The following is a 65,085-nucleotide window of genomic DNA, read 5'->3' as shown; positions in this document are numbered from 1 at the left end:
TGACGGGCATTGAGGGGGGCACTTGATGGGATGAGCACTGGGTGTTATTCTATATTTGGCAAATTGAACACCAATAAAAAATAAATTTAAATAAATAAAGAAATAAATAACAGCATAGAACCTTCTCAGGGGGAAAAAAAAAAAAAAAGAACGTTAATAACCGGAAGCTTACAAGCAGGAAACAAAGTAAAACATGCAGAGAAAGATCAGCAGATAGTAAAGCAGTGTGCATTTTGGCAAGATCATACTTAAGGCAGAAAGATGTGAATTTAAATTCTAGCTCAACCTTGGCTAAGTAAATCAGCCTCTGTGAATACATTTTCTTCATTTTTAAAAAGAAAACCATGTCCACATCTTATAAGGATAATATGAGATCCTATTTATAAACTGATGTACCAAATCAATGCTCAATCATTTGTGTGTTTGTGGTCACATAATGTTTAGACAATGTGGTACATAATATTTACACATTTGCTGCAGAATTTCACAACATATTAGAGTTATGTTAATTTTAGTGTAAATCTATTCTGTGCACTTCCATGACTTGGGCTCAATAATTCCTCATTGTATTTGCTGTATTCTCAGAGCCCCAAGCTACAGATTCTCTCCGACATTATTGTCCCCAAACCAACTTGTCCCTCCAGAGACAGCATTGATGCTCAGAAAGCCTCTGCCTTCACTCTTCCCTCAAAGTCAAAGGAAAAAACAATAACACTCAGGGAAAAGATATTTAACTATTAGTATCCAGGTTGTGATTTCAAAACTGTTCATGGCGTGAAAGATTTGGACCACCATCTAAGAATCCACATGGCAGATGGAAATTGCAGATTATGTAGTAAGGACAACTTCTATCTCAGGGCAACTGAAGACTGGTCAGTCCCATCCAGTGTTCTCCAGAGTTGGTCACTGCTCTGCGCCTTGTGGTCTTCTGTCCAGGACCCAGCAGTGTAGGAGCCTCTGTCTGGCACATGCCAGATAAAAGCAGTCTTGACCTTTTTGACTCCTGGCAATCTTGTGAAGCTTATGGACACTTCCTAGCATATTTTTAAATGTAATAAGATCACATTAAGCTACAGTTCAGTACAATTTCAAAAAAAAAATGTAGACAGAATCAGATAGAGGTGAACCATCAGTAATTACTCTGATCAATATTCCAATGTGCAAAGTTGGAGGACCAGGTTAGTAACATTTCTATAAGGGGATTATACCCATCATTGTTTCCCCAGGCTGATGAAGGTTCCATCTCAGACAAAGGCAAGGGAGAGAGAAAGATAGTGTTTCCATGTCCTGCAATTTAGTGTAAGAAAAAATTGAAGTTGTGTATACTAATCTGATTGGTCAGTAACATAGGACATGGATAGATTAGCCATAATTTGAAATGTTCAAATCAGTTTTATTTTGAAATTTTCTGATATCTCTAAGCTCTCATCATAACAATATGAATTCTTACTGAGAATGATAGGGTTTTTTTCCCCCTACTATATCAGTATCCACAATTGCTCATTTTTTCCATAGATTTTTCATGGCATTTTTCACCTCTGCATTTCTCAATGTATAAATCAGGGGGTTGAACATGGGTGTCAAAATACAATAAAACACAGCCACTATTTTGTCTATGGACAAAGTAGATGATGGCCGCATATAAATAAATATACAAGGCACAAAGAACAGGGCAACAACAGTGAAGTGGGCCCCACAGGTGGACAGGGCTTTACGTCTCGCCTCCGCACCATGGCACCTCAAGGAACGCAGGATGACAGCATAGGAAGCAACCAGCATGAGGAAGTTCAACAGGCAGATCACACCACTGTTGGCGACCACCAGCACGCCGATGACATACGTGTTGGTACAGGCAAGTTCCAGCAAGGGGTACAAGTCACAGACAAAGTGATTGATCACATTAGGCCCACAGAAGGGCAGCTGAAGGACCAGGAGGAGCTGGACCAGGGAATGCAGGAAGCCTCCCAACCAAGCCACCCCCACCAGCAGGGCACAGAGATGCCTGGTCATGATGGTCGTGTAGTGCAGGGGCTTGCAGATGGCCACGTAGCGGTCATAGGCCATGACCGTGAGCAGAATGATTTCCGTTCCTCCCAATAAATGGGCAACAAAGAATTGAACCAGGCAGCCCTCAAAAGAGATGGCCCTCCCCTCATACAAGGAGTCAGCGATGAGTTTGGGGGTCATACACGAGGAATAGCAAGTATCAATGAATGACAAGCATGAGAGGAAAAAGTACATAGGAGAGCCCAGGGTGGGACTGAAGATAATGGTGATCATGATAAGTAGGTTGCCTCCAACAGAAACAAGGTAGACAATCAAAAAGAACACAAATAATACTCTCTGCACTTCGGAGTTTTGTGAGAGTCCCAGCATGAAAAATTCCGTGATGTTTCGTGAACTATCCATGAATCGTGAGCTACAGCAAGGACTTGGGTTAAAAGAGATTCACCCAAAAAAAAAAAAAAAAAAAAAAAAAAAGAGAGAGATTCACCCAGAAAAATCTGTTACTCCTTCTTTCGAGAAACTTCAAATTGAGGAAAAGCAGTGTTTCTGGAATAGCGTTATTCCAAATCCTGAATCCCAAAGCAAGAACCTGCTAATAATATAAATAATTTTCTGCATTCCTAATTAATAATTTAACCAAGTACAAAGTTAAATAACAGACATAATAACTCCCAAAATATTGCCTCTCTTGCATTTTAACTAGCATGAATAAATTATGTTTTCTGGTTGAAAAAATCTTCATGGAGTTTTTTTTTTACTAAAAACTGCAATACAGGGCAGCCCCGGTGGCGCAGCGGTTTAGTGCCACCTGCAGCCCAGGGTGTGATCCTGAGACCCAGGATCGAGTCCCACATCAGGCTCCTTGCATGGAGCCTGCTTCTCCCTTTGCCTGTGTCTCTGCCTCTCTCTCTCTCTCTCTCTCTCTCTCTCTCTCTCTCTGTGTGTCTCATGAATAAATAAATAAAATCTTTTTTAAAAAACTGCAATACATATAAATTTTAGTTCATTAAAAATAACCATTTATGGGAAAATAATTTCCCTAAATATTTGTTGTAGTTGTTTTTTTAGAACCACACAACCAGCTCCTAATTGCACTTCTCACTGCACATGGGCATCTCCTCAAAAAGTGATTTCCTCATCTCAACCCCAACTCAACTTGCTCTTCCTTCTATATTTCCTCCATCACCCACCACAAACATAAGAGTAAGTCATCCTTGACTTCTCCCTTTACTAATCCATTTCATAATCTCAAAATTTGTCATCATACTTTACCAAATCTTGTTCCTTAACTTTCAACCATCCATCCATCCATTCATTGATTCCACAAACATTTTGAGCACCCACCATGCCCCAACCATAGTTCTCAGCACTAGACTTAGATCAATTAGCAAAATAATCTGATGGTTGCTCCAACAACACCATAACTAGTCTCTCCTGCCTCATATCTCACGCAGACACCTGTTCAGTCATCCACACTGCAGCCAGTAATATGTATAAAATTCAATCATTCAATCATGTCATCATCCAGTTTAAAATCCAGTAAAGGCTCTCCTTTACATTTAAGATAAAATCTAAGCATTTTGGCCTCATCACAAGTCCCTGAATCTTAGTGATCCACCCATGTTATCCTTCCCTGTCCACTACCATGTGCTTTAGCCATATTAAACTACCTTAAATTCCCTGATTAAGTCATACTCACTAACATCTCATTGCCACCCACTTGCTATCCCACCAACCTTTCCCAATTCTACTCCCATACATCCTCCAATAATAGGCTCAGATATCATCTCCAAAAGGAAGATGGTCTCTTCTCCCAGCCTAGGCTAGACTATAAGGACTTGCACTGTATTCCTACAGCACCCAGATCGCAGCTCTATCCTAGCTCTTTGCACACACTATGTTGTACTCGCGCCTGTCCACCTTCCAACCCTACGCTTAAGAATATCTTGAAAGAGGATTCTTTGTGTTTAATAGCTATATCACCAGACCTAAGCAGTGGTCAATGACTATTTGTTGAATGAATAAAAAAATAAACCAAAAAATATAGGAAGTTTACAATACCTGGATCTAAGGAGGTCAGTAAGTTCTTATCAGAATTAGTTACTTTCTAACATGGCACGTTGATAGAAACAACACTATTCTTAAAAAGTCATCCTTCTGCATCATTTGGTCCTCTTTCTCCTGCTTTGAATGATGCGTATTGTTCAATGCCTGAATAAGATTAAAGAAAGTTCCCGCAGGGAGGAAATAATGTTTCATAGTCTCTTCCCTGGTTTGGAAAATTCTCACAATCCTTAAGTGATCATAGTTCAAAAACCAAATAAGGGATTTCATCGATTTATGGGCTACGGGGGACCTCTTAAAATATCACTTCCCATATTCTTTGTCAATAAGCCTTTAAGGATAATCTTATTTGTATGGTAAGCTGGTACAAACATCTTTGGATTTCAAATACTAACATTTTGACCAAGAGATATTAAACAGCCAACCCAAGCCACAGGAAGTGAGGTTGTGGGGTACTGCACACAGATCCCATGTCTCCTGACTCCCAGTCTGTCTCTCTGTCCCACACTATCAAACACCTCACAACGCAGAGTACTGTCATGAAACAGACGAAAGGAGCAGAAGGAAAGACAAAGTTGCTGACTCTGGTTTCTGCTAAGGCTGTGTACCAGCAGATCCTCTTAGGAAAAGTGGTGGAAAACTAATTACAAACCTATCAAAATACCATGGAGTTTCTTCAGAGAGTTAGAACAAATTATTTTAAGATTTATGTGGAATCAGAAAAGACCCCGAATAGCCAAGGGAATTTTAAAAAAGAAAACCATATCTGGGGGCATCACAATGCCAGATTTCAGGTTGTACTACAAAGCTGTGGTCATCAAGACAGTGTGGTACTGGCACAAAAACAGACACATAGATCAATGGAACAGAATAGAGAACCCAGAAGTGGACCCTGAACTTTATGGTCAACTAATATTCGATACAGGAGGAAAGACTATCCATTGGAAGAAAGACAGTCTCTTCAATAAATGGTGCTGGGAAAATTGGACATCCACATGCAGAAGAATGAAACTAGACCACTCTCTTTCACCATACACAAAGATAAACTCAAAATGGATGAAAGATCTAAATGTGAGACAAGATTCCATCAAAATCCTAGAGAAGAACACAGGCAACACCCTTTTTGAACTCGGCCACAGTAACTTCTTGCAAGATACATCCACGAAGGCAAAAGAAACAACGAGAGAAATTGAACTATTGGGACTTCATCAAGATAAGAAGCTTTTGCACAGCAGAGGATACAGTCAACAAAACTAAAAGACAACCTACAGAATGGGAGAAGATATTTGCAAATGACATATCAGATAAAGGGCTAGTTTCCAAGATCTATAAAGAACTTATTAAACTCAACACCAAAGAAACAAACAATCCAATCATGAAATGGGCAAAAGACATGAACGAAATCTCACAGAGGAAGACATAAACATGGCCAACACGCACATGCGAAAATGCTCTGCATCACTTGCCATCAGGGAAATACAAATCAAAACCACAATGAGATACCACCTCACACCAGTGAGAATGGGGAAAATTAACAAGGCAGGAAACAACAAATGTTGGAGAGGATGCGGAGAAAAGAGAACCCTCTTACACTGTTGGTGGGAATGTGAACTGGTGCAGCCACTCTGGAAAACTGTGTGGAGGTTCCTCAAATAGTTAAAAATAGACCTGCCCTACGACCCAGCAATTGCACTGTTGGGGATTTACCCCAAAGATACAGATGCAATGAAACGCCGGGACACCTGCACCCCGATGTTTATAGCAGCAATGGCCACAATAGCCAAACTGTGGAAGGAGCCTCAGTGTCCATCAAAAGATGAGTGGATAAAGAAGATGTGGTTTATGTATACAATGGAATATTACTCAGCTATTAGAAATGACAAATACCCACCATTTGCTTCAACGTGGATGGAACTGGAGGGTATTATGCTGAGTGAAGTAAGTCAGTCGGAGAAGGACAAACATTATATGTTCTCATTCATTTGGGGAATATAAATAATAGTGAAAGGGAATATAAGGGAAGAGAGAAGAAATGTCTGGGAAATATCAGAAAGGGAGACAGAACGTAAAGACTGCTAACTCTGGGAAACGAACTAGGGGTGGTAGAAGGGGAGGAGGGCGGGGGGTGGGAGTGAATGGGTGATGGGCACTGGGGGTTATTCTGTATGTTGGTAAATTGAACACCAATAAAAAATAAATAAAAAAAAAAACAAACCTAACTCATGGCAAGTAGACAGAGTTTAAAAAATAAAGAGAAAAAAAAGTTAGTACTACCATTCAAAAAGAAAAATTTGCCAAGTTTTTCATGTATTTTTCTTCCATTCCTTCTTCCATCTATGATTTTTTATCACTTTTCATTGACACTTTTGAAATCACATCATATGTTTCATATATAATCCTGATGAATACAACTTAAATATTTCCCATATCGTGTCTTCAATAAATGGTGCTGGGAAAATTGGACATCCACATGCAGAAGAATGAAACTAGACCACTCTCTTTCACCATACACAAAGATAAACTCAAAATGGATGAAAGATCTAAATGTGAGACAAGATTCCTTCAAAATCCTAGAGAAGAACACAGGCAACACCCTTTTTGAACTCGGCCATAGTAACTTCTTGCAAGATACATCCACGAAGGCAAAAGAAACAAAAGCAAAAATGAACAATTGGGACTTCATCAAGATAAGAAGCTTTTGCACAGCAAAGGATACAGTCAACAAAACTAAAAGACAACCTACAGAATGGGAGAAGATATTTGCAAATGACATATCAGATAAAGGGCTAGTTTCCAAGATCTATAAAGAACTTATTAAACTCAACACCAAAGAAACAAACAATCCAATCATGAAATGGGCAAAAGACATGAACAGAAATCTCACAGAGGAAGACATAGACATGGCCAACATGCATATGAGAAAATGCTCTGCATCACTTGCCATCAGGGAAATACAAATCAAAACCACAATGAGATACCACCTCACACCAGTGAGAATGGGGAAAATTAACAAGGCAGGAAACAACAAATGTTGGAGGGGATGCGGAGAAAAAGGAACCCTCTTACACTGTTGGTGGGAATATAAGGCATTGTTTTTAATGATTGCCTATCATTTTGCCTATTATTCTGTCAAGTAGGTGTACCTACTAATAATAAGTCATTTTATTCTAACACCACAAAAAACCTCATCATGCATTAAGTTACCTCTGGGTCCCTAGGATAATTGTTCAGATGTATAGGCTAAACATAGGGATATAGATGTTAAAAAGAATTTTGAGATCTCTCACCAAAAAAGACAGTATCCAATTTACATAACTAACTCCAAAATGTAGATAACCTCTTTCACCCCAGCTAGTAATAGATATCAGGTTTATTTTTCACTAAATTTCAACTCACTTTTTTAATTTGTATTTTTCTAACCACTGGTAATGCTGAACTTTCTATGTTTTACTATCCAATATATTTCTCCCTTTCAGAAATTATTAAAGCTACAAAGAGTAATTTAGGGGGAACTGAGAAATAACTTATAGGTGATCAGTATTTCTCAATCTCAGCCTTTTAGATTCCAGATCTTGAGAGTTCTTGTCAAAGCAATTGTTGGAACTGGTAGAGATAATTTCATGCCCATACAATTGGTCTCTCTGAATATATAACTCAGTGTTTTATTATGTACCATACTATTTCATCATTACAATGAGACAGAAAACTAGGTTTTATTTTCTCCTTCACAGATGATAAAATTAAATATCAATGAATTTTCTTCCTTTATATACTTATCCCAGGGCAGTAAATGGTAGAACAGAATTTGACCAGGCTCCTCCATCTGACATCAATCCCACATGCTGTTCACTGCACTGTTCTCCAGCTGAGAGTTTCTAGCTTCTTTCTCTCCTAAGCTTTCTCTCCAATAGGAGTCAGGAAGTTTGGGCTATTGTGCTGACTCTTCCTTGAGGTAACTGTGAGACTTTTGGAAATTGACTTCATCTTCCTGAACCATAGTACTCCTGCTTGCCAAGTGAGGAATGCTGGTGGTGAGGAATAGTGCTATCAGCTATAACTGGTGGATCCTGGGAGCAAATAGAAGTTTCTCCTTGCATCTGTGAACAGATGCTCTCACTTTACAACCTCCCCATAATTTGAGACACTTCCTAGTAGTATGACTTTGAACAGGCTTTTAACCTCTTTATGCTTCATTTCCTCTTCCATGTGCTATCTAGAAAGATAAAATCCATTTTCATTTTTTTTCCTCCTTATCCTCACAGAAATGGCCCTCGGGGACCTCTCTGGTCCCGATCTTCTCTTAAGGCCCTGGCCACCAAGCTACTGATTCTGGCCTGTGCATCTCCAAGATTAGTTATCTCAGCAGTTGTAAGTCTGGAAGGGTTCTAAACATTCTGCATGCACCCTGAAAGATGAGCTACTATCACATGAAGAGGCTATCACATTCAAATTATTTGTGAGCCAGATAAATTCAGAGTTCATCCCCAGGTCCCTGGGTTCACAGTAGGTTTAAAGGTCCATCCATCCATTCATTCAGTCAACAGATACCATATCGTGATCAGGTATATTGAGCTGGTGGCTGAGGAAACAGGAGATGAAGTCAGCTTGGTCCTCATTCTTACGGAGCATACAGTATTCAGACTGTGATAGAAATTTGCCCAAGGAATTATATGAGCCTGAAGAGGAGCCCTACCCTATCTTGGATGTGATTTAAGTTTTCCAAATGCTAACCTCATTCTCTCTGCACCACATACCATCAGTCTCACACCACACAGATATACTGAATGCTCACCTGGGTCCCTTGCTGCCACCACCTCATGGTTCCTGGCTGTTATACTCAGGTCTCCCCACCATCTGCCCCAGCCTGTCCCACCTCTGATCTCTCTCTGCTCCACCACTTTCTCCATCCCATCTGGGCCCTCCTGACCTGGGATCCCCTTTATTTCAAGTTCTGCAATGGGGGATCCCTGGGTGGCGCAGTGGTTTGGCGCCTGCCTTTGGCCCAGGGCGCGATCCTGGAGACCCGGGATCGAATCCCACGTTGGGCTCCCTGCATGGAGCCTGCTTCTCCCTCTGCCTGTGTCTCTGCCTCTCTCTCTCTCTCTGTGACTATCGTGAATAAATAAATAAAATCTTTAAAAAAAAAAAAAAAAAGAGGTCAGTAAACCTTTAAAAAAAAAAAAAAAAAAAAGTTCTGCAATGACCTTCTGCATATCTAAGCTCCAACCCTGACATCCAAGTTGGGGGTTTGAGCTTGTAAATCTCAATGCACTGACCAGTGTGGATGCTTCCAACCCGCAACCACAATTGTGAGATTCATAAGCAGAGAAAGTCAAATGATTGTCACAAGAATTACTTTTACAGAATGCTGCAGAATCTCAGAAGAAGGTTCTGGGCAATTGCCAGGTAAATCCATTGGTCTTCACAGAGAAAAGGTAGCTGAAAATATATTTTAGATTAAAAAGAAGCTGAGTCTTTCTAGAAAGAGCTTGAGAACACTCTGAATTATCTGTCTTCTTATAATCTTATGAAATAAAAAAAAGGCTGGCAGAGGACAGGTGAAGAAATCACGTAAAAGAAGTTTATCTCAATTCCAAATGGGTAGAGGACTCACTACATGAGATTGGGATCTTCCAGGTCTGGGTTTGAGGGCATGTTCTGACTACTAGTGGATCCTGAGAGTCTGAAACAGCCATCAAACCAGGAAGTTCTCAGCTCCTCCAATCAGCCACTTTGAGCCTCAGTTTCTTCATTTGTAAGAGAGTGATGTTAATACTCAGTCTACCTGACTCTGATGGGTGTTGAGATCAGATAAGTGAATAAACAGACTATAGACGCTATAAATTTCTAAGAAAAAAAAAGTAAGTTCTTGATTGTTATTTGTATTTTTTTCTGAATTCAAACCCTAATACCAAGTTAAGATAGGATTTTGGAAACTTTAAATCAAAATTCAGAAAAGAGGATGGAATTAGGATCATTATCAAGAATCAAATCGATCTTGTTGCATAGAAAACAATAGAAAATTTGAATTTAACAGAAAAGATATCAATACTGAGAAACAACTTACTTGTATAGCCAAGTCGAAATGCTTGAATAATGTACAATTCATTATTTTGCTTGAACATTTTCTCTAGAAAAAGTGAGGTGGATTGAAAATTTCTGAAATACCAGTTGAAATTTCAGATTCCACCTATAAGAGCAGATCCCAACATGCCACGTTTTGCAACCACCATAGCACTGAACTCATCTAAAGTTGGTCCTAAGTCCCTGTTTGCTCTCTGTGGTAAGCGTGAGTTGGAGGATGACAAGAAGCAATGGCTGCTCCATCCCCTAGGTGACCCCGGATATGAAGTCCTTATGAAAGACCTCTTGGATGAAATCACTAATATGACACAACCAGATTGGGAATCCTATTGCCTTTCTTGCCCTAAAAACTGGAACAAGTTAAAAATGACTTTCTTATGTGTCTGAGCTGCAGAGTCAGCTCCTAGAAGAGACCAACTCCCTCTCCCAGCCAGGTGGAAGAAGCTGGCACCAGACCAGGAATTTAAACACCCTGGTCTTGTGAGACCCTGTCTCAGAGGCTAACAAGTCTCCTGATATGGCTCAGGGCCAAGGAAAAACAGAGAAGTGGACTAAGTTTATCACAAATGCTGAACCTATGGCCCAAGATTTTCCAGCCTCCCAAGGACTTACTTTTTTTTTTTTTTTTTTTTTGGAGTTCAAGTTGCCAACATATACCATAACACCCAGTGCTCATCCTGCCAAGTGCCCCCCTCAGTGCCCATCACCCAGTCACCCCAACCCCCGCCCACCTCCCCTTCCACTACCCCTTGTTCATTTCCCAGAGTTAGGGGTCTCTCATGTTTTGTCACCCTCACTGATATTTTCTCTCATTTTCTCTCCTTTCCCTTTATTCTCTTTCACTAATTTTTATATTCCCCAAATTAATGAGACCATATAATGTTTTCCCTTTTCCAATTGACTTATTTCACTCAGCATAATTTCCTCCAGGTCCATCCACGTCGAAGCAAATGCTGGGTATTTGTCGTTTCGAATAGCTGAGTAATATTCCATTGTATACATATACCACATCTTCTTTTTGTGTGTGATATTATATTGTATTTGGAGAAAGTGGCAATACTAAAAAGAATACAGACCTATGTGTTTTAAAATTCTATCAAATTCTTTTGTTAATATATTTATTTTTTATTCAATTTGGTGTTCAACTTGCCAAAATATAGAATAAGACCCAGTGCTCATCCTGTCAAGTGCCCCCCTCAGTTCCCATCACCCAGTCACTCACCCCCTGCCCACCTCCCTTTCTACCATCCCTAGATCGTTTCCCAGAGTTAGGAGTCTCTCGTGTTCTGTCTCCCTCTCTGATATCTCCCACTCATTTTTTCTCTTTTCCCCTTTATTCCCTTTCACTATTTTTTATATTCCCCAAATGAATGAGACCATATAATGTTTGTCCTTCTCCGATTGACTTATTTCACTCAGCAAAATACCCTCCAGTTCCATCCACATCAAAGCAAATGGTGGGTATTTGTCATTTCTAATGGCTGAGTAATATTCCATTGTATACATAGACCACATCTTCTTTATCCATTCATCTTTCGATGGACACCAAGGCTCCTTCCACAGTTTGGCTTTTGTGGACATTGCTGCTATAAACATAGCATAAAATATATATAATAAAAATATATGTATTACATATATATATTTCTTCTTGATGAGAGCCCTTTTAACAGGTGTGAAGTGAGATAGATAGATAGATAGATAGATAGATAGATAGATAGATAGATATACCATGGGAAAAGCTTGGGGAGGAATGAGGCAGCTATTTTGCTGTAATACAGAGCTGTGAAGTTTTAACTGCCTGCTTACCATATGCCATACCCCAGAATTGGGACAGCCAAGAAAAGAGCAACCCCCCACTCCTGGTTCAGATTTCTGGGTCATTAAGGAACTATATATCAAATCACAACGACATTACCACTTCCTACCCACTAGGATGGTTATGATCAAAAACAGGATAAGTAACACATGTTTGCAAGAATTTGGAGATATTGTATATTACTGATGAGAATGTAAAATGTGCCGCTGCTGTGGAAACACTGGTGGTTTGTTTTTTGTTTTAAGTTAAACATAGCCAAAAGCACAAACAACAAAAGCCAAAATCAACAAATGGGACTACATCAAACTCAAAGATTCTGCACAGCAAAAGAAACAAAATGAAAACAACCTATAAAATAGGGGGGAAAATTTGCAGACCCTATATCAGATAAAGGGATAATATCCAAAATATATACTTAGTCAACTCAACAACAACAAAAAAAATTAAAAATAGGCATAAGAATTAAACAGGCATTTTTCCAAAAGGGACATCAAAATGGCCAAGAGATACATGAGAAGATGCTCTACATCACTAATCATCAAGGAAATGCAAATCAAAATCACAATGTTAGAATGGCTCACACTGATTAGAATGGCTCACCTCACACCTGTTAAAAGGGCTCTCATCAAGAAGAGACAACAGGTGCTGGTGAGGAAGTGCTGAAAAGGGAACCCTTATACATATTGTTGGTAAGAATAAGTTGGTCCAACCATTATGGAAAAATAATATGGAGGTACCTCAAAAATTAAAAATCGATCTACCATGCAATCTGACAATGCCACTTCTGTGTATACACCCAAAGGAAATGAAGACAGGATTACAATGAGCTATCTGTACTCCCAATGTTTGTGATAGCATTATTCACAATAGCAAAGACATGGAAACAACCCAAATGCCCATCAATGGATAAATGAGTTTTTAAAAATGTAGTACACATACACAATAAAATGTTATTAATCCATGAGAAGGAAAGACATCCTGCCATTTGTGACAACATGGAAAGAATTTGAGCATGTTAAGCAAATAAATGAGACAGAGAAAGTACGGTATGATATCACTTGTATGTGGTATCTAAAAATGTTAAACACCTGTAAAAAAAAAAAAAAAAAAAAAAAAAAACAATTAGTGAGGGCAGCCCAGTTGGCTCAGTGGTTTAGCACTGCCTTCAGCCCAGGGCGTGATCCTGGAGACCCAGTTTTGAGTCCCACGTCAGGCTCCCTGCATGGAGCCTGCTACTCCCTCTGCCTGTGTCTCTTCCTCTCTCTCTCTCTCTCTCTCTCTCTGTCTCTCATGAATAAATAAATAAAATCTTTAAAACAAAACAATTAGTGAAATGGTGGTCTTCAGGGGATGGGGGGTGTTGGGATAAGAGTTATTTTGCTTAAGGGTACAAACTTGTAACAAGTACTAAAAAAGCCATAGAGATCTAATGCACAGTATAATGAATACAGACAATATTATATTATAACTATATAACTTGATAAATATCTGCACATCAGTAATTATATTACAATATATAAATGTATCAACAACATGCTGAACACCTTAAACTTATACAATGTTACAAGTAAATTTATTCAATTAAAAAATTTGTTTTAAGTTAAATATAGAATTACCACATGACCCAACAATTCCATTCCCAGATATATATCCAAAAGAATTGAAAACAAGTAAACAAGTACTTGTACATAAATGTTCATAGAGCACTACTCACAATAGCCAAAAGATAGAAACATCCCAAATGTCCATCAGCTGGTGATTGAATAATCAAAATGTAGTCTACTTATACAATGGGGTATTATTCATCCATAGAAAGAAATGAAGTAATGATACATGCTACAGTGTGAATGAATCTTGAAAACATTATACTAAGTGGAAGAAGCCAAATATAGTCACAAAAGATTCCCTTTACATCAGATATCCCAAACAAGTAAAGCCAGAGACAGAAAGTGGATTAGTGGTTTCCAGGGCTTAAAGTGAGGAAGGATAGTTACTGCTAAACAGTATGGGTTTCCTTCTGGGGTGGCGAATTATCTTGACACTAAATAAAGGTGATGGTTGCACAACAATTTGAATATACTAAATGTCACTCTACTGTACATTTTTCAATGATTAATTTTATGTTATTCAAATTTTAACTTAAAATAGATGTAAAAAAATGTAGAATACTGCCTTATACACAGAGTATGTGCTCAGTAAATGTTAGTAATTACTACTAGGTGACAGACACTATGGTAGGCACTGAGATACTATGGTTGACAAGACCAAAAGGATTCTTGCCCTCAAGGAGTTTAGTCTGGTGGAGGAAAGAGTTAATAAGCAAAGAAATATTTATACACCACAATAGTGTGAGGGAGAAAAAAAATGGTGGCATAATAGAGTAGTTATCTCTTAACTTCTTAATTTACCTCTATTACTAAAGATTTCTGATTTATACATATATATTTATAAATCACCTACACATGCTGTTTAACAGTTATTTGATATACATCTAAAATACATCAAAAAATTTAAAGAATTATTAGTTGAAATTAAATATTTTAAAACATGTTGTGGGATCCCTGGGTGGCGCAGCGGTTCGGCGCCTGCCTTTGGCCCAGGGCGCGATCCTGGAGACCCGGGATCGAATCCCACATCGGGCTCCCGGTGCATGGAGCCTGCTTCTCCCTCTGCCTATGTCTCTGCCTCTCTCTCTCTCTCTCTCTGTGTGTGACTATCATAAATAAATAAAAATTGAAAAAAAATTAAAACATGTTGCTAACTTCAATAGTTTTATACTTTATACTATAAGGCAAAATGTACATTTTGGATGAGACTTATCAACATCCAGAAGGGACTTTGTGTGTGTGCATTTGCATTATTGGTATTATTTTTCAGTCCAGGAATTATTGGCAAGCAGCTTTTTTAGCATATGGCCATTTCAAGATGGTTAAGCTAGAAAATACAACGTAATCCACTAAATGAGATTCACATAAAATATGCCCAAATTTAGTAAAGAAATTAGTTCATCGTTAACTTTTCCCACAATGTAGAACTCCCATTCTTCTTTGAGAAGTCTCAAATACTTTACATTGTATGTTCTAGCATGCAGATCACCTAAGGGCTCGCTGTCAACCTATAAATTAAACATGGCACCATAGAAGCATTACAGGGGACTAGGATCTCCAAGAAATCTCACTGTAGAACAAGTAGATTAGTACTGGTACCTCAAGCAGAAGGCAAGATCCCCAAGGATGCTCCTCCCACTACTGAAATGAAAATATGAATGTATTTCATAACTTCTAAAGCCGTGATGAAATGGACAATATATGCACATATATAATCTTTTACTAAAACTACTCAAATATATATATAAAACCTTGATAGTCTCAAACCTACTAAAATTATTGAATCAGTAATCTAAAATAGTCCCCCCAAATTTTTTAAATAAGAAAACAAAATATTCCCAGAAAGGAATATTTTTCTACCACGCTAGATGTAAGTAATCTCTCATTGTGGCTTTGTATTTAATTTTTCACTAATGAGTTTACAAATCTCATAAAATTGTTGATTTGGGCATTATTTTAAAGAACAATAATAATAACATTCAACTTCCATAAGAATAACAAGCTAAAAATAGAAAGATCTTTCTTAATTTGAGAAAATATATCTACCCAAAATCTATATCAAGCATCATCTGTAATGGAGAAAGTTAGAAATACTCCCTTTAAAATTAGAAATGACAATCTTAATGTCACTGATTATATCTGACACTGTGCTAGAATTCCTACCCAAAGATGGTTAAAAAAAAAATGAAGAAGAGGAAGATATAACACCTACAGCATCCCCAGATGGTCTGCTAGAAAACACAAAAGTGTTTCCAGAAAAATTATTAGCAGTAATAAGAGTTTAGTAAAATAGATAGCTATACAATTAAAAACAAAAAAATCGTTACATCTCTATATAATACAAGTTAGAAGATGCAATACTTTTATTTTTTAAGATTTTATTTACTTATTTGAGAGAGCGAGTGAGCAAGCACAAACTGGGGAAGGAACAAAGGGAGAGGGACAAGTAGACTCCACACTGAGCATGGAGCCTGATTTGGCGCTCAATATGATGACCTGAGCCAAAATCAAGAGTCCAATGCTTAACCAACTGAGCCAGCCACGCATCCCAATGTTGCAATTCTTAAGGACACTATTGACAAAAGCAACAAAACTGTAAGTTTCCTAGAATAAATTTAATCATAGAATCTGTGTGCAGAAATGCATCAATTTGACTTAAAACATTAAACATCAAAATAAAAAATTAAAATAACACCAAAATAAACACCAAACACCAAGATAAATAAAAGCATAGTAAAGAATGTCAAAGTCTGTCCATATCCCTATTCAGTGCTGTCTTGTTTGCTTGTTTGCCAGTACATTTATGTTCTTTCACTGCCAACAGCTAGCACATGCTGCCTTGGGGCTACTAGAGTCCATTTTCCTTATATTATTAGACAAAAATGCCTGGGAACTTATGCTCCAACCCAACCCCAGAGAAACCCTCAGCTAATGTCTAAATAGTCTAGGAGTATCAAAACTCCATTCACTTGCATCTTTTTTTTTAAGATTTTATTCATTTTTATTTATGAGAGAGAAAGAGAGAGAGAGAGAGAGGCTCCATGCATGGAGCCCGACATTGGACTTGATCCCAGGTCTCCAGGATCACGCCCTGGGCTGAAGGCAGCGTTAAACCGATAAGCCCCTGGGGCTGCCCCATTCACTTGCTTCTTTATATATATAGATAGATAAATTTATTTTTTATTGGTGTTCAACTTGCCAACATATAGAATAACACCCAGTGCTCATCCCGTCAAGTGCCCACCTCAGTGCCCATCACCCAGTCACCCCCACCCCCCCACCTCCCCTCCACCACCCCTAGTTCATTTCCCAGAGTTAGGAGTCTCTCATGTTCTGTCTCCCTTTCTAATATTTCCCACTTAGTTTTTCTCTTTTCCCCTTTATTCCCTTTCACTATTTTTTATATTCCCCAAATGAATGAGACCATATAATGTTTGTCCTTCTCCGATTGACTTATTTCACTCAGCATAATACCCTCCAGTTCCATCCACGTTGAAGCAAATGGTGGGTATTTGTCATTTCTAATGGCTGAGTAACTTGCTTCTAATCAAACTCCAGGCACAATTTACACTCCAGAGTTCTTTTTTTTTTTTTAATTTATTTTTTATTGGTGTTCAATTTACTAACATACAGAATAACCCCCAGTGCCCGTCACCCATTCACTCCCACCCCCCGCCCTCCTCCCCTTCCACCACCCCTAGTTCGTTTCCCAGACAAATACACTCCAGAGTTCTGCAAAATCAGTCTAAAGTGACCCTCTGCTGGAATTAATCTGAAACTGCATTCTTGTTTATGTTTCCCTCCTCTATCTTGCTTCCTCTACTCCCTTTACAGTTTCCCTGGGAACAACTGTTTAATAAATCATTTATTAGTCCCAGACACTATTCCTTTAGATTTTCAGAGGACTTTGTTTAACACATAACCAAACCAGAGGTATCCCATACTTGTGAGTATAAGTTCTTCTCAAAGTGACATAGAAATACAACTCTTCCAAAAAAATTCCCAATAACATTTTGTGGAATTTGACAATTTAGACTTAAAATTGTCTAGAAGATAAACGGACTCAAAATAGACAGGCTATTCTAAAAAAAAGAACACATTAGAGAAACTTGCCCTACTAGATATCAAGACATAAACCAGAGTAAAGGAAAGTATAGGGTTGGCCCAGAAACAGACCCATGCAAATATAGAAATTTGATATATGTCAAATAACCATGTTGTATACTTTAAATATCTTATTTTTTTTTCAATTATACCTCAGTAAGCCGGGGGGGGGGATTTTTTTCAATAAAACTTTGGCCCTAAAAAAAAAAAAAAGATTTGATATATGTCAGAAGATGGCATATATCTAGATAAATAGAGAAAAGGACTATTCAATAAATGATAATGAAATATCTGGTCTTCCACATGGAAAAAATAATTGAGTCCTTTCCTCCACAATGCCCCAAAATCAATTGTTAAGTAAAACAAGAAATTAGCTGCTGCCATCGTGCCAGCCCCTCGGGTCTCGACAAGGCCGGGTGATGCTCCAGAATGGAAGACAAGCCAATTTGGGAGCCAAGCCGATTCGATCCAGCTTCATTCAGCATTACTACCAGTTACTTGATAATGACAGAACCCAACTAGGCACAATTTATATTGATACATCATGCCTTACGTGGGAAGGACAGAAGTTCTGGGAGAAAGCTGCCATGGTGGAGAAGTTGTCTAGCCTTCCGTTCCAGAAAAATCCAGCACAGCATCACGGCACAGGACCATCAGCCTATGCCGGATAGCTGCATCATCAGCATGGTAGTGGGCCAGCTCAAGGCTGATGAAGACCCCATCATGGGATTCCACCAGATGTTCCTATTAAAGAACATCAGTGATGCTTGGGGTTTGCACCAATGACATGTTCAGGCTTGCCCTGCACAACTTCGGCTGACTTCTTCCCAGCCAGGCACTCATGCTGTTTCCTCCTCCCTCCTCTTCCTGATAACTATTCACACTCCTCAGATGCTCCAAATATCATACACAAATGAACAGGGCCGCGGTGGGAGCGGGCGCAGTGCACTGCTACTACCGAGGTATTGTGCATGAGGTTTGGATGCTAGACTAGTTGCATCTGACAGGAGAAGTTTGTGATGTACCAACGCATGACCTGGAAATACTTAAGTAATAGAAAAGGTTGTCTTTTTTTTTTTTTTTTAATCTACAGACAAGTTGCTCTGGTAACCCAAAGAACTGAAGGAGAAAGCAGCTGCCTCACCACCCAGATACTGACTTCTTCGGATGTTTCAATGGCTCATGATATAATAAAACCACAAAAATTTTCTTAACAACACACACACACACACACACACACACACACACACACAAAAAAAAAAAAACAAGAAATTAAATGAAAAGGTATAAATTTAAATCTTTGGGACAAAATATCAGTTAATATCATCCTGACCCTGACTTAAGAAATGATTTCTTAAGGCACAAACAACACTAACAATAATGGAAATTTACAATTATGATACAAATGTCTGGGAATGTTTCACTATCTAATTGGATTGGGTATCTGATACATGGACGATCACTAAATACTTATGTTGATAACATTTACATATATATATCATGTATTCCTTTGTATCAAATATTTTTGAAAGTTGGTAAGAAAAACTAACTTTCATGAAAGACAGGGTTGGGGATGCATCTAATTTCTAGCCCAATTTCCTTTTCTGCCTTCACTGTGAACACCTTCCAACTCCATGAAGGAGTTCACAATCCCTTCCCCACAACCATGACAAACAGAGGAAATTCCATACCAGAGTGTGATGACAGTTGAGAAAATAAAAGCTTTTAACTAGGATTGAAAGAAAACCTAAGAGTGAGTGGCTGAGTGTCCAGCAAATGAGCTTTACCTATTTATAACCTCCAGAAAATCTGTAGTAGGAACATGAAAGTGGGATTTCACTGAAGGAAGAGGAGTACTGGGAAATAATTAGATCTTCTTAATTTGATGTTTTTTCTCTTGAAATAATTGTCTCAAGGCCATAAATCTATGGAAAAATATATGAATTTCTTTTACAAAACGTACCAAAATTGATCCTAGGGAAACAAATGGTAAAATGAAGGGGGGAAAAAAGTTGACCCACGTTTAGCATAGAGATTAATAACCTAATAGATTCACAGGACATCTGAAATGGAGGTCCTTAGGGATTCAAGCCAATCTCTTTATTTGTGTGCCTCAGGAAACGGAAGCCCATGAACACGCAGGGAGACAGACATAACCCCATACCTACAACCTAGTTTCTTGGTTCTCCATCTAGCACAGTTTCCACTGTGTCACACACTGTATGGCACACCCACAACTAAAACATAGTTGGATTTCTACAACCTGCAGTCCATGAACTGTTCTCTCCAACCTCAACTTCCTCCTCTTTCCCCACCTCAGCATGACCAGTAAACTTCTGCCATAAGACACAAGCATCCCATCCCACACCCTAAAATGGTTCCAAGAGCTGGACAAACTCCTATAAACAGGACTTAAGGATGATAACAAGATTACTAAATAATCCCTTTCCATTCAACTCTGTGCTCAGAATCTTATCATGTAAGTGCTTGAATGTTCACAAAAAAGAGAGGAGAATTTCAAGACGCCAAGGGAATAATACTAGTGCACATAAGCACTTACTATCTATACTTTGAAATTGTACCTGGTATGGTGAATCTTCTCCAGTAATTACAGACCCATGTTTATACATGTCCTATATATGCCCTTATACACCTGTCTTCACCTATATGAACATATATATATGGGTACGTGTCCACACACATTAAACACACATCAATTTTAAAATGTTCTGTGAAGGCAGCAGTAGAAAGGCACTAAACTAGGTATTAGAAGTCCTTGTATGTGACCCTATGTAAGTAACTTAGCCCATATCTCTCTACTTCCATTTATCTTCAAACCTGAAGAGCCACACATTCTTCCAAGGACTTTTAAAGACAGGTGATTTATTCAACACGCATTAAGCTGATATATGAAAACTCCTCAGAATATTCTGTTTCCATGGTGTCAATTGCTGTTTTATTGCTATGATTCTCATGGTCAGGAGTAACATTTGCATTTGTGTTAGGCATCAGATGGAACACAAAGTTTTTTCAATGCTACCATCCTCACCCAACACTGATCACACTTCTGGTGAATAACCTGATTAATAACCTACTTCGTGAGGTTGTTGTAAGGATTAAAGGTTGTTGTACTACAGTCAAAACACAGAGATTTCACTTCAGTCTCCACTTCAGGAACTTGGAACTCACCACTCCATCCTAGGTAAAAAAGCTGAACAGAATGAAAAGACAACAACTTCTCTTGGATCCATAGGAGGACGACACAGGGAGAACCACCACCCCCAAGACTGGGGAGAAGACAGATGATCACAGGGGTTGCCACTTCCCAGCGCAGAGACTCATGGGTGGAAACTACTACAGGAATCTGTGCTGGGGTTGGGAAACCTAAACTAGAATTGATGAATTACTGGAGGCTCAGCGAGGACCAGTCTGGGAGCTACATGCTCCATAGGAACCCAGTAAAGGAGCCTCCCCCACCCCCAATAGTCTGAGATTTATGTACTGGCGCTCAACTAGATTCCCATGGTAAGTTTCAGAGAAAAATCCCATCATGATTCCAGAGGGGAGCAAAAAAGGAACCATTTTTAAGCAGACCAGAACACCTGTTCTTCACAAGGCCTGCACTCAGGAGAAACTAGTTAACCAGCACCTAGCCTGCTGGGGTTTTCCCAGAGGCTAACCTGGAGGGAGAGAAACACCCAGATCCTGTCAGCCACAGTCATCCTGTCCCATCTAAGAGGGGAGAAAACAAAACTGAGAAACTCTTGAGCAGTTCATAGTCCAGAGACAACAACTCACTAAACACATTCCCATAGTGTCTGGTATCCTGGAAGATGCAGTAACTGTTAACACACTCATAAATATAAGCTTCAGGAGCACAAGGATTCTTGCCTGCTTCTATTCTGCTGTCCCTCCATTTCTGCCCAGCAAAAGCACCAGGACTGACCCTCCCTCCCTTCTTACCTGCCTCCCTCCCTCCCGTCCTTCCTTCCTTCACCTTCCCATCCAGGTGGAGAGTTTGGTGTCTCTCCAAAGGACACAGGGAAGGACACAGAGCAGAAAGGAAAAGGGCTGGAGGTAGCAGAAAGCCCAAGACCTGTTCCTCAATGACACCTTCACTGCTGTCCACTACTGCCCCACCACCCCACAGCCTGCTAGAAATAGGCGGTTAGAGGTGGGCCTCCATGGTTAGGAGTCAATGTCTCAGGAACACTATCACCTCACCCCAGGCTCCACCCTGGTCCACACTCTCACCTCAGTGGCCTTTTTTTGTCCCCTAACTCAGCCACTTCTCTGGGAAAGGGCTGGATGCCCTGCATTGAATAAACACAAACCCAAATGGAAATAAAATGAAACAACATACTTACCACCTAGCAGATGAACATTACACAATTAAGGAATGAAAAATCCATCTGGTATTTACGACAAAGGGAAGAACACATCCGGGGTTTAGGAAGACAGAGGGAGAAGAGAAGGGCATAAGGAACCTGTGGCAGCCACCTACACAACAGACTCTGACAAGGCACTTTACAGACTAACCTTCTGAAGCTGGTATTGTTACTGTCTCCTTTCTAAATGTGGAAACTGACATCCAACAGGGGTGAATGACCTATTGTCAGAGGAGGAAGTTGGAGGTCCTTGACAGGCCATGGCCACTGGGTAGCTTTCCAGCTAGATCCAGGCAATTAGAGGCTTCCCAACACTGTCTCTCCTTGGAATGTTCCATCTGCCCACCTTCCCACAGACACAGCCACTTCCAAATGAAGGAACAGAAGAAGAGCTGAGGACAAAGCAGAAGCTGACACCCTGCAACCCAACTCCCACCCTACCCCACCACCACCACCAAGTGGGATGTGTGTGACATTCCTCAGGCACTTCTGGCTGCCCTAAAGCTAAGGAACAGAAAAAAAAATAGTTAGAGAGAGATCACAATCCTGCAAGACATGAGCCTCCCTCAGTTTATAAATTGTTTTAGTGTTTCACAAGAACAAAACATTTTATCAATAACCTAGCTTCCAGAAGAAAACAGAGACACACATATGTCCTTATAACCTGCAGCCCATTGAAAGAACCTTGAAGGGAAAGGAGGGTCATGTTCCTCCAGGAAGCTCCCAACTGTCTAATGCTAATATCCTGCTAGAGAGAAAAGCCACCTCTGCTTGACAATGGCCAGGTCTCCAGTATTTGTAGGTCCTCTTTAGTACATGAAAATTCTTTTGAAAGTCTCCCTTTTCCTTACCTCCCCCAAATACCAAGTGTATATACACCACCCTTCACAACCCAGGGGGACAGCAGCCCCTCCCACCCATGAGTCCTGTCTCCGTGCCTTAATAAAACTACCATTTTGTAGGAAAGATGTCTCAAGATTTATTTCTTGGTTTTGGACTCAGGACCTCATCCCACCACACCTCACTTTTATTCCAAACTACATCACAAGCACTCACTCTGAGAGAGTAAGGAATTAGTCAGACTATCTGGACTGACCTGAGTATGGTCTCTGTTTCAACTTCTAATTCTGGCAGTGGGTGCAGAGATCTACTGGTCTGGGTGCCACTTAAGACAGCCTCCTAGGTAACTCCCCTTGCTCATTACACCTGCCACCAACTAATCTGGAGGGGTCAACCTCTTTCTTGCATCTCTCCCTGCCCTCCATTTACAAGGGATGGTTTGCAAACCAACATTCATTGAGACATCCAGAGCAGCTCTCCTAATTCCATCCAGCTTAGCTCCCTCTAGCAGCAAAAATGAAGGAAGACAGAGGGGGATTCCTGGGGACCACAGTCCCGGCTCCTCTAGAAAAAGAGAAGTGCTGACAACTTGCTTTCCCTGGCTCTGCTCTCCATCCCACAGCTCACCACGAACCCTGGGTCCTTCAAAACTTCCTGGTCCAACCTATTCAGTGTCCATTCACTCCATTTTTAACCTTGAAAGAAAAATGCTAGTTTTCTTGCCAGCAAAAGTGGGTTCACTCCTAAAAAGCTGAGGCTATGCATTACAACACTTTTATAAAGGAATGGGTGGGGTGGCTATTACACACAAAGTTCATTGGAGTAAACTAGGAGTGCTAAGCATAGGTTCTTTCATTGGCTGATCTGTGACGGTCTCCCATTGCCTAAACTGCTGCCCCGGAGATGGAAATCCTTTCTAACTCCTACTGGAATAGTAAAGTAGTATTGATATGTTTTTGGAGTAGCATTGTTGGGTTCCAGAGCTGCTGGCCAAGAAAGAATTCTCCAAATGTCTTTGGTGCAAAAAAAAAAAAGTGATTTTATTAATGCAAGGGGACAGGACCCATAGACAGAAAGAGCTGAGGCCTCTAGCTGCCCCAAGGTTGTGAGGGGCAACTGATTATATACTTTGGGGTTGGGGAAGAAAAGATAAGGGAAGTTCCAGAAGGATTTTCATATGCCAAAGAAGACTCAAAGAATACCAGAGGCCTTGCTATCTTCACACCAAGGTATTTTTCCCTATAGAAAGGTTATAAGGCAGTTGGGAGCTTCCTGAAGGAATCTTATACTCCGCCGCTGCAAGTATTTGTCAATAAGTGGCAAGTTATAAAGACATTTATTTTATCTGTTTCCTTCTTCCTTTGTTTCTCACATCAGCATGGGCAAGCAAGGTGGTCTTTTCCTGTAGACTCAGTATTTGAGGACAGTGGAGGGTAGGGCATGAGCACCTGCCCTGCTGACCTCTTGACTACATTTTCAAAAGGTCTCCTCTTATTAATTTGCACACAATCATTGTGGAAGGAGTTCTCAGGTCCAGAGAGCTTTGAAAGCTGATTTAGGGTACCTGGATTGTGCTCCCCCCCTGGCTCAGATATATTTGGTGACTTTGTGTAAATCTGTAACCTCTCTACACTTATTCATCTACCTGCTAAGAACTGGAAATGAAGTAGAATGCATAAAATACTTTGAATATCATGAGAGAAAGACTAAATCTCATTGAGCACTGTATAGCCACAATAAAGGAAATATCGAGTACTATTATCCATGGTATAGATGATATATTCAATCTTCCAGGATGTTCCTTCATTCATAGACCTCAGAGGTTTCCTGAATGAGCCCTCCTGGACTATGACCCCCCTGAGGGGAGGGATTACATCTTGCTTTCACTTGTGGCCCCAGTGCCTCACTCATTGCAGACATTCAATATTTAATGAATGAAGGGGTGAAGGAGTATGTGAAATGATGATGATGATGATGATGGTGGTGGTGGTGGTGGTGGTGGTGGTGATGATTATACGGTTGTCGTTACAAGCATTAAATTGGAGATGCTACAAGATGGGAAGTCCCCCAAGGTCCAGGCTGGATTTGATTCCCTAGATGTCACTTCTCCCCCATGTTCCCCTCTACTCTAAACAGTTTCCTCATTGCATTTTTCACCTCATTATTCCTCAACGTGTAGATGAGAGGGTTCAGCAAAGGTGGCATGACAATGTTAAAGAGGATGACAAGTTTGTCAACAGCCAGGGTGGTGGAGGGACGAATGTACATGAACATGGGGGGCAGAAGGACCAAAAGAACAGTGACGATGTGTGAGCCACATGTAGAGAGAGCCTTGCGCCGACCCTCAGATGACTGGCTTCTCAGGTTCAGTAAGATGACCACGTAGGAGATGATAAGGATGATAAAGGACACGAGAGATATCATGCCACTGTTGGCCACCACAATGAGCCCCACCACATAAGTGTCTGCACAGGCCAGCTTCAGCAAGGGATGAACATCACAAAAGAAGTTGTCAATCTCATTAGGCCCACAAAAGGGCAGCTGGACTGTGAGGAGGGTCTGTAGGATGGAATGCAGGAAGCCACCCACCCAAGAGGCCCCTGCCAGCAGACCACACTTCCACCGATCCATGATAGCCGTGTAGTGCAGGGGCCTACAGATGGCCACATAGCGGTCATAGGCCATAGCTGTGAGGAGAAAGATCTCAGTGCCACCAAAGAAGTGGGCAGAAAAGAGCTGGGTCATGCACCCATTGAAGGAGATGGTCTTTCGCTCCACGAAAGTGTCAGCAATCATCTTGGGTGTGGTAGCAGATGGATAGCACATGTCCGCAAAAGACAGGTGGCTGAGGAAGAAATACATGGGAGCATTCAGGGTCTTGCTGGCATTAATGGTGATGATAACCAGAAGGTTTCCCAGGACAGTGAGCACGTGGAAGAGGGAGAAGACCACAAAGCACACAAGCTGCATCTCCCTGCTCTGGAAAAGGCCGAACAACACAAATTCAGTCACGTTGTTCTTGGTTCCCATGGCTTCTCTGCCCTGAGCACTGACAAAGTAGTTAGCTCTGCAAGGACATAAATTATATGATATTAGAAAGTTTCCCAAATCGGGGAAATCAGAATACTGTATTCAGGACTAATAATGATTCTAACACCAAACTACAATTGAGGGAGAAGAGTTCCCCACACCTAAAGCAATTCTCAGAAACCAACAAGGTGTCCTACAATTCAACTCAGTTCTGACACTATGTACCTGGAGACAGTTTCAGATCCTACCGGTTAAGGGTTCAGCCCACAAGACTGGCCGCTGTTCTGTATTCCAAATGCCAGTTGCAACCCAGATCATCAACTGTGCTTCTGATAATGTCTATTGATCAAAGATTCCAGTGACCCCCTTCCTTCTGTTTGATTCATTTGCTAGAGCAGCTCACAGAATTCAGAAGAAGATTTATTATAGAAAGATACAACTAAGGAATAGCCAGATGGAAGAGATGCATAAGGCAAGATTTGTGGTAAGGGCACAGAATTTACATGCTCTCTGACAGCATCACTCTCCCCAGATCTCCACCTGTTCACCAACCTGGACTCTCTCTAAACCTCAGCCTTTGGATTTTTTATGGAGCCTTCAGTACTTAGGCATGAGTGTTTAAATCATTGGCCATTGGCCATCATTCAACCATTAGTCCCTCTTTCCTCCCCCAAGTTCCAGAGGTAGAACCCTGCAATCACAGGGTTGGTTCCCCATCCACTCATCCCCCAACCTCACATGACCTAGGGGCATTCCAAAGGTCACCTCATTAACATAATGAAAGACACCCTGATCTCTCTCACCACTCAGGAAATTCAAGGGTTTTAGAAGCCATGTGCTACAAATAGCAAAGACCAAGTACGTACTTCTAATCATAAACCACTACATCACAAGGTCCCAGCTACGCTATATACTAACTGTGGACTTTGGCAAATCAATTAACTCTTCAGGACCTCAGTTTCAAAGTTTAAAAAAACAGGCAGATTTCCAGTTCAAGATGGTGACACAGGAAGCCTGGTCCCACCTCCTCCACAGAACACACCAAATTACACTTAGAACAATTCCAAAAGAACTGAGAGGGCTGACTCAACAGCTCCTAAACAATCAAATATAGAATGGCAAGAGACACCAAGAGAGACAGAGACATAGTACAAAGGGAACCCCACCTTTGATGCTCTAAGTGGGAGTAGGGAGGTATAGTACCCAAGGCCTGAGAACAGATCCCTCTATCTTTGGTCACAGAAAAAAAGCCTTGGTTTAAAAGAGCAACTAGTGTTTTAAGCAGGTACTTAAGTTCTAACAGGATATCTGGAGGTCAGCAAAGAAGTTCTGCCAGCTAGTGGGGAAGTCAGAGGCCCATCCTCCTGATAGTGTTCCAAAACAAAGCCACAAAAAGCCAGGTCAAACCAGACTGGCTCAAGATAAAAATTTTCTCAGATCAACAAAAGGTAAAGAGTTTATCATCACTAAACTAGCGAGTGCGGGGCAAGATGGTGGAAGAGTAGGGTCCCCAAGTCACCTGTCCCCACCAAATTACCTAGATAACCTTCAAATCATCCTGCAAATCTACAAATTCGAGATGGGATTTAAAGAGAGAACACCTGGAATGCTACAGTGAGAAGAGTTCGCGCTTCTATCAAGGTAAGAAGACGAGGAAAAGAGGAAAAAAGAAATAAACAAAAGGCCTCCAAGGGGGAGGCGCCTCGCGAGGAGCCGGGCTAAGGCCGGGGCGAGTGTCCCCAGGACAGGAGAGCCCCGTCCCGGAGAAGCAAGAGCTGCACCAATCTTCCCGGGGGGGAAAAGGGCTCGCAGGGAGTTAGAGCAGGACCCAGGAGGGCGGGGATGCCCTCGGGCTCCCTGGGACACTAACAGACACCTGCGCCCAGGAGAGTGCGCCAAGCTCCCTAAGGGCTGCAGCGCGCACGGCGGGACCGGGAGCTGCTCGGAGGGGCTCGGGGGCTGCTGCGCTGAGGGGGCTGCGGGGCGGGAGCGCGAATCCAACAGCACAGGCCCCGGAGCACAGGGCGCGGGGACACAGCCCAGGATCCGGCCTCCCCCCGAGACAGGCAGAGGCCGGGAGGGCCCAGGACAGCAAGGACACTCCTGCCCCGAGCTGAGCGGATCAGAGCGCCCCCCCCCCACCCACCCAGCATCCAGGCCCCTGGAGACTGAGAGCTCCGGAGTTAATGGGGGAGCTGAACCCAGGGCTCTGGAGCTGCCACAGCCATTGGGGTTGTTCCTCCTGGGGCCTCACGGGGTAAACAACCCCCACTGAGCCTCACAGTGGCCTCACCGGATAAACAGGATAAACATCACTCACTGAGCCCTGCACCAGGCAGGGGCTGAGCAGCTCCCCCAAGTGCTAACACCTGAAAATCAGCACAACAGGCCCCTCCCCCAGAAGACCAGCTAGACGGACAGGGGAAAAACAAATTATTGACCAAGCAGCACTGGAAAGTTCCAGGGAAGTCAAGGGATTTACAGTATGCAGAAACAGAGGATACTCCCCCTTGTTTTTTTGTTTTTTGATTTCTGTTTGCTTCCCCTCCCCTTTTTATTTCTTTTTTCTTTTCTTCTTTTTTTCTCTTTTTTTCTCTTTTTTTTTCTTCTTTTTTCTTTTTTCTTTTTTCTTTTTCTTTTCTTCTTTCTCTTCTCTCTTTTTCTCCTTTTCCCAATACAACTAGTTTTTGGCCACTCTGCACTGAGCAAAATGACGAGAAAGAAAACCTCACCTCAAAAGAAAGAATCAGAAACAGTCCTCTCTCCCACAGAATTACAAAATTTGGATTACAATTCAATGTCAGAAAGCCAATTCAGAAGCACTATTGTAAAGCTACTGGTGGCTATAGAAAAAAGCATAAAGGACTCAAGAGACTTCATGACTGCAGAAATTAGACCCAAACAGGCAGAAATTAAAAATCAATTACATAAGATGCAATCCAAACTAGAGGTCCTAACGACGAAGGTTAACAAGGTAGAAGAACGAGTGAGTAACATAGAAGACAAGTTGATGGCAAAAAGGGAAACTGAGGAAAAAAGAGACAAACAATTAAAAGATCATGATGATAAAGGGAAATAAGTGACAGCCTGAGGAAGAAAAAATCTACATTTAATTGGGGTTCCCGAGGGCACGGAAAAGGACAGAGGTCCAGAATATGTATTTGAACAAATCATAGCTGAAAACTTTCCTAATCTGGGAAGGGAAACAGGCATTCAGATCCAGGAAATAGAGAGATCACCCCCCAAAATCAATAAAAACTGTCCAACACCTCAACATTTAATAGTTAAGCTTCCAAATTCCAAAGGTAAACAGAAGATCCTTAAAGCAGCAAGAGACCAAGATCCCTAACTTATATGGGGAGGAGTATTGGGGTAACAGCAGACCTCTCCACAGAGACCTGGCAGGCCAGAAAGGGCTGGCAGGATATATTCAGGGTCCTAAATGAGAAAAACATGCAGCCAAGAATACTTTATCCAGCAAGGCTCTCATTCAGAATAGAAGGAGAGATAAAGAGCTTCCAAGACAGGCAGGAACTGAAAGAATATGTGACCACCAAACCAGCTCTGCAAGAAATTTTAAGGGGGACTCTTAAACCTTTAAGAAGAAATCCAATGGAACAATCCACAAAAACAGGGACTGAATAGATATCATGATGACACTAAACTCCTATCTTTCAATAGTAACTCTGAACGTGAATGGGCTTAATGACCCCATCAAAAGGCTCAGGGTTTCAGACTGGATAAAAAAGCAGGACCCATCTATTTGCTGTCTACAAGAGACTCATTTTAGACAGAAGGACACCTACAGCCTGAAAATAAAAGGTTGGAGAACCATTTACCATTCAAATGTTCCTCAAAAGAAAGCAGGGGTAGCCATCCTTATTATCAGATAAACTAAAATTTATCCCGAAGACTGTAGTGAGAGATGAAGAGGGACACTATATCATACTTAAAGGATCTATCCAACAAGAGGACTTAACAATCATCAATATATATGCCCGAATGTGAGAGCTGCCAAATATATCAATCAATAACCAAAATTAAGGCATACTTAGATAATAACACACTTCTACTTGGTGACTTCAATCTAGTGCTTTCTACACTTGATAGGTCTTCTAAGCACAACATCTCCAAAGAAACAAGAGCTTTAAATGATACACTGGACCAGGTGGATTTCACAGATATCTACAGAACTTTACATCCAAACGCAACTGAATACACATTCTTCTCAAGTGCACATGGAACTTTCTTCAGAATAGACCACATACTGGATCAAAAATCAGGTCTGAACCAATACCAAATGATTGGGAGCATCCCCTGTGTATTCTCACACCATAATGCCCTGAAATTAGAACTAAATCACAACAAGAAGTTTGAAAGGATTTCAAACACGTGGAGGTTACGGACCATCCTGCTAAAAGATGAAAGGGTCAACCAGGAAATTAAGGAAGAATTAAAATGATTCATTGAAAATAATGAGAATGAAGATACAACCATTCAAAATCATTGGGATACAGCAAAAGCAGTCCTGAGAGGGAAATATATCGCAATACAACCATCCCTGAAAAAACTGGAAAGAACCCAAACACAAAAGCTCACCTTACACCTAAAGGAGCTAGAGAAAAAACAGCAAATAGATCCTACACCCAGCAGAAGAAGAGAGTTAATAAAGATCCAAGCAGAACTCAATGAAATCGAGACCAGAAGAACTGTGGAACAGATCAACAAAACCAGGAGTTGGTTCTTTGAAAGAATTAATAAGTTAGATAAACCATTAGCCAGCCTTATTATTAAAAAGAAGAGAGAGAAGAATCAAATTAATCAAATCATGAATGAGAAAGGAGAGATCACTACCAACACCAAGGAAATACAAATGACTTTAAAAACATATTATGAACAGCTATACGCCAATGAATTAGGCAATCTAGAAGAAATGGATGCATTTCTAGAAAAGCACAAACTACCAAAACTGGAACAGGAAGAAATAGAAAACCTGAACAGGCCCATAACCAGGGAGGAAGTTGAAGCAGTCATCAAAAACCTCCCAAGACACAAAAGGCCAGGGCCAGATAACTTTCCTGGGGAATTCTATCAAACTTTTAAAGAGGAAACCATACGTATTCTACTAAAGTTGTTTGGAAAGATAGAAAGAGATAGAATACTTCCAAATTCATTCTATGAGGCCAGCATCACCTTAATTCCAAACCCAGACAAAGACCCCACCGAAAGGGAGAATTATAGACCAATATCCCTGATGAACATGGATGCAAAAATTCTCAACAAAATACTAGCCAATAGGATACAACAGTACATTAAGAAGATTATTCACCATGACCAAGTGGGATTTATCCCCGGGATGCAGGCTGGTTCAACACATAAAATAATCAATGTGATTCATCCTATCAGCAAGAGAAAGAACAAGAACCATAAGATCCTTTCAATAGATGCAGAGAAAGCATTTGACAAAATGCAGCATCCATTCCTGATCAAAACTCTTCAGAGTGTAGGGATAGAGGGAACATTGCTCAGCATCTTAAAAGCAATCTACGAAAAGCCCACAGCAAATATCATTCTCAATGGGGAAGCACTGGGAGCCTTTCCCCTAAGATCAGGAACAAGACAGAGATGTCCACTCTCACCACTGCTATTCAACATAGTATTGGAAGTCCTAGCCTCAGCAATCAGACAAAAAAAAAGGCATAAAAGGCATTCAAATTGGCAAGGAAGAAGTCAAACTCTCCCTCTTTGCCGATGACATGATACTGTACATAGAAAACCCAAAAGACTCCACCCCAAGATTGCTAGAACTCCTACAGCAATTTGGCAGTGTGGCAGGATACAAAATCAATGCCCAGACATCAGTGGCATTTCGCTACACTAACAATGAGACAGAAGAAAGAGAAATAAGGAGTCAATCCTATTTACAATTGTACTCAAAAGCATAAGATACCTAGGAATAAACCTAACCAAAGAGGTAAAGCATCCATACCTTAAAAACTATAGAACACTTCTGAAAGAAATTGAGGAAGACACAAAGAGATGGAAAAATATTCCATGCTCATGGATTGGAAGAATTAATATTGTGAAAATGTCAATGTTACCCAGGACAATTTATGCATTCAATGCAATCCCTATCAAAATACCATGGACTTTCTTCAGAGAGTTGGAATGAATTATCTTAAGATTTGTGTGGAATCAGAAAAGACCCCAAATAGCCAGGGAAATTTTAAAAAAGAAAACCATAGCTAGGAGCATCACAATGCCAGATTTCAGGTTGTACTACAAAGCTGTGGTCATCAAGACAGTGTGGTACTGGCACAAAAACAGACACATAGATCAATGGAACAGAATAGAGAATCCAGAAGTAGACCCTCAACTCTATGGTGAACTAATATTCGACAAACGAAGAAAGACTATCCCCTGGAAAAAAGAAAGTCTCTTCAATAAATGGTGCTGGGAAAATTGGACATCCACATGCAGAAGAATGAAACTAGGCCACTCTCTTGCACCATACACAAAGATAAACTCAAAATGGATGAAAGATCTAAATGTGAGACAAGATTCCTTCAAAATCCTAGAGGAGAACACAGGCAACACCCTTTTTGAACTCAGCCACAGTAACTTCTTGCAAGATACATCCACAAAGGCAAAAGAAACAAAAGCAAAAATGAACTATTGGGGCTTCATCAAGATAAGAAGCTTTTGCACAGCAAAGGATACAGTCAACAAAACTAAAAGACAACCTACAGAATGGGAGAAGATATTTGCAAATGACATATCAGATAAAGGGCTAGTTTCCAAGATCTATAAAGAACTTATTAAACTCAACACCAAAGAAACAAACAATCCAATCATGAAATGGGCAAAAGACATGAACAGAAATCTCAAAGACGAAGACATAGACATGGCCAACATGCACATGAGAAAATGCTCTGCATCACTTGCCATCAGGGAAATACAAATCAAAACCACAATGAGATACCACCTCACACCAGTGAGAATGGGGAAAATTAACAAGGCAGGAAACAACAAATGTTGGAGAGGATGCGGAGAAAAGGGAACCCTCTTACACTGTTGGTGGGAATGTGAACTGGTGCAGCCACTCTGGAAAACTGTGTGGAGGTTCCTCAAAGAGTTAAAAATAGATCTGCCCTACAACCCAGCAATTGCACTGCTGGGGATTTACCCCAAAGATACAGATGCAATGAAATCCGGGACACCTGCACCCCGATGTTTCTAGCAGCAATGTCCACAATAGCCAAACTGTGAAAGGAGCCTTGGTGTCCATCGAAAGATGAATGGATAAAGATGTGGTTTACGTATACAATGGAATATTAGCCATTAGAAACGACAAATACCCATTTGCTTTGACGTGGATGGAACTGGAGGATATTATGCTGAGTGAAATAAGTCAATCAGAGAAGGACAAACATTATATGGTCTCATTCAGTTGGGGAATATAAAAAATAGTGAAAGGGAATAAAGGAGAAAGGAGAAAAACTAAGTGGGAAATATCAGAAAGGGAGACAGAACATGAGAGACTCCTAACTCTGGGAAACGAACTAGGGGTGGTGGAAGGGGAGGTGGGCGGGGGTGGGGGTGACTGGGTGATGGGCACTGAGGTGGGCACTTGATGGCTGAGCACTGGGTGTTATTGTATGTGTTGATATATTGAGCACCAATAAAAAATAAATTTTTTATTAATAATAATAATAATAATAAAATAAAATAGCCTTACAGGAAATGTTAAAGGGACATCCTTACATGGAAGATAAATGACCATAATTAGATACTAGAACATTGTGAATAAAAAGATATAAAATATGACAGCATATACATAAAATGTGGAGAATGGAGTAAAAAGGGAGAGAAGGATACAAGAAAGATTTATCTTTTTTCCTGTTTTTTTAAAATATAGTATGTGTTTGAAGTTAAGTACCATCAAATTAATATGCACTGCTATTTACTTAGGAAGCTCTATATGAATCTCATGATAACCATGAACTCAAAACCTGTGATAGATACACAAAAATTAAAGAAAAAGAAAGCCAAACAAAACACTGTAGGTATCCATCAATCACAAAGACAGAGAATATGAGAACAAACAAAGAACTATTTAAAAAAAAAAGTGCTTTTGCCCCTTCCACACGGTCACGCTGGGCTAGTACCCGCTCCTGGAATCGGGCCGCAGCCTCGCCGCACCTGCCGCCCGCCGCCCGCCAGCGCCTCTAGATCATGGACCCCCGCAAAGTGAGCGAGCTTCGGGCCTTCGTGAAAATGTGTAAGCAGGATCCAAGCGTTCTGCACACCGAGGAAATGCGTTTCCTGCGGGAGTGGGTGGAGAGCATGGGGGGTAAAATACCACCTGCTACTCATAAAACTAAATCAGAAGACAATATCAAGGAAGAAAAAACAGATAGTAAGAAGGCAGAGGAAAACATAAAGACAGACGAACCATCAAGTGAGGAAAGTGATCTAGAAATTGACAATGAAGGTGTAATTGAACCAGATACTGATGCCCCTCAAGAAATGGGAGATGAAAATGTAGAGATAACCGAGGAAATGATGGATCAGGCAAATGATAAAAAAGTGGCTGCCATTGATGCCCTAAATGATGGTGAACTACAGAAAGCCATTGACTTGTTCACAGATGCCATCAAACTAAATCCTCGCTTAGCCATTTTGTATGCCAAAAGAGCCAGTGTCTTCATCAAATTACAGAAGCCAAATGCTGCCATTCGAGACTGTGACAGAGCTATCGAAATAAATCCTGATTCAGCGCAGCCTTACAAGTGGCGAGGGAAAGCACACAGACTTCTGGGTCATTGGGAAGAAGCAGCACATGATCTTGCCCTTGCTTGTAAACTGGATTATGATGAAGATGCTAGTGCAATGCTGAAAGAAGTTCAACCCAGGGCCCAGAAAATTGCTGAACATCGGAGGAAGTATGAACGAAAACGTGAAGAGCGAGAGATCAAAGAAAGAATAGAAAGGGTTAAGAAGGCTTGGGAAGAACATGAAAGAGCCCAGAGGGAGGAAGAAGCCAGACGACAATCAGGAGCTCAGTATGGCTCTTTCCCAGGTGGCTTTCCAGGGGGAATGCCTAGTAATTTTCCTGGAGGAATGCCTGGAATGGCAGGGGGGATGCCTGGAATGGCAGGAATGCCTGGGCTCAATGAAATTCTTAGTGACCCAGAGGTTCCTGCAGCCATGCAGGATCCAGAAGTTATGGTGGCCTTCCAGGATGTAGCCCAGAACCCAGCAAATATGACAAAATATCAGAGCAACCCAAAGGTTATGAATCTCATCAGTAAATTGTCAGCCAAATTTGGAGGTCAAGCATAATGCCCTTCTGACAAAGCCCTTGCTGAAAGAAAAGCAACTTCGATCACCTAATGGATGTCGCAATAATACAAACCAGTGTACCTCTGACCTTCTCAAGAAGAAAGCTGGGGTGCTGTGAAGAGAATCCCTACCCCTCTGCCCCACATGCAACTGAAACATTCTACAGTGGTTTGCCATTAGGGTATTCATTCAGATAATGTTTTCCTACTAGGAATTACAAACTTTAAACACTTTTTAAACCTTAAAAATATTTAAAAACATTAAAAACAGAGCTTTTTAATGGCAATAATCACATACCTATCAATAATTACTTTAATTGTAAATGGCCAAATGCTTCAGTCAAAACACACAGAGTGGTAGAATGTATTTTTTTAAAAAAATATACATATAGGCTGCCCACAAGAAACTCAGACCTAAAGATGCATACAGATTAAAAGTGAATTTGTGAAAAAAATATTCACGGTGCAAATGGAAGTGAAAATAAAGCTCTAAGGCAATACTTTATCAGACAAAATATGTTAAAATAAAGACAGTAACGAGAGACAAAGAAGGGCATTGTAGAATGATAAAGAGATAAATCCAACAGGAGGACATAACAATTGTAAATTTATACACACTCTACACTGGAGCACCTAAACACATAAAGCATATATTAATAGACGTAATGGGAGAAAATGATTGTAGCACAATAATAGTAGGGGGCTTTAACACTCCACTTAAATCAATAGGTAGATCATCCAGACAGAAAACTGATAAGGAAACAATGTTTTTGAATGACATATTGGACCAGACAGACCTAACAGATATATACAGAACATTTCATCCACAAACAATAAAATACACATTCTTTTGAAGTGTACAGGGAACATTCTTCAGAATAGATCACATATTAGGACACAAAATATGCCTCAATAAGTTTAAGAAGACTTTTGTCTTCTTAAAAGACCATGTATCTTTTCTGACCAAAATACAATGAAAATAGAATACATCACAAGAAAAAAAAAAACTGGAAAAAAAAACCTAGAGATTAAACAACATGTTACTAAACAACCAGTAGGTCATTGAAGCAGTCAAAGAAGAAATTTTAAAAAGACATTGGAGACAAATGAAAATGAAAACACAACAGTTCAAAATCTCCAGAACACAGTGAAAAGAATTCTGAGAAGGAAATATATAGCAATACAGGACTACCTCAAGAAATAAGAAAAAAAAATAAGCAATCTAACATTGCACCTAAAGGAACTGGAAAAAGAACAAAGAAAACCCAAGATGAGAAGAACAAAGGAAGTAATGAAGATCACAGCAGAAAGAAATGACAGATGCTATTGTTAATGACATTATTTTATATTTTTGATTTTCCTCTTTTACATTGCTAACATATAGAAGTAATTGGTTTTTATGTATACCTTATAATAAGCGAAATTGCTATGCTCACTTATTAATTCAAGAAGTTGATTTGTAGAGTCATTTGGATATTCTTATACAAATTCATGTCACCTGCGAATCATAGCAAGTTTACTTGTTGCATCATTTGTATGCTTCTTAAATTTTCATTTTGCTGTATCATATTTGATAGTCCTTCAGCAAAAAGCTGACTAGCAGGAGCGGTGGTCTCGGCTTTATCACAGTCTCGGTCCCTGAAGGAAAGATTTCAATTTTATCCCTTCAAGAACTGTATTGACTTGGATTATTTCAAAATACACTCTTTATCCAATTAAGGAATGGTATCTCTATTTGTAGTTTTCTAGGATTTTGTCATGAATGGGTGTTGAATTTTATTAAAAGCTTTTTTTTCCTGTAAAAAAAAAAAAAAAAGAAATGACAGACCAAGAAAAATAATAATAATAATAACAAACGAAAAGAAAAACAAAAATGATGATGAAACCAACAGCTGGTTCTTTGCAAAGATAAAGTTAAAAAAAAAAAAAAACTCTTAGCCAGACTCAGCAAGAAAAAAGAGAAACAACCCAAATAAATAATAGCAGAAGTGAGAGAGAAATAACAACTGACACCACAGAAATACAGATGGTTGTAAGAGAATACTATGAAAAATTACATGCCAACAAACTGGACTACCTAAAAGAAGTGGATAAATTCCTAGAAATATGAAATCTTCCAAAATTGAACCAGAAAGAAATAGAAAATCTGAGCAGACCAATTACAAGTAACAGAATTGAAGTGGTATTTTAAAAAACTATCAAAAATAAAGGTGCAGGATTAGATGGATTCACAGGCGAATTTCCACCAAAAATTGAAGGAAGACTTAGGGGCACCTGGGTGACTCAGGTGGTTAAAGTATCTGACTCTTAATTTCAGATCATGATCTCAGGGTCATGAGATCGAGCCCCACATGGGGCTCGGCATGGAGCCTGCTTAGGATCCTCTCTCTCCCTCTGCCCCTTCCCACTACTTGTGCTCATTCTATAAATAAATAAATAAATAAATAAATAAATAAATAAATAAATAAATAAAAGAGTTAATATCTATTCTCCTCAAAGTATTTCAAAAAATAGAAGAGGAAGGAAAACTTCCAAATACATGCTATGAGGCCCTGATTCCAAAACCAGATAAAGACATCAGAAAAAAGAAAACTATAAGCCAATATCCTTGATGAACATAGATGCAAAATACTTGCAAAGCGAATCTGATAATACATTAGAAAGATCATTCACCATGATCAGGTGCAATTTATTCCTGAGATGCAAAGATTATTCAATATTCACAAATCAATCAACCTCATACACCACATCAACAAAACAAAGGATAACAATCATTCATCATCTCAATAGACGCAGAGAAAGCTTTTGACAAGATTTAACTTCCATTCATGATTTTTAAAAAATAGCCACTCTCAATGAAATGGGGATAGAGAGAACATACCTCAGCATAACAAAGGCCATATATGAAAAAACCCACAATTTACATCATGCTCTATTGTGAAAAACAGAGATTTCTCTCTAAGGTCAGGAACAAGATAAGGATATCCACTCTTGCCACTTTTATTCAATATAGTACTGGAAGTCCTAGCCACAGCAATCAGACAAGAAAGAAAAAAGAAAAGAAGGGGAAAATCCTAAAGACACCACTGAAAAACTAACAAATAATAAATTCATCAAAGTGGCAGGATACAAAATTAATACCCAGAAATCAGTAGCATGTCTATACATTAATAAGAAAGTTGCAGAAAGAGAAATTTTAAAAATACCATTTACAAATTACACCAAAAAGAATAAAATACCTAGGAATAAACATAAAGAAAGACCTATACTCTGAAAACAATAAACCATGATAAAAGAAATTGAAGATGACACAAACAAATGGAAAGATAGTCCATGCTCATAGATTGGAAGAATTAAGATTGGTATACAGCCCATAGCACCCGAAGCAATCTACAGATTCAATGCAATCCCTATCAAATACCAAAATCATTTTTAACAAAACTAGAAGAAATTATATCAAAATTTTTATGGAGCCACAAAAGACCCCAATGGCCAAAGCAATGCTGAGAAAGAAGCTGGAGATATCACACTTCCAGATTCCAATTTGTACCACAAAGCTGTAGTAATCAAAACAGTATGGTACTGATACAAAGTAGACACACAGATCAAATGAACAGAATAGGGAGCCCAGAATAAAACCCACAATAATATGGTCAATTTAATCTACAACTAATGAGTAAAAAATATATAGTAGGGAAAAGACAGATTTTTCAAAAAATGGTACTGGGAAAACTAGCCTGCTACATATAAAAGAATGAAATTGGATTACTTTATAACACCATACAAAAAAAAACTCTAAATGGATTAAAGACCTAAATGTGAGACCCAAAACCATTTAAAAAAATCCTGGAAGAGGACACAGGCAGTAATTTCTCTGACATTGATCATAATAACCATTTTTCTAGATATGTCTCCGAGGGCAAGGGAAACAAAAGCAAAAATAACCTATTGGGACTACAATCAAAATAGGAAGCGTTTGTACAATGAAAGAAGCCATTAACAAAAGACAAACTCTTGAATAGGAGAAGATATTTGCAAATGATATATCCCATAAGGGGTTATATATGTATCCAAAATATAAAAGAACTTCTACAACTCAACACCAAAAAAAAAAAAAAAAAAGTCTGATTAAAAATTAGGCAGAGGATCTGAATAGACATTTTTCCAAAGAAAACATACAGATAGCCAAAATACACATGAAAAGATGCTCTACATCACTCATCATTAGGGAAATGCAAATCATAATGACAATGAGATATCACTTGTTAGAATGACTAAAATCAAGAAGATAAGAAACAAAAGGTGTTTGCAAGAATGTGGAGAAAAAAGAATAGTTGGACGCTGCCACTGTGGAAAACAGTATTGGAGGTTCCTCAAAAAATTAGAAATAGAGGGATCCCTGGGTGGTGCAGCGGTATAGCGCCTGCCTTTGGCCCAGGGCGCGATCCTGGAGACCCGGGATCGAATCCCAGGTCGGGCTCCCGGTGCATGGAGCCTGCTTCTCCCTCTGCCTGTGTCTCTGCCTCTCTCTCTCTCTCTCTCTCTGTGTGTGTGACTATCATAAATCAATAAAAAATTAAAAAAAAAGAAATAGAAATAGCACATGATCCAATTATTCTACTATTGGGTATTTACCCAGGGAAAATGAAAACACTAGTTCAGAAAGATACATGCACCCCTATGTTTACTGCAGTATTATTTCCAAAAACCAAAACAGGGAAGCAACCTAAGTGCCCATCAGTAGACGAATGGATAAGGAAATGTGGTATAGAGAGAGAGAGAAAGAGAGAGAATACTACCCAACCATAAAAAAGGATGAGATCACGCCATTTGAAACAACATGGATAGACCTAGAGGGCATTATGCTAAGTAAAATTAGTCAGACTGAGAAAGGCCTAAACCGTAAAACCCCACTCACAAATGGAATCTAAAAATAAATAGACATAAAAGCAGAATTGGAACTATAAATACAGAGAACAAACTGTTGATTGTCACAGGGGAAGGGTGTAGAGAATTGGGTGAAATAGATGAAGGGGAGAGGGAGATACAGGCTTCCAGTTATGGAATGAGTAAGTCACAAGTGTAAAATCAGAGCATAAAGAATACAGCCAATGATATTGTCATAGTGATTTTAATGGGATAGACGGTAGCTATACTTGTGATAAACATAGCTTAATGTATAAACTTGTCAAATCACTAAGCTATACACCTGAAACTAATACAGGTGTCAACTATACTTAAATAATTAATTGGTTAGTTGTATGGTGCCATCTGGTGACTTAACTTATGGTGAGCATTGTCTGATAAAAAGAATTATTGATTTACTGTGTTGAACACCAAAAACGAATCTAACATTGTACATCCACTCTTCTTCAACAAAAAAGAAGTCTCGGAAGGAAAAAATAAAATGCATGCAAGATGATTCAAAATTCAAGAAATGAATGTGATGAAATTTTAAAGTTTGAATAAGAATACCTGTCAGTTTCTCTGTGTTCCATTGCTCATGGGACACACTGCCATAATGATGTACGTTTATGATATTTTGCTAAAATTTTTCATTTACATGTTCCCACTAGATTCTTCAGTTGTTTGATAGCAAGGCTCCTGATCATTCATGTCTGGATAATGTTCAATGGCTGTACATAACATGCATTCACATAGTGTACAGTACGTTCACATGGAACACATTCAGGGTATGTTTGTAAAATAAACGAATAAATACCTGCCTGCCTACTCAGCATGTCCAAAAAATGAACACCTGCCCTCTCCCACAAACATATTCTTTTTTTTCAGATTTTATTTATTTATTCATGAGAGACACAGAGAGAGAGACAGAGACACAGACAAAGAGAGAAGCAGGCTCCATGCAGGGAGCCTGATGTGGGACTCAATCCCGGGATTCCAGGACACGCCCTGGGCCGAAGACAGTCACTCAACCACTGAGCCACTTAGGCGTCCCAAAACACATTCTTCTGACAGCCTTCTATCTCAGTTGATGTGACCATTCAGAAAGGAATGGGAGCCTAAAACTCTGGGAGTCATCCTTCTTTCCTCTTTTCTCACATCTCACACCAATCAGTTAAGACTCATTCTGTCTTTACTTCGTAATGTAATGAGAATCGGCTTCTACCATGTCCACAGCTCTCTCCCTGCTCTGAGCCACAACCACTCCTCCCTTGCTGACTAGCTGGTTTCCCTAATGCTCCTCTACCGCATTCTGCATCCCAGTCTGCTCTCCTTGGGACAGCTGGAGCTCTCTCCAAGCCCTTTTATGGGTGCCCTTCATCGGAGTAAAATCCAGGACCTCTGCCACGATGCACAAGACTCTACAAGGTCCCATCCGCACTGCCACTCTGACCTCATCACCTCCCGCTCTCCCTTTGTTCCCTCCTTTCAAGCACACTGGCCTCCATAACATTCATTGAACACATCAGGCATGCTGTCACCTTGGGATCTTTGCTCTGGTGGTTTCTTCTATCCAGAACATTCCTCCCCTAGATATTTAGTGGCTAACCCCTCATGCCCTGAAGTCTTTGTGCAAATCACACTTTCTCAAAATGGATATTTGATCACCTTATTTAAAACAGCAACATCCCAGCACTCCCAAACTCCTTTACCCTGTTCTACTTTTTCTTCTTTCCATAGCACATATTGCTATCAATCATATCATATAATTAATTTATTTATTATATTACTATTTCATTGTCTGCATCCTCTACTAGAACATGAGTTACATGAGGCTGGGCTTACTGTCTCTTTGGTTCTCTAATATACCCCAAGTGTTTAGAAGATGCCTCGTACATAGCCAGTACTAAATTAATATTTTTTCATTAAATGAATGAATAAATGACAGCTATAGAAGTCAAATATAAGGACAACAACCTAGACATATGTAGGACTTTACAATTGCACATAATCTTATTTCTTTTTTTTTTTTTTAGGTTTTGTCCTTTCTTTTATTTATTTTTTTTAATTTATTTTTTATTGGTGTTCAATTTACTAACATACAGAATAACCCCCAGTGCCCGTCACCCATTCACTCCCACCCCCCGCCCTCCTCCCCTTCTACCACCCCTAGTTCGTTTCCCAGAATTAGCAGTCTTTACGTTCTGTCTCCCTTTCTGATATTTCCCACACATTTCTTCCCCCTTCCCTTATATTCCCTTTCACTATTATTTATATTCCCCAAATGAATGAGAACATATAATGTTTGTCCATAATCTTATTTCATTGAGGGATCCCTGGGTGGCGCAGCGGTTTAGCGCCTGCCTTTGGACCAGGGCGCGATCCTGGAGACCCAGGATCGAATCCCATGTCAGGCTCCCGGCATGGAGCCTGCTTCTCCCTCTGCCTATGTCTCTGCTTCTCTCTCTCTCTCTCTCTCTGTGTGACTATCATAAATTTAAAAAAAATAATAAAGCTTTAGAAAAAAAATCTTATTTCATTGAACTAATATTTACTGAACTAGTATGTGCCAGACACAGATTTATCTCCTTGCATATATTATCTAAATCAACACAACTACCTTTGAAAATGCATTTTATTTATTCCTTCAACTGACATCGGCAGGATCTAAAACTCACAGTCATTTCTCTCAAGGTCACACATTGTCATAACCAACACCCATAACCCCCTCTTTCAGCCATAGCTAAAATACTGTCTGAAGAAAGCATTTCGTTATCTAGAAACTGGAAGGTTCCATGAAATGTCTACCCTAGCTGGGGTAGACCAGAGGCAGACCTGGAAAAGTAATGAAAGCATGCTGAGAAAATAAATACATGAATAAATAAGTGAATGCATATGCAAATGACATTGGGCAAGGTACCTGGTCTCTCAGATCATTCCCTCATATGTCAGATGCAGATCATATTACATATCACCTAAGGTAACTGTTGAGAGACAATGTGAAATAGGAAGTGCCTGGCACTTAGTAGATGCTCACTACGTATCAAGCATTCCTACATCTCAATGGCTGCTGGTCAGACTCTGGTGGCAGACTGCTTTACAAGCAAAGTGCCATAGGATTTGTTTCCAAGTTTCTTCCCCATTTCCATTTATTTCAAAACATTTTTTATTAAATATCAAGTACAAAGAATCATAAACCTAGGGCTACCTAATGGGCAAGGTGGTCAGGCACAGACTGTTAAAGCCAACCCCTCCAAGGTTAAAGGGCAAACAACATGCTTGGGTGATCCATGGCAAGATTCATCCCCCCTTCCCTTCCATGCAAGTGAGTCTATTCTGAAATAGAAAGCGATTTCTACCCAGAGAAAATCATCACCATCTGTGTTTCGCTTGCATAATTTGTATCATAAAATCATAAAATCATACATGGCTTATACTATTTAATCCTCAAAACATTCTACCGTATTTACTATTCTTAGCCCCATTTTACAAATAAGGAAAGTGAGGCTCAGAAAGATAAAGTAATTTGCCTGAAGTTATACTCATTACAGATACTTTGGAAAGTAGAAAAATACAATGAACTCATTAATATTACAATGAATTTTTTATTGTTTCAACTATGCAAATATTTTCTACAAATTTGAATGAAAAGTACACATAATTCTATATTTGGCATTTTTTCCCTTAACACGTTATTAAAGCATCTCCCCAGAATGATACTCTTCAAAGGATCTTTGTATGGTGCATTATTTAAAAACCACAATTTATTTGACCATTTCTCTAGTTATAAGCTTTGGTGTTACTCCCTATTTGTACTATACTAAATGACCTTTGTTTATAAAACTCTAGACAACTTTCCTTAAAATTTAGGGTCCAGATAGAAACCTCATGTAGCATAAAGACAAAGTCACTTGCTCCTCAGATGGTCACTAACTCCAGACCCCATCTACTCTTGTGCAACCTAAACATCTTCAAACACCTGCATCCTCTCCTCCACGGATTCATTTCTGTTCTTCTCTTCTCATGCTTGCAGAATTCCTCATGCCATTCTTAAACCATCAATACACCCTTGCACCTCAAAGTTGGTAAAGATGTGAATCAGGCCCACAGAGGACTCCCCCCTCCTGCTTTCATGTCCCTGTCACCATGGCAGAGCTGCTGCAGGCCAGACCCACTCCATGAGCTTCACACATTGTCCCAGTTCACACTCAGCACAACCCTTTAAGATAGCTATTATAATACACTCACTTTAGAGATGAGGAGGAGCGAGCTCAAAAAATTAGTGTTTAGTGACTTGAGAGGTCACCAACAAGTGCCCACGGGAATGACTGTGCAGCCTGGGAGACTGCAGATCTTCTTGGCAGAGAGTGCTCCCTCCTGCAGTGCTCTCTTCCCACCCCCTCCCGCTATGCTTGTGCGCTGTACTCTCCTTCCTTCCCTAGCCTCCTACTACTGACAAACTTCAGAGACTCACAGTGGACCTACCATTGCCCAAAGGAAGTAGCGTACCACATGGAAAACGCACTGGTCTGGAAGCCAAGAGGCCTCAATTTCAGTCCCAACTTTGTCCCTCGTGCCTGAGTGACCTCAAACAACTCCCTCCCTCTACTTGGTGTTCTAGTTCCCCACCTATACATAAAGCAGCTGGTTTAAGTGCTCTGATTCTAAGATGGAAAAATAGAAATACACTAAAATTAATTTTACAAACAATAATAATCAATATTTGATTAGCTAAAAATCTAGTGGTACCTGAGTGGCTCAGTTGGTGGGTATCTGACTCTTGATTTCGGCTCAGGTCATGATCTTGGGGTCATGATCAAGTCCTGCCTCAGGTGCCCCACTCAGCATGGAGCCTGCTTGAGATTTTCTCATTCCCTCTGCCCCTGTCCATCCCCCTGCTCGTGTTTGCTCATGCTTTCTCCCTCCCTCTCTCAAAATTGATAAATGAAATCCTAAAACAACCACTAGAAAGCATGTAAGTAGCTTTCTATCATCACTAATTCCTGCTTTGCCTGGGGATGGGTGGGGGTTAAAGGTCCACTTACATGTTTGCCATACCTTACACTGAATGGGATCCCTCACTAGTTTTCTGATTCATCGTCTGTCTTGAAAGAGGAAGGGATTTTGTAACACAGTCTAGAAACATTCCTACTTTAAAACATTAAAATGTAAGTAAGTCTTTGAAAAGTCCTTGAAGCTTCAGGTAGCAGAGGATTCGTTTACAGGGAAGAACACCCTGCCCCCCGGGCCTGGGCTTTGGGAAACGGGTGGCAAGTTGCACCTCAGTGAATACACCTTGGAATTGCTCTAATTTCCAAAAAGTTAAGTGGCATTAGGGACCACATACCTGGAGAGCCTTGTGAAAGGCTGGAGGAGCCGGCCAGCTTTGTGAACTCTGACCCCTCCACTCTCCTATGCCGTGAGCAGCCCCCTGCCATGGTCGGGGCATTTGTATGGCAAGCCTCTAAGGAAGATTTGTGTGTGTCACTCTCTGAGCTTGAACTTCCACAAGGAGAGGGAATAATAAGCATATCAGTAAACACATGTTTACATCTATTAAATAGGGCTGAATGCCAGGCCCTATACAAGCACTTTAAAGGCAACATCTCAGGGCACCTGCTGGCTCAGTTACTTAAGTATCTGCCTTCAACTCAGATCATGATCTTGGGGTTGAGATCAAGCCCCATGTTGGACTCCCACTCAGCAAGGAGCTGGCATCTCCATCTCCCTCTCCTTCTCCCTGTCCCTCTCCATCTCCCACCTCCTCTCCCTCTGCATCTGTGTGTTGACTCACTCTCTCTCAATAAATAAATAAATAAATAAATAAATAAATAAATAAATAAATAAGGAATCCTCCCACATAATCAACACAACCTCACTCTGAGAAACCACTGTGATTGTTCCTATTTTTACAAATGAGGATTAGAAATGTGTGTCCTCATTTTACAAAATGAGGATTAGAGTGAATGTGTGACTTGACCATGTTCTTGCACTAGTAAGAGTCAGAGCCAGCTGTGCAATTCAGGGTACCTGGCTTCAAAGCTACCTTCTTAGTCACCATCCAATGCTCCTAACTAGGGAAGTGGGAGCATCTGATCACCCAGAGAAAACATGTCTTCGGCAGCTAAATAGTGAACAAGAAAATGGCTGATGGAGAAGGATTCCAGAAATACCACAAGAATCTGAAAAGAAAAAAAAGATTAACTCATACTTCATGCATTTAAAGGAACCTGAGGAATACTCAGACACTATGCAGCAGGACTGTTAACTGGACATTGAGAACAAAACAGAGAGAGCAAAGCCAATGAGGACATCTTTCTTCTATCAGGATCCTTGGTCAGTTCAGGTTTACTCCAGTCAGAGACTCCCCAAAACACCAAGACTCCATGAGAACTGACCTTAGTGAGCACCTCCCTCCTCACTGGAGAACTAGAAATCAAGAAATCTGGCCAGAGATGTGAAAGGCTGCAGTAACATTTAAACACAAAAGTTTAAGAGAAGCTCATGTGGAATCACCTCAGCCAAAGCCATTGCCAGACTGGAGTTCCTCTTCTTTGGAGTCATAGCACATTCATGGTGAGAAAGAGTACTTTGAGGCCTGCTAATGAGACCCCAGGGGCATTACATCCCAATTAGAGGAATGGGCCATGGATACAGCCATCTCCCTTGTCACATTAACTTAGTGGTGCAGTCAAACTTTACACACCAAGGGAGTCACTATTTTTATCCTGACTTTGGATTTCTATGCTGAATCATTCCAAATTCATTCATTCAACAGTAGTTTTTAAGCAGTTACGATACATAGTACATGGTTTCATGCCATCTCTTTGGAAAAGTATAAAAAATAATATATATAATATATAAATATAAATAGCTGGTATTAAATAGGAACTGATCTACTTTTACTGTTGTTTTTTTAAGTATCAGAGACAAGTTTGAACTAAACTAGCCCTTTGACCCTTGACTTATCTTAACATAGTGTTTTGAAAGGTATTTCCACCCTGTGAGGAAAGTAAGACAGACAAAGGGCAATATAATAGGGAATATAATGCATGCTTAGATGCATGAACTAAGAAGTCAAGCTGCAGGCACCTGGGCGGCTCAGTGTTTGAGCATCTGCCTCAGCTCAGGTCATGATCCCGGTGTTCCAGGATCAAGTCCCATATCAGGCTCCCTAGTGAGAGCCTGCATCTCCCTCTGCCTCTGTCTCTGCCTCTCTCTCTCTCTCTCTCTCTCTCTGTGTGTGTGTGTGTGTATTTGTGTGTGTGTCTCTCAAGAATAAATAAATAAAATCTTAAAAAAAAAAAAAAAGAGTCAAGTTGCCTTGTCCAGAGGTTGATTGCCAACTGGAGGATATATAACCTTTAACAAGTAACTTAAAGTGACTTAACATCTCTGGCATGCCATTCTCTCATCTGCAGTGTTTTCTTTCTTAGGCCTAAAGAAATCAGTATATAATTCCACGATAATAGTTAGAGATGCTAACACAGCCACCACTATCACCTTCCAGCAAGTGGGAGCAAGATTTGATTTTTAAAAACAGTAAAAACAGATGTGAACATTATATGAACCACCTTAACCTAATATCTATAGGGCACAACAGTCTGAAACTAAGTATGTACTCTTTCAAGCATACATGGTACATTCACCAAGATAGGCCTTATGTCCAGTCATAAAACAAGTTTCAATAAGTGTAAAAAGAATGACATCATTCACAAATGGAATTAAACTACAAAACAAAAACAAGAAGACACCAAGGAAAGAAAACAACTATTTGGAAAACAAACTTTCCATTTGTTAATAATCCACTGATCATGGGCAGCCCAGGGGGCTCAATGGTTTAGCGCCGCCTTCAGCCCAGGGCGTGATTCTGGACCTCCGGGATCGAGTCCCACGTCAGGCTCCCTGCATGGAGCCTGCTTCTCCCTCTGCCTGTGCCTCTGCGTCTCTCTCTCTCTGTGTCTCTCATGAATGAATATATAAAATCCTTAAAAAAAAAAGAAACTTTATAAAGTGTTACATTAAAAATGAAGAAAGGTATATAATCTGTGAAGAAAGTCTATACCTAGAGAGATAAAAGAAATAAGAGAAAATTTATATATAATCAAATTAATAGGAAAGAAAGATAACATACTAATCACATAGAAATCAAACTCAGAAGAAATTTTTTATACAAGGCAGGCGATGATTCTGTACATACCAAGAAAAATATGAAAAGAAATCCTGAAAAAGACTGTTGAATTAAGAACAACAAAAAAAAAATTCTTGGCTGCATATCTTTCTCATTTAGTACCCTGAATATATCCTGCTAGACCTTTCTGGCCTGCCAGTTCTCTGTAGAGAGGTCTGCTGTTAATCTAATATTGCTCCCCATATAAGTTAGGGATCACTTGTCTCTTGCTGCTTTAAGGATTTTCTCTTTATATTTGGAATTTGCAAGTTTCACTATTAAATGTCAAGGTGTTGAATGGTTTTTATTGATTTGGGGGGGAGGGGAGCTCTATATCTCCTGGATCTGAATACCTATTTCCCTCCCCAAATTAGGGAAGTTCTCAGCTATGATTTGTTCATATATGCTTTCTGGTCCTTTGTCCATCTTGCCGCTCTCTGGAACCCCAATTATACATAGATTTTTTCCTTCTGAGGCTATCATCATTTATTACCCTTAAACTTTCCTCACGGTCTTTTAATTGAAAGATGAATGGATAAAGAAGATGTGGTCTATATATACAATGGAATATTACTCAGCCATTAGAAATGATGAATAACCACCATTTGCTTCAATGTGGATAGAACTGGAGGGTATTATGCTGAGTGAAGTAAGTCAATCAGAGAAGGATAAACATATATGGTTTCATTCATTCAGAGAATATAAAAAATAGTGAAAGGGATTAAAAGGAAAAGGAGAGAAAATGAGTGGGAAACATCAGAGAGGGTGAAAGAACATGACAGACTCCTAACTCTAGGAAACGAACAAGAGGTAGTGGAAGGGGAAGTGAGCAGGGGGATGGGGTGAGTGGGTGATAGGCACTGAGGGGGGCACTTGACAGGATGAGCACTGGGTGTTATGCTATATGTTGGCAAATCGAACTCCGATAAATATATATATATATATATATATATATATATATATATACAAAAAAAAACAGAGAAAGCACAAATTTTTAATTTGTGGAAGGAAAATATTAGCACTACATGTATGTTGGCAAATTGAACACCAATAAAAAATAATTTAAAAAAATAATAATAATTTTATTATTAAAAAAAAGAAAATATTAGCACTACAGATTCTTCAGAAAATAAAAGCTAATGAGAGAATATTATGAATAACTTTAAGTTTTAATACTAATATCATTTGATGACCTAAGGTCATCAAATTCTACAACTTAGATTAAAAGTATAAATTACTAAAAAAAAAAATTACCACTTACATAACTCACCCAAAATGAGGCAGAAAATTTGAATAGCCTGTTAAATAAATTGAATTCATGGTTTATAAACACACACACCAGAATAATTCTAAACCAAGACGAATTGGTTGGCTTCATCACTTAAAGGAGAAATAATACCAAATTTATACAAATGTTTTAAAAACAAAAGAGAAAATTTCTCAAGTTTTTTATGAGACCAGCATAACTCTACCAACAAACCTGACAAAAATTTTTAAATAAAGAATATCACAGACAAACATCATTCATGAACATAGATGCAAAAAATCCTAAATAAAACATTTAAATCAAATGCAGGAATATATATAAGGGACTATCCATTATTATTATATATAGATCACAGCCAAATGGATCAGGAAAGCAAGGTTGTGCTAACATTCAAAAATCAGAGAGGGAATAGGGCACCTGGGTGGTCCACACAGTTAAGCATCTGAGTCTTGATTACAGCTCAGGTCATGCCCTGCATTGGACTCTGTGTTGGGCGTGGAGCCTGCTTAAGCTTCTATCCTCTCCCTCTGCACCTCTGCTCACTTACGTGCTCTCTCTCTCTCTCTCCCCTCACCCCCCACTGAACGGGGAAGCTGATGTGGGGCTCCATCCCAGGAATCTGGGTTCACACCCTGAGCCAAAGACAGATGCTTAACTGCCTGACCCACCCAGGCACTCCTATGCTACATAGTTTTTTAAAACACTTCTTATTTATGTTGAAGTGATTCCAGAAGAAAATACCTGACAATAAAGAGATTATCAGCCTGCTGATTTGGAATTCAAAAACTTATATGCATTTATGTTCTGGTGATCTCTAAAGAGAAGCAGAGGGATGCACACAAAGAACAAAGGCTTAGAAATCAGGCAGACCTGGGTTTGAACTCAGGTTGTGTGACTTTGATCAAAATCGAGACCTCCACAAAAAAAAAAAAAAAAAAAAAAAATCGAGACCTCCCTAAGATTCAGCTTCTTCTTCTATTCAACTGGAGACTCATACCCACGTTAACATAAATAAAAGTGTTTTAAAAAACTATGTAGCATAGGAGTGCCTGGGTGGGTCAGGCAGTTAAGCCTCTGTCTTTAGCTCAGGGTGTGAACCCAGAATCCTGGGATGGAGCCCCACATCAGCTTCCCTGTTCAGTGATGGGGGGTGGGGAGAGCACACAAGTGAGCAAGAAAGGCAGAGGGAGAAGATAAACAAGACCAGACTCCCTTGTTTATTATAAATACTATTCTCAGAAATGATATCAAGACTGATTGTCTTCAGTGATATGACATTGCTATCTCAATTAGATAATTGAGATGTAAAGAGAGATGTCACAACCACTTTTACACCTGAAGCACTAATGACTTCCAGAAATTCAATTGACCACATGTTTATTGAGCTTTACTATATGTCACTGAAAGCAAGATACAAAGGTAAGTACAATCCAGGCCACATTCTCAAAAGAGTGACAGTCGGGGATGACGGGGGAATAAGCACTGATATATACATAGCAAAAGCTTTAAAGGACCTTGAGTGCTGTGGGAATTCAAAACACAGGAAAAGGACATATCTGAATAGGATCATTATGGAAGCTTCCTAAAGGTAGCAGCATTTCAGATGGGCATTGGAAGGTAGGTAAGATGTTAACAGGAAGAGATAAGAAACCTATTTTACATGGAAGTCACAAGTCAATGTTCAAGACACAGTGAGGTCTACAAAAGTGTCTCCAAAAACACATAAGAACATTAAGAGAGGGCCATGCCTTGAGGGTATTGCATGTGAAGCAGGAGTTCATAGTTGATACAGAAAGCAATGAGGAGTCACTGAAGATTTTTGAGGGTAAAAGAAAGACAAAATAAGAGAATTACTTCCAAGTGATTAATCAACTGCAATGTGAGAGGCGCAGGTGGACAGAGCCTTGCGCCGACCTTCTGAGGTCTGTGTCCTCAGGGAGTACAGGATGACCATGTAGGAAGCAAGCAGCCCCACGAAGCTGACCACTGAAATGGAGCCACCATTGGCGATGATCAGCACACCAATGAGGAAGGTGTCTGAGCAGGCCAGCTTCAATACAGGATGGACATCACAGAAGTAGTGGTCAAGGACCTTGAGGCCACAGAAGGGCAGCTGGAAAATGAGGAATGTCTGCCCAACAGAATGCAGCAAGCCCCCACTCCATGCTGCACCCACCAAGAGGCCACACACACGCCGGTTCATGATGACGGTGTAGTGCAGGGGCTTGCAGATGGCCACATAGCGGTCATAGGCCATCACTGTCAGGAGAAAGATCTCAGTACCACCAAAGAAATGGAGGAAAAATATCTGTGTGATGCAGCCCTTGAGGGAAATGGTTTGCCTTTCAATAAAAGAGTCAAGGATGAGCTTGGGGGCTGTGACAGAGCAGTAACAGATCTCCACAAAGGACAGGAAGCTGAGGAAGAAATACATGGGGGAGGTGAGCCCTTTGCTGGCCATCACCATCACCAAAATAAGGCCGTTACCCAGCACAATGGTCATGTACATGAGGAGAAACAGCACAGAAACGGTCTTCTGCACCTCCCTGTTGGGGGGAAACCCCAAGAGAATTATTTCAGTCACATTGCTTGGAGTCGCCATGTTCTAAAGCACAGGAGCTGGTGGACTGGAATCAAGAAAATCAAAGAATCTTCCTTCAAATTAGACACATCCTTCTCCTTGAAACAAGTGGACAAAATAATAATCATCATATGTCTGGTTTCATTCCTCAAATAGGATTGAGTTTGTAATAATGTAATAAGTGCTTTCTCTAATGCAGGCACCTGCAATAGCTAATGAAACCTCATAACTAAATGACAGGATACTTTCAACATAAGAACATTGAGCCTCGGGATCCCTGGGTGGCGCAGCGGTTTGGTGCCTGCCTTTGGCCCAGGGCGCGATCCTGGAGACCCGGGATCGGATCCCACGTCGGGCTCCCGGTGCATGGAGCCTGCTTCTCCCTCTGCCTGTGTCTCTGCCTCTCTCTCTCTCTCTCTCTCTCTCTCTCTGTGACTATCATGAATAAATAAATAAAATCTTTAAAAAAAAAAAAAAAAAGAACATTGAGCCTCAGAGATCCTGTCATTACATTTTGGAAACACACACCTCAGTTGTTTAAACATGAGCTGCGTGGCCTGGGCAAGTGTCAACCTCTCTGAGCCTGTTTCCTTATCTACAAAATCAGCATAAGACTATTCTCTCACAGTTGGGCCCTTCCCTGACCTCCCACAGTCTCTTTCATGTCCCAACTGACCCACCCTCCATTGGCCAATATTTCACTCTCAGATGTTTATGCACAGAGCAGGAATCATAGATGGGCATGATTCACCCCAGTGGCAAAGATGGCTCTATTACTAGGCAAATAATCCCTGTGAAATTAGATTTGAAGGTACATGCTGTGTGTTTCTATCATTGCTTCTGATTTCAAGTATCAGAAAGTTCCTCACAGATGATTGGTAAGGACATCCTTAGATTTCAGTATATCAAAAAAAAAAAAATAGCAGTGCTTTTCTTTCCAAAGTTATTGAAGGTGACAGAGCAAGATGCATATACAGTGTAACCAACAAATTTTGCTCTTAAATGCTAAAGTTTTTAAGTCTTTGCAATGGATGAAAAGGAAATTAACAATTTCAAAATTCTGAGTAGACATGGAAAATATGGGGTATCTGGGTGGTTCAGCAGTTGAGCATCTGCCTCTGGCTCAGGTCGCGATATCGGGGTCCTGGGATCAAGTCCCACATCAGGCTCCCCACAGGGAGCCTGCTTCGCCCTTTGCCTGTATCTCTGCCTCTCTCTGTGTGTCTCTTATGAATGAATCTAATCTTTAAAAAAAAAAAAAAAGGAAATGGAAAACATTTGAGAGGTAATTTCACAAAGAGATCATCAGAGTGGTAAACCACCAACAGTGCAGTGACATGTCACCTTGGGGACATTAATTCTGACTCTTTAACTGGCAGGTCCAAGGATGAGACTCAAAAGGTAAGTATGTGTTCCTCTCAAACAGCAAGTAACTGCACACTTCCAGGTTTTGTGGTGAAGAAAACCTAAACAGGGATGCACTTAGAGAAGTCTAAACACAGTGGCCCAAATAAACAACCTCTGTGTACATTTTTCAAATCTTCACAACAAACTGCCCTACCTTATGATTTCTCACTACACCTTTCCTGACGTGGAACTCCTCATTCTGTGGATTCTGACAAATAATACTGCTCTGACCCGCCTTTTCCAGCATCCTCTTCTTGCACTTTTCCTCCAGTGATGTCTCTCACCAGAGGAGTCGCGCAGGGCTTCTCCTGCCAGTTCCCTCACAGCGCCATCACAAGCTGCTAGAATTGGAAAGAAGCCCATGAATTCCCCCTCCCACAGAAGGGGGAATCTGAGCCCAGAACCACATGGCTGGTCGGACAGAGGCTGGACTAGACCAGGCTCCAGGGCTTCAGGCCCAACACCTGCTTCACTCTTTTCTCCTCCACCGGCTCCTCCCCTGCTGCCCACGCACAGCTGGCTTCCAGAACAGGAGTGGGAGTCACAGAGACAGGAGATTCTTGTTTGTAGCACAGGAAAAGCAGAGCTGAAGAGCAAAATATCAAAATATTTGCCAGCAAGAAAATGAACAATAATGTGGGCTGGCTCAGTTCTCCACTATCCTAATGTTATAGGTGTAATTTCCATGCAGATAGCCTGAGCCTCTCCCAGGTCAGGGGAGGGTGTTTCTGGAGTCGGCCAAACTGGGCTGCCAGGGCAAGAAGCTTGTGCATGCCAGACATGCCTTGGTGACTTGAGACCTTGGCTCCAGCACTTTGCTATCAAGGGTTGTATTGTTCTCTAGCAGTTTCACATGCCCCTGTCACATCTCTCCAACATGTTCTAACATTTGTTAAGTGTAAGCTTTGCAGGGTTTTGAAGTGTCACTTTTGACCTATGTTGCACCTTTTTCAGAGCTGGGAACTGAGATGTTAATATGACTTTTTTATTTGATCCCTGAATCTTTCATCCTTTACTGTATCTATTTCAAAACCGAGGTATCACTGCACATGTCTTATAAACAGCACAGAGACTAAAGGGGAAGGGGAGCAGGTATCTAGCACCAAAAAAGTAAACTCATCTTTTTGAAAATACTTCCAAAGCATGCCTCATATAGATGAAGTAAATAACCTACATTATTGCCTTGATTCTTAACTTTATTTTCTGAAAATTTTGTAGACAGAAATGTGAATTCCTGAACCTGAGGACACTTGGACACCCAGGTGCAAAGAGCCAATAGATCACCCTATTAACTCAACATAAAAAGATTTTCTTCAAGACACATTTTATGAAAACATCAAACCAAAGGTAAAGAGAGAATCCTAAAAGAAGCCAGAGGGAGGGGGGAAAAAGATTGTAACCTACAAAGGAATGTCCATTAGTCTATCAGCAGATTTCTCTCAGAAGAAACCTTACAGACCAGGAGAGTGTGACAGGATGCATTTAAAGCTTTGAAATTAAAATCAAATAAGAAAAATGTATTCTATCTTGCAAAGTTGTTCTTCACAAATAAAAGGAAAAATACTTTCCTAAACAAAAGTTGAAGGAGTTCATTATTACTAAACCTGCCTTGCAAGAAACGTTCAAAGGAACCATCAAGCTGAAAGGAACAGATGCAAATTCATGACACAAAAACATACCAAATTGCACAACATACTAATAAGTGCAAATATACAATCAGATTTAGAAAACTCTAATTCTATAGTAGGTTGATGTGAAAACCACTTAACTGTATTATAACAGTTGAAGGAAAAAGTATTAATATAACAATATGTAATTTGCTAATGGAAAACAATATAAAAAGAAGTAAACTATGACATCAAAAATCGAGAGTGGAAAAAAAATCGAGAGTGGAGTAATGGGTGGATATCTTCTGTATAATCAAAGTTAAGTTGCTCTCAACTTAAAATGGATTCTTTTAACTATAAGGCATTTCATGTTAGCCTCATGGTGACAACAAAGCAAAAATCCAGTCACAAAAGCACATCACCACAGAAAATTACCATTTAACAAAGGTAGGCAGAAAGAGAAGGAAAAAGAAACAATAGAAATACAAAACAGCCAGAAAGCAATTAATAAGATAGACATTAGTCTTACATATCAAGAATTTATTCTACATGTTAATGGGCTCAATCCATTCAAAAACAATAAGGTGAATGATTTGAATAAGGCAAACTATGTGCCTACAGGAAATACACTTCAGACTTAAGGGTAATATGGGCTCAAAGTAAATCAATAGGAAAGAAATTCCATGCACATGGAGAACAAAAGAAAGCAGGGGTAACGATACTTCTATCAAACACAATAGATTTTTTCTTTTTTTTTCTTTTTTTTTCTTTTTTTTTTCCTTTTTTTCTTTTTTTTTATTGAAGTTCAATTTGCCCACATATAGCATAACACCCAGTGCTCATCCCACTAAGTGCCCCCTTTAGTGTCCATCATCCAGTCACCCCAACCCCCCCACCCACTTCCCCTTCCACTACCCCTTGTTCATTTCCCAGAGTTAGGTGTCTCTCATGTTTTGTCACCCTCACTGATATTTTCACTCATTTTCTCTCCTTTCCCTTTATTCCCTTTCACTATTTTCAATATTCCCCAAATGAATGAGACCATATAATGTTTGTCCTTCTCCGATTGACTTACTTCACTCAGCATAATACCCTCCAGTTCCATCCACGTTGAAGCAAATGGTGGGTATTTGTCGTTTCTAATGGCTGAGTAATATTCCATTGTATACATATACCACATATTCTTTATCCATTCATCTTTCGATGGACACCGAGGCTCCTTCCACAGTTTGGCTATAGACACAATAGATTTTAAGCCAAAAATGGTAACAAAGGACAAAAATGTTAACTTTATAATGACAGAGAAATCAATTCATCAAGAAAATATGACAAATAGAATTATTTACATTTCACGTCCAAGCGACATGGCCATTCTAGCAATGCCCTACTGTCATAAAATAAACTCCTAGTATAGGATTTCACACATGAGAATTAGACCAGTGGTAGGGATGCCAGATGAAGTACAAATGCATTCCTGAGACTCCCACAAGATCACATTGGTAAGTGAAGACAAAGCAAAACATGAACTTCTATCTCCAAATGCCAAAGACATTCCACACATCACAGCATGCTAACACCAAGAGGTAAAATGCATGAACTCCAGGTTGCACAGAAGATGATAGGGTGGGAATTCTAGTCTAGAGGATCCCTCCTGAAGTCTGTGCACCATGCACTACAGACGGCAGGAGAAAAGAAAAGAAATGCAGCTCAATTTTAAATTCTCCAAAATAAAGCAAATGAAAGAGTTATGATTGATAACATGGAGTACAAGGGGTCTTCACAAAAACTATGAATAAGTTAACTTTGGTTGTATTCTTTGCATTCTATGTATTCAAAAACGGGATGCATATTTGCTATTGTTCTTAATAATTTTGTTCATGCTTTCATTTTTATTCCACTACTGAGTTCACTTTCTTCCGCCACAGCTTCCTAATGGCACTTTTGACCTCTGCATTTCTGAGTGTGTAGATGATGGGGTTCAGCATGGGAGTGACGACTGTGTAGAACACGGCCACCAGTTTGTCCTCAGTGAAGGTGGAAGAGGGTCGCATATAGAGAAAGATGGCAGGTCCAAAGAACAAAAGGACCACCGTGATGTGAGAGGCACAGGTGGAGAGGGCTTTGCGCCTCCCCTCTGCAGAATGGTTCCTCAAGTTGAACAAGATGACAATATAGGAGGATACCAAGATGAAAAAGGAGAAAACAGAGATTAACCCACTGTTGGCCAACACAATAACCCCCTCCACAGAAGTGTCAGTGCAGGCAAGCTTGAATAAGGGATGGAGGTCACAGAAGTAGTGGTCAATCACATTGGGACCACAGAAGGGCAGCTGAACAGCAACAAGGATCTGGACCATAGAGTGAATTATGCCCCCAAGCCAGGAACCAGCCACCAGAAGGCGACACACAGACCGGCTCATGATGGTTGTGTAGTGAAGGGGTTTGCAGATGGCCACATAGCGGTCATAGGCCATTACCGTAAGCAGGAAGATCTCAGTGACTCCAAAGAAGTGGAAGAAGAATATCTGAGCTACACAGCCCTCCAGGGAAATGGTTTTAATCTTGGCAAGTAAGTCTGTGATGAATTTAGGGACAACAGTAGAGGAGTACGTGATCTCCACCAGGGACAGGTAGCTGAGGAAGAAGTACATGGGGGAATGCAGACTCTTACTGACATTGACTGTCAGGACAATGAGGCCATTGCCAACTACTGTGGCCAGGTACACGAGAATAAACACCACAAAACACACTCTCTGAACCTCTGGATCCTGGAAAAGACCAATGATAATTAACTGAGTCACGTTACTTGTATTCGCCATGGGATCCAATTGGGTATTCTGGACATGAGGTCATGAGAGACCTGCAATAAAACAAATATTATTTTAACCAATTCATCTCATTTATAACATGTTAGGCTGTTTAACCCACATTACGATACACTAATCGCCAATTCATTCATTTAGCCCATATGTACTCATTCAACATTAAATAATAGCAATCTAACAACAGTTTGTATATTAGAAAATTAAGGCTCAGGGAGATGGTTATTTACCCAGGATCATGCAGAAAGTGGTGAATTCTGGGCCTCAGAAGCAGGCTTTCCAGTTCACTACAAGATATTCTCAATGTGGGGGCCATTCAAGTTTGTTACCTTTATTAACTCCATTATATTTGTTATTTTCATTGCATTTATTATCTTCATTATACTTTGAGAGCTCCCTTCTATTGGGAAATCCTCATGAGACACTTCTACTCCTAAATTCCTTGTTTCTTTCATCACTGCCTCAGGAAAAATCTTCCCACTAATAATTTTTCCCTTTCCAAAAGATCCTGAATATGGTTTTCTTCACTCAATTATACAAGTCTTCAACTTACTCAGGTCAGATTCTTTCACCAGCCTGCAGTTTCAGTAAGTATGTCTGTATAACAAGTGCTCAAATCCTCTGGAGAGAATTCGACTTACTGGTTTGTCTCCATTTCACTATTACTTTCCCGTCTCTTACCTCACTAAGCAAACTACTGAGAGATCCTGAACCCAGAGAGGTGGTTCTCCAAGCGCACTATTATGGAACAATTACTAAATTCCTCTAATATGCATATAAATACACTAGACTATACAGAATAAATACAAATCTGATACACACCTCAAGCTAACAATGTCATGTGATTCAAAACAATAGTCCCTAGATTGAGGTGCCATGGTAGGAATTTTTCCCACCACATATTGCCCATAAAAAATCATGGGTGAAAAAGCATGAACACCTTGATTCTCTGCTCTAAATATTATTCCCATTGTTTTTCCCTTTCACTCTGATTTCATACCAAAATTTTCAAGAAATATACTCATGAAGAATAAAAACACACCTGAACGAGAAGGACTAGAATCAACAGAGAAAACAAAAGTCCGTGATACAGATACAAAAGTAGTGTGTGTCAGAATTCTTCAGACATGCATACATGCTGAAATTTAAACATAAATAAGTGTACAGAAATACCACTGACTTCTGGGCATTGATTTTGTATCCTGCCACACTGCCAAATTGCTGTATGAGTTCTAGCAATCTTGGGGTGGAGTCTTTTGGGTTTTCTATGTACAGTATCATGTCATCTGCGAAGAGGGAGAATTTGACTTCTTCTTTGCCAATTTGAATGCCTTTTATTTCTTTTTGTTACCTGATTGCTGAGGCCAGGACTTCTTGTACTATGTTGAATAGCAGTGGTGAGAGTGGACATCCCTGTCTTGCTCCTGATCTTAGGAGAAAGGCTCCCAGTGTTTTCCCATTGAGAATGATATCTGCTGTGGGCTTTTCATCAATAGCTTTTAAGATCCTGAGGAATGTTCCCTCTATCCCTACACTCTGAAGAGTTTTGATCAGGAATGGATGCTGTATTTTGTCAAATGCTTTCTCTGCATCTATTGAGAGGGGGGCACTTGATGGGATGAGCACTGGATGTTATGCTATATGTTGGCAAATTGAACTCCAATTTTAAAAAAATAAAATAAAATAAAAAACTGAATAAGGTCATTGGAACCTTAAAAATAATAGAGAAATTAGCATTCTAGAGACAGACATAACCCAACATGAAAACAGTCTTCTGTAAGAAATGTACCTGTATCCCAATAGAAAATGGGCAAAGGATATAAACAGGTGATTCACAAAAGGGTAAGTAAAAAAATGGATATATATATATATATATATATATATATATATATATATATATATATAAAGATTTTAAGACTCACTAATAATCAAATGCTCATAAATCTCTCCAAGCTGCCCAGGCTGTAGCTCTGATATCACATTGTATCCCAGCCACCCCTTATGCCCACACCAGTTATCATCACTCCCCATAAATTTCTCATTAAACCATCCTCCCCTCCTCGCCATGTGCCCTTTCTCTCCATTATTCCCGCCACCCCTTCTCACATGCTGTCAGCAGATGCCCAAACTACCAATGCCTCTCTGTCTCCAGATGCTCCCTCCCATCCATTCCACACCCTGCAGCCAGAAAACTGTCTTTCCTCAGATGCCCCCACCCCCCCCCCCCGGGTAGGAATAGTCAGGGAAAGCCTGAACTCCTCAGACACACTTCTAAGGACTTCCACAGACTGACCCATCTCAGCAATCACCTCCTTACCCACTAAGTTTTGACTCACCTCTGTTCATGTCCTCTCCCCATCCCACAGCTTACCCTGCTCATTCCAACCATGGAGACTCCCTTTGCCAGAAACACTACCTACCGTCCTTATCCTTCCAACACTACCTACCTTCTGACCCAGTTCCAGTCTTGTGTGTTTAGTGAAGCTTGCCTTTAATACTCTAACCCATCTGAATCACCTCTTCCCTGAGCTTTGGAAAATACCTTGGTGATTATCTTTCAGTGTAAATCTGGTCCTGTTACATCTCTAAAATTTATCAATCTATCAATATCTAAAAATCTATCAATATCTCCCTTTTGCCTACAGCCTAAATTATAATACTCTTAGCATGGATTTTAGATCCTGCTTAAACTGGCCATTGCCTATTTTTGCACCCGTGTTATTCCCAAATGACTGTTATTCAGCTATTTCCTACTCTGAGGTGTCCTTTCTCACTTCTTTGTATTTAGTATTCCTTCTTCCTAATTACACAAAGAAACTCACTACAACAGGAATTGTGCTCCTTTGTGTTCCTATGATACATTATCATACTACATAATTTTATAGAAATTAACAGATTGTTTAACAACTGTACCTTCTGGGACTGTATCTTCTACTAGTAAATATACCATCATAATAATCAAAATTATAGGTTTAACATTCTTAAATCTTTATTATTAACTGCATGCTTTGTGAATCATGATAGCTAGCATCGCAATAGTACTTGTGCCATATATTTAGATGTGGTCTATATACATAAATAGACTTAATTCTTACAACAAACCTGTGATGTGGGTATTATTATTATTACCTCTTTTTACACATATGAGGAAACAGAATCAAGAATAAGTAAATTACCTAGCCAGAAGTTACACAGGAGTGAATCTGGGATTCCAAGCAACCTAACCATAGATCCCGTGCTCTATAACCACTGCCATGTACAATTTCTAAAAACATAACACCCAGGAGTTAAAATTAAATATGTCTTTTCATTAGAGGTCTGAGTATATTCTTTTGCCTACACAAACATATGCCCTTTTTCTGAGCACGAGCTTGTTTATTTATTATCCATATTTATTTTATAATTATCCACTATTTATTATCCATTCCTGAAATTAAGGAAAATATTATAGGACCAATCTGAGAGATCACTCAGAGGCAAGAAAGAAATCATGTCTGGTCAAGTTTTTCCAGGGTTTATCCTGAGGAGATGGAATACCTGATAGTCTGTCTTTCTGAAAATGACCTTTTCCTATCAGTTGTTTCTGTCTTTCCTGCATTTATTCCTCTCTCTGTTACCTACCACTAGCCATTCCCATCCCTCCCACAGAGCTGGTAAGAAATACCTCCTCCCTCCCCACAATTCTGCCTCACTGAGAGACATGGAAAGAAAATGTGATGAACATGGAAAAGCCTCAATCAGCACATGGGCATGCAGATTCTACAGCAGGTGACCTGCTGGACTCTGGACCAGAGCAGAATGATAGAATGCAGACAACAGCCAGAGGTAAATGAAAGAGAGACTTGATGTGCCAATGTGACTGACCTCAGATGACCTAGTGAAACCTCCATCCCAATCACACACTCCCACTTCATCATTCCCAAATGGTACCTCACAGAATTCCAAAATTGTAAAGGACTTTATAACTACCAAATTTTATGATATATAAAAAAAAAAAAATATATATATATATATATATAACAGTAAAAAACAATGAGTAAATTTGATTCATAGTCTCATCCCTTACCCACAGCCCCCCAATTTTTTCCAACCCAACCACCTCATTTACAAATGAAAACTTGTGGCTTAAAGAGAGGAACTGACTTGTCCAATATCCTGTATCCAACTTTGTACCTTCTTTCCATCCATATCACCTACCTGTAGATCAGCAAATCTGGTATGGTTTTATTCTGCCTTGGAAAAGGAATTGGATCAGATAGATCTCAAACATGCTCCAGTGCCTCCAATTCAGCATGAAAGTAGTCACTCTGTTGAAATAGATCATTTTCAAGGTGATGATCTAGTTGGGGAAACTAGGATAGGTTGAAGCATTTAATTCCTCTCTGGGAATCCTAGTCCCTGGACAAGGAAGGTGCTTTTGTTCTTATTCCCCACCCAGCTGATTTTTCACTGAAGTTCGCCCAATGAGCAAAGTTGAGGTCACACTCAACTCTAAGCCCCTCAGAGTAGTGCTGAAAATATTCAGAGACCTTTCACTCTACTTCTACTCAGAGATGAGGTAACAGAGATGAGAGATATTCATTGTTCCCCAAAACCACCCACTAGGTATTTGCCAGGCTACAAACTCAGAAATCAGTGCTCTTTTAACAACACTAATCTACCATCTGAAGGTGTTGGGTGGCTACTGCTACTGTGACTCAAGAATCAGATCTTGTCCCCAATAAGAAAACACCATGTTCCTGGCAATTTTTAGAAAACAAATAGATGGCATCTAAGACAAATCACAAAAGAGGAAAGTTCAGAGGATCGGCATCTGGGTTAATATGTCAACATATCTAAGAAATAAACAAAAAGCCACAGAAATCAGCAAATTCAGAGAATTTAAGATACTGGTTTTTATGTAGAAATTTTACCCACATACTGAGAGTCCAAAGGTTCTGATTAGATGCTTAGATCCTTGAATTATTTAAAATAAATTAAGCCACACACTATAATCAAGGGAACAACTTCCCCATGGAATGTATTTTCTCTTGGGTGAAACATTGCCAAAGAAACTATGATTAGGAAAGGTTTAAAATCTACTTCAATTAGTTTGGTGAGATTTCTGTAAAGTCCTGACACCCAATAATGAGATAGTAAGAGAATTAAGTGGAAGAAAGACATAAAGGGAACTTTTTTCCAGACTGAACTACTAAGAATGGAATGGAGAAGCAAGGACTACTAAGAAAGCAAGCACTAGACAGGGGCCAGAACAGCTGGGCACTAGTTCTGGTCATAACTGATTACTTTCCTAACATGAGCACATCATTCACCTCTTTGCTTATCGCTCTCCTCTGACTCTGCTTCTATGTAAAATGACAAAGCTGGATTGTCCCCATCATACCTTCTGATTCTAACATTCATGGATACATGTATAAGTCACTTAGATCCTAGAGCCTCACCCTCTATCAATGTCTGACATATAGTATATGCTCAGCAAGTCTTGTTGATTTAATCCATAATACCCAAAGCAATCTCCAGACTCAATGTAATCTCTATCATAATTCCAATAGCATTTTGCACAGAAATATTAAAAAGTCCTAAAATGTGTATGGAAATAAACAAAACCCTCTGTGGACAACAGTTAGAACAAATAAATGAATTCAGTAAAGTTGCAAGATACAAAATCAATATACAAAACTAGATTATGGGGGCAGCCAAGGTGGCTCAGCAGTTTAGTGCTGCCTTCAGCCTGGGCCTGATGACCCCGGATCGAGTCCCACAGTCAGGCTCCCTGCATGGAGCCTGGTTCTCCCTCTGCCTGTGTCTCTGCCTCTTTCTCTTTCTCTCTCTCTCTCTCTCTCTCTCATGAATGAATAAAATCATTAAAAAAAAAAACTAGACTGTGCATCTAAACACTAACGGAACTATCTGGAAGAGAAATTAAGAAAAAATCCCTTTATGATTACATCTAAAAGAATACAATACTCAGGAATAATTTTAACCAAGTTGGTGGAAATCTGTGCACCAAAAACTATAAGTCATTTACGAAAAACATTGGAGACACACATAAATGGTAAGATATCCCATTCTCATAGATAGAAACAACAAATATTATTAAAATATCCATACTACTAAAAGTAATCTACACATTCAATGCAATTCTCATCATAATTCCAATGACATTTTGCACAGAAATATAGAAATCTGTCCTAAAATTTGTAGGAAAAGAAATAAAACCTCTATAGCCAAAACAATCTTCAGAAGAACAAAGCTGGAAGCATCATTTTTATTTCAAACTTGATTACAAACACATAGATCAATGGAACAGAATACAGAACCCAGGAAAAACTCATGCATGCATGGTATTTAAGTTATGACAAGTCACCAACAATATACAATGGGAAGAGGATAGTCTCAATAAAGTCGTGTTTGGAAATCTGGACAACCACATTCCTCTACACACAAAACAAATGGAACCTGGGCTCTTCTTCTTATACACATATATCGACTCAAATGGATTAAAGACTTAAACATGAGACTTGAAACCATAAAAATCCTAAAATAAAACTTGGGAGAATGCTCCTTGACATTCTTTACAATGTCGTTTGGATTTCTCTCTCTCTCTCTCTCTCTCTCTCTCTCTCTCTCTCTCTCTCACGCGCGCACGCATGCAAAAATAAACAAGTGAGACTACATCAAACTAAAATCTTATGCGCAGTAAAAGAAACCAACAAAATGAAAAAGAAACCTGCAGAATGAGAGAAAACATTTAAAAATCGTATATCCGATAAAGCGTTAATATCCAAATTATATAAAGAACTATATGTAAATAAAGCTGGAAAAAATAAAGATGTTATTTACAATAGCAGCAAAACCATAAGGTTCCTAAGAATACATTTAATCCAAGGAACTAGATGCAGATTTATCAACTCAATTTAAAACATTAAAGTAGGGACACCTGAGTGACTCAGCGGTTGAGTGTCTGCCTTTGGCTCTGGACGTGATCCCCAGGGTCCGGTATTGGGTCCCACATCAGGCTCCAAGAAGCCTGCTTCTCCCT

The 65,085-nt window shown here is 39.9% G+C and overlaps 4 protein-coding genes and 2 pseudogenes across 4 annotated transcripts; 2 read left to right on the top strand and 4 right to left on the bottom strand.

The window, feature by feature from the left end:
* Positions 1-1,500: 1,500 nt before the first annotated feature.
* Positions 1,501-2,409, bottom strand: LOC140613320 (olfactory receptor 4C3D). The gene has a single exon (XM_072791855.1). It carries the CDS (start codon positions 2,407-2,409, stop codon positions 1,501-1,503), a length of 909 nt encoding a protein of 302 aa, XP_072647956.1.
* Positions 2,410-18,111: 15,702 nt separating this feature from the next.
* Positions 18,112-18,565, top strand: LOC140613318 (nuclear transport factor 2 pseudogene; annotated as a pseudogene).
* Positions 18,566-25,010: 6,445 nt separating this feature from the next.
* LOC140613317 (olfactory receptor 4S1) lies at positions 25,011-25,940 on the bottom strand. Its single transcript, XM_072791854.1, has one exon. It carries the CDS (start codon positions 25,938-25,940, stop codon positions 25,011-25,013), a length of 930 nt encoding a protein of 309 aa, XP_072647955.1.
* An 8,139-nt stretch (positions 25,941-34,079) lies between these two features.
* LOC140612756 (hsc70-interacting protein pseudogene) lies at positions 34,080-35,545 on the top strand (annotated as a pseudogene).
* Positions 35,546-51,490: 15,945 nt separating this feature from the next.
* LOC140613600 (olfactory receptor 4X1-like) lies at positions 51,491-52,228 on the bottom strand. The gene has a single exon (XM_072792036.1). It carries the CDS (start codon positions 52,226-52,228, stop codon positions 51,491-51,493), a length of 738 nt encoding a protein of 245 aa, XP_072648137.1.
* A 4,882-nt stretch (positions 52,229-57,110) lies between these two features.
* On the bottom strand, positions 57,111-58,040 carry LOC140613316 (olfactory receptor 4B1-like). Its single transcript, XM_072791853.1, has one exon. It carries the CDS (start codon positions 58,038-58,040, stop codon positions 57,111-57,113), a length of 930 nt encoding a protein of 309 aa, XP_072647954.1.
* Positions 58,041-65,085: the final 7,045 nt, after the last annotated feature.

Source organism: Canis lupus, chromosome 21 (assembly GCF_048164855.1).
Source record: "Canis lupus baileyi chromosome 21, mCanLup2.hap1, whole genome shotgun sequence".
In the NCBI taxonomy this organism is placed as follows: Eukaryota; Metazoa; Chordata; class Mammalia; order Carnivora; family Canidae; genus Canis; species Canis lupus.
The sequence above is the reverse complement of the archived record's forward strand: the minus strand, read 5'-3'. Positions and strand labels throughout refer to the sequence as shown.

Excerpts from the sequence above, each read along its gene's own strand:
- LOC140613320 (XM_072791855.1), bottom strand. The coding sequence starts at position 2,409 with ATGGATAGTTCACGAAACATCACGGAATTTTTCATGCTGGGACTCTCA.
- LOC140613317 (XM_072791854.1), bottom strand. The coding sequence starts at position 25,940 with ATGGGAACCAAGAACAACGTGACTGAATTTGTGTTGTTCGGCCTTTTC.
- LOC140613600 (XM_072792036.1), bottom strand. The coding sequence starts at position 52,228 with ATGGCGACTCCAAGCAATGTGACTGAAATAATTCTCTTGGGGTTTCCC.
- LOC140613316 (XM_072791853.1), bottom strand. The coding sequence starts at position 58,040 with ATGGCGAATACAAGTAACGTGACTCAGTTAATTATCATTGGTCTTTTC.